Source organism: Heptranchias perlo, chromosome 7, assembly GCF_035084215.1.
Source record: "Heptranchias perlo isolate sHepPer1 chromosome 7, sHepPer1.hap1, whole genome shotgun sequence".
Classification (NCBI taxonomy): Eukaryota; Metazoa; Chordata; class Chondrichthyes; order Hexanchiformes; family Hexanchidae; genus Heptranchias; species Heptranchias perlo.
In genome coordinates, this window is record NC_090331.1 from 55,550,432 (window position 1) to 55,622,520 (window position 72,089).

The 72,089-nt window shown below is 42.2% G+C and overlaps 1 protein-coding gene and 2 non-coding genes across 4 annotated transcripts; all 3 read right to left on the minus strand.

The window, feature by feature from the left end:
* Positions 1 to 3,953: 3,953 nt before the first annotated feature.
* Positions 3,954 to 53,370, minus strand: LOC137323746 (nuclear factor erythroid 2-related factor 2-like). 2 transcript variants are annotated; one of them, XM_067987616.1, is made up of 5 exons: positions 53,250 to 53,370; positions 7,888 to 8,157; positions 7,570 to 7,665; positions 6,903 to 7,085; positions 3,954 to 5,734 (listed from the first exon to the last, which is right to left on the minus strand). In XM_067987616.1, the coding sequence occupies exons 1-5, from the start codon at positions 53,292 to 53,294 to the stop codon at positions 4,484 to 4,486; spliced, it is 1,845 nt and encodes a 614-aa protein (XP_067843717.1). In that variant the 5' UTR covers positions 53,295 to 53,370; the 3' UTR covers positions 3,954 to 4,483. The 2 variants fall into 2 exon arrangements, with proteins under 2 accessions (XP_067843717.1, XP_067843718.1); XM_067987617.1 differs by lacking the exon at positions 53,250 to 53,370 and adding an exon at positions 9,597 to 9,629.
* A 7,567-nt stretch (positions 53,371 to 60,937) lies between these two features.
* Positions 60,938 to 61,009, minus strand: trnaa-cgc (transfer RNA alanine (anticodon CGC)). Its single transcript has one exon. It is a non-coding gene; the product is annotated as a tRNA-Ala (tRNA).
* Positions 61,010 to 61,350: 341 nt separating this feature from the next.
* trnaa-ugc (transfer RNA alanine (anticodon UGC)) lies at positions 61,351 to 61,422 on the minus strand. Its single transcript has one exon. It is a non-coding gene; the product is annotated as a tRNA-Ala (tRNA).
* Positions 61,423 to 72,089: the final 10,667 nt, after the last annotated feature.

Genomic DNA, 72,089 nt, shown 5'->3' on the forward strand with positions numbered 1-72,089 from the left:
GACAGCCATAGGGGTGTCAATTAATAAAAATACCCCTCCATTAATACTGTTGAAAATGCCTCAGGAATGGGGCTCTGTGAAGGACCACATCGGTCACCCCAGCCCTAATAAAAAGCTGTTGAGGGATAGCCCTTAATTCAGGGACCCGAACTAAATTTGGAAACAACTCTTGTAATGATTGGTGCTACTGGTGCCAGAAATTTGGGCACCATGCACAGGACTACTGTAGCCACAACTTCGACAACCGCGATCAGGGGCGTAAAAATGGGCCTACGCTAATGGAATCACCCAAAATCAGCCCCACAGAGCAACAATTGGGACAGCTAATTGCTCTAATGACAGCTCAACAGATGAACAACAGTGATAAAACTGTGGCCAGTGTACAATCATCTGCTCCTCCTGATTTCAAGGAGGGGACGGACGCCACACAATGATGTAGTGGTGCCTCCTTGAAGCCAATGGTGGGGCTCTGACGTAATCGTAGTAACCATCCTGCTGTCTCTGTCATTGTTAATGGAGGCCAACGACAGAATATGTTAATAGATACTGGATCGACTGCTATGATCATTCATACCCCACAACAACGGGGAAACACTTCTTTAACTGCTTTTGAGGGATCTATGGGCCAGGGACATGAAATTAAGGAGGCACACTTTGACTTCAGCTAGATAGAGGTCATTTTTGACCATCCCATAGTAATGAGAATGATGAATTGTGAAGGCATCTTAGCGTCTGATTTTCTCAAGGGTTGTGGTATGATTGTCGATTAAAAGAACAATGTATTATGGTTTCATAAAAGGGTCCCCTCTGACCGGTTTGTGTCAGGCGTACATGCAGTGTTTGCAATTAAAAGACCCAAGCTATATCCCTTACCCTCACACGCAGATCCAGATATACAGGCACTATTAACAGTACAGAGCAGAGTTTACCATGCACAAGCACGACTGTGGGCGCCTGTAGGGAGACGCCTGTTAAAGTGAAGCAGTACCCTATTCCAGCTGAGAACCATCCTGCATTGCAGACTACGGTTGAGGCGCTGCTACAGCAGGGTGTTATACGGTAGGGCTCTTTTATGACCAATTCGCCCATTTGACCTATTAAGAAACCAGATGGGAGCTGGCATCTCACTATCGCCTATCGGACGTTAAATCTGGTGACCCCAGCCTGCTCCCCAGTGGTGAGAGAGACCCCACATTATTATCCCAGATACCAAGGAAAGCCAAATGGTTCTTGACACTTGACATCTTCAACACTTGTAAAGAGGGAGGACCAATATAAATTTGCTTTTACTTTTGGGGATCAACAGTATACCTGGACATGCCTGCCAAAGGGGTTTCATAATTCATCCACTATTTTTCATAAGAGAATGGCTGTAGGGGTCAGTTACTTTTCACGTCCAATTGTTTGTTACAGTATGTCGGTGATCTTCTTGCCACTGAAACCAGTGACGAACATATTCAACTGCTTCAGGAACTGCTGCATCTGCTGGTCTTAAGATTAACCTTCGAAAGGCAAACTGCTGATGTCTTCATTCAGATGATTATTGTCACACTTCTGTAGCGGCAGAGGGCCGATATGTTGTCACGTGGTAGGATGGGTGGTGGATTGAGGGAATGTCTATTTAAAAGTGGGGGAAGGAGGCAAGACTGTGGTATAAAAGGTAGACTGGGTTACACAGAAGAGAAGGCTTCAGTGACAACACGTGCTGTGATGCCTTGAAGAAATAAGCCTCCTTTGGTCCCATCCTGTTCTGCTGCTGCTCTTCCTCCTCTATGCTTAAGGCATACAAGGCTATTGCAATAGGGAATGCCATGCCTGCTCCCGGGAAGCCCTCACTGTGAGTGGGGTGGTCCAAAAGTCTGCCGATGGTCTGAACCTGTGAGAAGCGGCAAGAAACAAATACAGATGTCTGTAGGTAGAATGGCAAAAATAAAGCACTTTAAAAAGTCTTTCCCAGCTTCAGAAATCTAAAATTCAAAATATCTAGACTCTTGTGTTGCAGGAATTCCTCATTTCTACCATGATCAGCTGATCCTGGCATCTGCTGCACCTCACTCTAAGTTACCCAGAGTGTATTCAGGAGTGTGTAACTGCATGCTGCAGTGCCAATGGGCTTCATTTTGATGTATTCAAATTAGATCAGTCAGGACTCAGCAGGCAGATCATGGGTATTCTCAAAAAGTGTGAGGTAACTGAGAAGCGCCTTAAATGTTGGAAATCGGGCAGAAACAGATTCCACCCGATTTCAGCATTCAAAAATTTGCTCAGCTGTGCCATCCAGTATCGAGAACCTGTAACTACATTTAGAATCAAAGCAGTTCTCTTCAAATCTAGTTTCGAGTCATATGGTTTTGACACCAAAAACACTACCTAATCCAAAATAAGCAGGACATTTCTTAAAGTCGCCTACAGGTGTCAGAGGCAAAGGAGTTAAATACAAACATGCAAAACTCCAGCATTCTTTTTACCTAGCCTCAGCACCAGTCCAAATCCCACTCCAATCCATATTGCCACTTTGCCTTTTCCCAGCACTCAACTAAGAGCTGAGAAGTTCTTATGCCATGTCACCTACCCATCCTCTCCCACCTGAATTGAAAAAAAACAATGAAGACAGAAAAGCAAAAGTGAACAGGAGATAAAATAGAAGAGGAAGGCACTAGCAAAACAAGAAATACATTGAGAGACTAACTCACAGGAAGACAATAGGGATCTGTCCTGCTAACTTTCCAACATGAGCAATACTATGGGAGGTCCACTAGTACATAAAGTAAAAACCACTCAACTACAGAATCGCAGAATTTGATCCCAAAAGCACTGGTAAAAATTCCATGTGATAAAAATGGAATTTGACCTACATGGTCACTGTAAATCAGTGGCCCTGCAGTTATCCTTGACATGGCATAAACAACCCTATTGTTATAAAACAGCATGTTCACAAGCAGAAATGACTGGCTTTCTTTTCTTGAATATTCTTGAGATGTTGAAATGTGTTATCTGAAGTGTGATGGATGCACTTTACACAATTTATAGATAGTGGATCTCCTATAGCAGTGCTCACAGACATAAAATATGTTTTCCTCAGGTCAATAAATAAATTTGCATCCCTCATATACCAGAGTTACATCTGTGCATCTAATATACTGTCATTGTCTCAATAAACAAACAATCTCTTACGTGTGGTTAGTTGTATCATTCTTCTGGTCAGTCACCTCAGATTGAGTTCAGAAGTTTATGGTTTGTTTTATTTTAATGTTTTCATGCAAAAAAAACAAATCCAAAGTTTTCACCTTTCCTAATTACTTGAATTAGATATTTTTTTTTGTTAGGTAAGTGTATCAAGAGATATAGAGCAAAGGTGGGTAAATGAAGTTGAGCCATGATCTAATTGAATGGGACAACAGGCTTAAGGGGCTGAATGGCCTACTTCTGTTCCTATGTTTTAAGCAGAAAAGTATGGTGGACGAAACCATAAAAAAACAATACACAAAAAAAAATTAATTAATTAGTGAAAAAACAGTAATTGGAATGAGAATTGTATATAAAAATAGAAATAGTTAGTTACAGCAGCACTGATAAAAAAAGTTCAAAAAGGATGGAGACCCCGAAATATGATTGATCAGCAATTTGCTTGTTTCGGAATTCTGTAAGTTTCATTAATTCTCCAAGGAGAGAACAGGCTGTGGCTCAGTGACTGGGAGAATCAGCAAAAAAATTTGAGGCAACAGTGCAAAGAATGCATCATGCAAGAGTCTCAAATGTGGCAGACCTGAGAAGGGACTCGAGGAGAAACTAGACTATTTATCTAGGATAAGCAAGTGATATGAGAGAGACCACCATTTCCCACCAATCACCCAAACAGATCCGAATAGGAACCTTATTTTTGGATTCTAATCGTGTAAATACTGAAGTTGCAGAGGCCACAACTTTCATGACACAAGTCAACACTCTTACAGTGCATAAAGACAGTTATATTTTATTTAATATTTTTTCTCTATAAAGCGAAGAAAATGAAAAAAATCAGAATACATTTTCAATTCTACCATTTTATCTATTTTTGAAATGTAATAAAAAGTTATAAAACAAGTACTTGCAACAGAAGAAACATTAGCTTACTAAAATACAATCTTTATAAAATCTATGAAAGACCTTCAATTTAATAGCAAATGAGATAGATATCTGCGTATATAAATAAGATGTGCAGTATTTACAAAACTATACAGGAACACTAATAGAAACAAGGTGTGATAAGCAGTACAGAGAAATAATCAAAATGAAAGCACTGGAGAAAAGTACAGCCATTTACAGTCAATTTGCAGCCAGCACTTCTGTTTCACCTCTAAACCACCAGCAGCCATAAAAAACAGCTTTAATTAGTTTTCTGTTGCATAGGAGACTCACATATGAAAACAAAAGCCTTAAAGTTGCATTTCACATTAGCCTCAGTTTAAAAAAAAAGGTCCAATAAAAGAAAGCCTTTGAAATTTCATTCTCTCTTTATCTCAAGTTTCTTGCTCCTAGGAACGAGAAATACACTGCCATCACTGGTCTGCTGCAGTGAGTATTCACTGGGAGAATACGGATTTCCATCTTCATCTCGTAGCATACTAAAAACCTCATGGTATAGATTGTTCAGCTGCTGTTTGATCTGGTGAAGGTTTTTGGCATGCTCCCCCTTTTCTTGGAGGAGCTCCTCCTTCTCATCTTTAAGCTGGTCCAGATCATGTTCAAGACCCACTATGTTTTCTAGTTTACGCTTGCGGCAATTCTGAGCTGCCACCTTGTTTTTGCCACGGCGACGGATATCACGAATGAGAGCAAGCTGGGCCTCACCGAGCTGATAATTGGACAGGATTTCATTGAAATCATCAACGGGTAGGTTAATAATCTTGCCGACAGAGAAAGGAACATTCAGTGCTTTAGCCCGCTGCTCGTCCCTAGTGAGCCGAGCTTCCATCCGTTTGGAATACTTGTCTTTGGTGAATGGGGCTTTACTGTGGCCAGGACTCACTGGCAGATCATCCTTTGGTCCTTTGGTGTAAGGGTTCAGGCTAGCACTTGACTGTGCAAGATCATGAAGAGAGGGTGCCCGATAGTGACTGTCATTTTGAAACTGCATTGGGTACAGCTCAGCAAATGCAGGTTCAACACTCCCAGGACTGCTTTCCATGTCATCCATGTCAGAGTCATTGTAACCATTGGAAGCATCTCCACAGACAGACGATTGCATTGAATTACCTGGAGAGGTTCCAGGAGGGCTTGAGCCCATAGACAGGCCAGAGTCTGAATCAAGAATCTCAGGCAAATTTGGTGGTTGCTTACAATCAAAATCTTTATTCACTCCCAAGTGAGAGATGCTGATTTGTTCAAGAAGAGGATCATCCAGAATGCTAGTAAGCGACTCATTCGTATTGGTACCTTGGGAAATATTGCTGCTTCTCTGGGTATTCAGCGAGGTAGAGAAAAGCAGGTCACTGAAATGATTATTGCTGAATGAAAGGTTCATATTATCTGAAACATTTGTTTTGAGCTGGAGAGTGTGGCTTTCAGGTGGCATTACTTCATCGTAGGGACCATCAAAGAGAGAGAGGAAACTGGTGTTGCTGCCTGTCATATGGTCAGCTGGCAGAGTCGCACTGAGGCTGTAGCTATCACTTTGCATTTCAGAAGTTTTGCTCTTAGAAGTATATCCTGTAGATCCAGTACTGGTAACATTCTCATTCTGCATGTACAGCCACTGTACAGAAAAAGCACACACAGAAACACATCAGGAAGAATCAAGATTTTTTTTAAAAAAAGTGACAGTATAAGAGTGTTGGCTGAAGTTCATATCATAATTCAAAATAATGCGGAAACTTAGTTTTAAATGGGTCAGGCAATATTTATTCAAAAATTCAGCAAAATAATGGTATCATATGCAACTGCTGAATATTTAACCAGCAGGACTACTTCCAATGGCAATCTAAGTAACTGCCTGAAATTTTAGAAGTAAATAGCTACAAAAACAACAATGAGTTTAATAATGTAATTAGCTATCTATGGTGAAATTTTAGTCCAAGTAAAGGGGTAAGTGCAAGAAACAAACATGTTCTCAAATAAATGCTCCCCTGTTTGTTAAATATACTAAGAATATAATAAATGTTTAGCTTTAAAAAACATTTAAATGTTAGAAAGCCCTGATGCTGTTAATTTGGTGATGTTACTGTCACGAGCGAGTGTGAAGCTTTCCACCTAACCTATAAAAAAATGCTGACAGTCAGCAAGTGCAAAAAAGCCACAGATAACCAGTGGCCAATGTGATTTTACTGCATTAGATAAGTTTCTCAAATCACTTTAGAGTATTGAAGGTCTGCACCAGGGACCTACTCCTGACATTAACAAAATTAGTTATAACTTTTCAAAGACACAAAGACTAATAAAGAAACCATAATATGGGAAAATTCTTGTTTTTATACTTTCCTTCCCCTTTAAATAATTATATTCGCTGTGCTGTCATTAATTAAATGTAGCTTCTGCAAATTAGAGGAAGGTAAAAGTTTATACATACACCCCCTCCCACCAATATATTTTCTCAAATGCAATAATTACACTCAAATAGTAGTGCACACTGTTTGATTAAATCCTCCAAACCAATGTGGATACACTCTGCAGGATGAAAGCTTTTATTGTTTAAAATGTCCACTTATCTGCATTCAAACACACACACACAAATTAAGGTCACATAATATGCATTTGAAGAAAAAAAAGTAAATGGAACTGGATCCTGAATGTCAGATTAATATCCACAGAGACAATGGCAGGTTTGTTCTGTGAACAAATGGTTTATTACAGGTCTGAATTCTTTGGGTGTTTGTTACATCCATACTCCCTCTGTATTAAGTGCTGAATTCAGCTATTGTATTTACCTGAAGCTCCGGAATTGAGAGCAGCTCTTGCCAGGTTTGCTCTAAGTCCTCCAGAGAGTTTGATTCAGGTGCTGTGGATGGAAGGATTGAAGTAGTTCCTTGCTGTGTCTGATGAGGAGCCATTGGCTGTGGACTGGTCTGAGCTGGAACTGGAACGGGGGGTTCAAGTGCAACTGTACGAGACTAGAAACAATATTTTTTTTAATTTAAGAGCCCTTTACTGCTGCCCAACCCTTACTGAAAACCCTACATTTCCTGAGTAATGTTGCAAAAATCTTAGAGGAACTATTTAGGTTCCCTGAATTTCTACGGTTACATTTCCTCAAAAAAGCTGCCACAGTGTTTCAGCTATTATGACTGGAACAGTAAAACCAAAAGACAACACTATAGTGTATCTATAGTTCATACAGTCTAAGTTTTGCATTTAAAAAATCCACCAGACAGCCATTTTCGAAGTACTACACTTATTTCAGAAACATCCAAATTCTAAATGAATTCCTGTTCTAACAGGGCAACTAAAAATCACGTGTCTCGTAACCACAGGAACCAACACATTTTCAAAATTTCATACAGTTATTGTAAAGATAAACATTAGAAACCCAGCAAACATACAACACTTTTCTAGGGTTTGCAGTTAGATGGTAGGACTAGTAATAAAAGGACTCACCTCTATGTCCTCTACAAATGGAAATGACTCTGCAAGAAGCTGCATGCATTCATCAAACGACAAGGCTCCATCATCTCTCTCTGTTGTCTTTGCAATCTAAATTAAAATTGGTCGGCAACCAAATATTTTTTAAAAAGGGATGAGGAGAGAAGAAAAATAAAGTTTAATGTATTATGTTTTTGTACATATCTCTACATAGATATATGCAAGAATTAGATGCATTTCTAAGCTAGTTTTCAGTTAAAACTGTAGTGGAAGAGAAAAGTAGTTCCTCAGGCTTGAGCTGTGCTTCATACGGGGTTGTAAAAGTCTTTGTACCTGTGCAGCTTCTGTAATTCCTCCTGGGATTTCAGGTTCGCTGTGCTTTGCTGGCCGAATGGCAACAAATTCGCCCGTCTCTTCATCTAACTGCAGCTGTGCCAGTAAAGCCTTCTCTTGTTCCTTCTGCAACTGCTCCTGCTTTTCCTTCTCAAGTTTCTTCTGTTTCTCTAGCTTATACTCCTTTTGTCTGTAGTTATAATCAAAATCTTCACGGACAACACCAAGATCTACATCCTGCCTCCACAGGATGTCAATTAAATCGATGTTCTGTTTTTAAAAAAAAAATTAAAATGCAAGTCAAATCAGAAATGCTGTAGCAAACTGCACCAATGCACTTGCGTCAGATACAATACATAAATAACCCCAGAGGTTGGTTATAAATACATCAATCTGAGAGTTAGGTAGAAATATTTAACCATTTCCAGGTATCACATCTCAGTTTAACATCACATTCTCTCTCCAATACCAAGAATCAATTCAGAATTCACATTAGTAACCGTGTTTCAGCTAAGGCAAGGTGTTGGTTGCTAAGCAAGAAGTAACGGCTGAATGCTTTGTAATGTATTCGAGTTTGAAAGACCCAACAAAAATGTCAGTCCTGCTCAAATATACATTTGTGTGCCAAAGAATTTCAGTAGTTTTAAGTGCGTCAGTAAACAAGCTGATGAACTCCAATGGAGGTAACATTCTTTTTTTCCCTGAGTGGCATTATCTGCAGAAATAAGGTCGCAATCTATGGTAATTGATTTTTGTTTTAAGACATTTTCTACTCCTTTCAGATCAGAAAGCTTTAGTTAGCCACAGATTTTTTAAAATAGTACTGCCATCCTGATTTCAACAAACAATTTTACAAGCCTGAAGCTTGACTCCAAGGTTCCAAAGCCAAGAACAGAGCGCTAAATTTTGCAAGGGATAAAACAGACAGCCATTAATTTTAAGATTCAATTTAAGCAAGAACTAAACATAGCTTTTGGTGGGAGCAGAGGACAAAAGAGACATACGATATGCAACTTGTGAAAGCTATGGTTTCTGAGCAGAAAGCAATTAGCTCTTAAGTTCAATCCTGGCTAAAACACTTTATGTCTGTACATGTGAACGTTTATAAAATGAAATGAATGTGAAGCATTGGCATGATTTCACACTACTTCAAACACAAAAAAGATCAGATCTAGTCCGTTTAGGCACCCTCTAAAGTCAAAAGACCTTTTCACATAGCCAACTGCAAAAAAGTGTATCCCAAGTGAACCAATTTCAATTTCATCGAACAAAGCTGCCGAGATATCTGGTAGTATTTTAAAACTGCCACATAAACTAACCTCAATACCTGATTTAACAGGCAAGTACAGCAAATACCTAGTCTTTTAATATTTGAAGAGAGGGAGTGTGCTATTTTAGAAAAAAAGGTGTTGGGGGGGGGGGGGGGGGCGGTGAGAGGAGGTTACACCACATGGAATACAAAAACTGCCTTTGTAGCCAAGCAGGTGGTCACCAGGGTGACCAAAAGTACCCCTGTTAAACACTGTCCTGTGAGCACTGCAGTAAGTGGTCCCTGCAACTTCACTGCAAGTGCTTTTTATAAATCATAGCCATCCTGTACTGCAAATAAAATTAGAAACTTTAAAATATACGTTACTAACATTTAATATTTTAACAGAGGCAAGAATTTTAATGAGAAACACACAACATAATTTACAGTTCACAAATACCTGTACACCATTCCACATCAGGTAAGCCAATACTCTAATGCAAACCTTGCCATTAACAACTAAAAGGAAACATTAGACAATTTGTGCATTGTGAAAGCCTGAACAGAAGGCATCTTCATTTCCTTGATTGCTCAACACATTGCATCATCTTACTGGAAGAGAAGGACTGATCTGGCTGCCACTTACAGCACTAGGGAAATGCCCACTCAACCCTGTAACCACAAGAATGAGCTGATTTGCATACTGACCAGGATGGAGGGAGGAATAAGAAATGAGAAAAACAAGCAGCAAATACCTGCTCTGCACATTCATCACGTCTCAAGCTGCAGCACAACTATGTTCGATTTGGGCTATTCCCCTAACTGCGCCATTCCCTCCTGATTGGGAGGTCAGGTGACCTTTTTCCAGGCCTCTGCCACAGCAGCCTGTAAGCCAGCCACATGAGTGTAGGATAGCACATCCTAGATGAATTGGCCTCTAACTCTTCCATTGTCCCAGAGGGGAAAGGGCCAGGAAACAGCACAGATAAGTATAGAAACTTGTTTTCTAGAGAACTGCTCTCTGTGCTCTGGTAGCCAGTTATTTTTAAATAAAGAAATGACAAAACGGCAAGAGCACAGCGAGAGCAGCGGGGATATAAAGCATGGTGGCAGCGGAGGTACGAGATTAAAAGAGACGAGAGCGAGACCAACTCAGCCACAGATGGAAATTTGAAAAAGTGATGTTAGAATCAGTGCATAAAGGAGCAGCGGAACCTGAGGGAATTAAGATAAGTATCGAGGTAAGGATCTAGGATAAAGAACTAGAATAAGGATCTAGGATAATCTAAAAAAAAATTAGAACTTTTAAAAATAAAATAAAATAACTAGATTAACTAAGCAAATAAACAAAAAAAAACTAGAAATGGCAGTGCAAGTTATGTGTCAGGATTGCAATATGTTGCAGTTTGTGGACAGCAAGACTGTCCTGGATTGCCATAAGTGCAGTAAATGTCTCTGGTTTGAGACACTCCGGCTCAGTGTCTTTGAACTGGAGTGTGAGTTAGAGACACTCCGACACATAAGGGGAAGGAATATCTGAACAGTTTTCTCCAGAATCCAGTTACATGTAGAGGAGGGGGAAGAGTGTGATAGGTAGACAGCAGGGTAGTGGGAACAGAGGAGATAGAGGAGAGGGTCCCAGAGACACTAGTCCTGTCCAACAGCTACAATGCACTTGATACTTGTGAGGATAAGGAAGAAGACTGCGGGAAGGACAGTCAGAACGCCGACCAAGACACCCTAGAGCAGGAGGCTGTCCAAGGGGAGGAGGTGCAAAGTTATAGGTGATAGTTATAGGAGATTCGATAATTAGAGGGATAGATACAATTTTTTGCAGTCAGGATCAAGAGTCCCGAAGGGTGTGTTGCCTACCTGTTGCCAGGGTAAGGGACATCCCAAAAACGCTGGTAAAGAATCTGGAAAGTGGGGGGGGGTGGGTTGGTCCAGTTGTTGAGATCCACGTCAGAACCAACAACATAGGAAATAGGGAGGAGGCGCTAAGTGAGTATTAGGGAAAAGCAGGACCTCCAGGGTAGTAATCTCAGGATTATTACCTGAGCCATGTGCGAATTGGCATAGGGACAAACAGATCAGGAAAGTAAACACGTAGCTGAAGGTTTGGTGTGGGAAAGAGGAGTTCCTTTTCATGGGCACCAATATTGGGACAGGAAGGAGCTGTACCGTTGGGATGGGCTGCACCTGAAACAGGCTGGGACCAAGGTCCTAGCGGAAAGGATAAATAGAATGGTTAATAAGATTTTAAACCGATAAGAGTGGGGTGGGAAGGTTTCATGCAGAAATTTTAGTAAAATATAGAACAAGAGTAAGAAAAAGAGACCAAATTAAAGTCCAGGCCAGTGTTGTAGAAACCATAAATAATTCAGGTCTGGGAAAGAATAAAATAACTGAAATAAACACAGCAGTAATGATAAATAAGAAAAATGATAAGGTAAAAAGTGTGAAAGCAAAAAGGTACAACTACTAAAGATGATTTAAACTGCTGGTTTGGCAAGGTACAGCAATGTACACAGCGTCTGAAATAAAACGAGGGAAACTGGAGGCAATAATCTGAAGTGAAGAACCAGATGTAGTAGGAATAACTGAAACATGGCTACATAAAGAACAGGACTGGCAACTAAATATTGCAGGTTATAATATAAATCAGAAAGGTTAGGGAAAGAGGGGGTGTGGAGTAGCTGTACTAATTAGAGATAATATAATGATAGTAGAAAAAAGGGACATAACTAACAGAAGGATAGAAACAGAATCCATATGAATTGAAATAAAACATAAGGGATCGATCACAGTAATAGGAGTATACCACAGACCATTTAATAGTGGAAAGGAAGTGGAGGAAGAAATAGGTAAATAAATGTGAATGGGTAAAAGGGCATAGAACAATAATCATGGGAGATTTTAACTACCTCCAAATAAACTGGCAAAAGGTAAGTAGGTAAAGGGGTACAGGGAATGGAGTTTTTACAATGTGTGCGGGACTCCTTTCTCACCCAGTATGTAAAAAGCCCAAGAGAGGAAGCACTGCTGGATCTAGTAATGTGAAATGAACCAGATCAGATAAGAGAAGTAAGCGTGGGGAACATCTAGGCAATAGCGATGTCAACATAATAAGGTTTAAGATAAAGATTGAGAAGGACATAAGTAAGATACAGACCAAAGTGATAAATTGGGAAAAAAAAAGCTGATTTTGAGGTGATAAGAATGGAACTAGGAAAAATAAACTGGAAAAATTTACTGACAAATAAAGAAATAGAACAGTAGTGGGAAACATTTAAAATGGTCATCAAGAGTTCAGGAGAAATATATCCCACTAAAAAGCAAGAATGACACACCATGGATGAATAAAGAAATAAGGGCAAAATTGAAACTAAAGAAAAAGGCATACACTAAGTACATAGATAACAAAGGAAAGGATGACAAAAGGGAATACGAAAAGGTTAGGAAAGAAGTCAAAAAGAAACCAGGAAATTAAATTATCAAGGAATATCAAAAAAAAGTAAAGTATTCTACAGACAAATAAATAAAAAAAGAAAAATCAGGGTAGGGATAGGGCCACTAAAGGATAAATACGGTAAACCCAGAGACAATGACAGTGAAATGGCAAAAATATTAAATAATTACTTTGCTGCAGTATTTACCAGGGAGACTAATATGATGGACATGAGACTAGAAGAGATCAAAAAAGATGTAAAGACATTTAAAATAGAAAGGGAGGAGATAATTGATAAACTAAATCAAAAAGGGAGGATAAAACCCCAGATCTGGATGGATTACATCCACACATATTAAAAGAAGTTAGGGAAGAGATAGCAGAGGCACTATTACATATATATAAAAATTCAGAAGAAAAGGGAATAGTGCCAGAGGACTGGCAGACAGCTAATGTGATTCCTATGTTTAAAAAGGGAGATCAGACAAGTCCAGGGAACTATAGACCAATAAGCTTAACATTGGTGGTAGGAAAGATAATGGAATCTATACTCTGATGGAATAGAGAAACATCTAGAAACTGAAAATATAATAAAGAATAGTCAGCACGGATTTCAAAAGGGAAGGCCTTGCTTGACCAACCTTATTGAATTTTTTGAAGAAGTAACAAAGTGTGGACAAGGGCAATGTAGTAGATGTAATACAATTGGATTTTCAAAAGGCCTTCGATAAGTTACTGCATAGTGGACTCATGACTAAAGCAAGTAGCAGAATAGATAGTAAGCTGCCTACAAAATGGAAAGCAGAGGAATAGGAGTTAAAGGTAGTTGCTCAAAACTGGCAAAAGAGAAGTGGTGTTCCACAAGGATCGGTGCTGGGACCACTGTTGTTCACCATTTACATAAATGATTTCGACTCGGGAATCAGAAGTACAATTTCAAAATTTGCAGATGCCACCAAATTGGGAGGTATAGTTAATACTGAGGAGGACTGCGACAAAATACAGGAAGACATCAATAAACTTGCAGAATGGACATGTAATTGGCAAGTGAATTTCAATATAGGTAAGTGTGAGGCAATACATTTTGATAATAATGAGACTACACATTCCTTGGAAAATAAGAGTCCAAATGGGGTGCAGGCGCAAAGGGATATGCAAATCATTAAAAGTTGTGATATAGGTTAATAAGACCATAAAAAAAGCAAACAAGACACTGGGGTTCATTTCTAGAGGGATAGAATTGAAAAGTACGGACATTATTCTAAACTTGAATAGAATCTTGGTTAGACCACACAGAGTACTGTGAAGAGTTCTGGTCTCCACACTATAAAAAGGATATAGAGGCACTGGAGAAGGTGCAAAAAAGATTTACTAAGATGATACCTGAAATGAGAGGTTATACCTATCAGGAAAGATTGAATAGGGTGGAGTTCTTTTCTCTAGAAAAGAGAAGACTGAGGGGTGACCTGCATTAAGTCTGATATTAAATGACTACAGTGACAGCAAAGGTTAAGTGCATAACTGGTTTCTTTAGAATATAAATGGTCTTCAAGCAAAGCTCACATGTCAGTCAAGTGCACTAAACTTCCTATTCCAGGCAGAAAAGGTATGTTAATTTGGATGATTTGGGGTTCCTGTTCATCGCAAGAATTTTTTTGACACTCATAGAAACATAGGAACAGCAGTCGGCCATTTAGCTCCTCAAGCCTGTTCTGCCATTCAATGAGATCATGGCTGATCTGTGACCTAACTCCATATACCTGCCTTAGCCCCATATCCCTTAATACCTTTGGTTAACAATAATCTATCAATCTCAGATTTAAAGTTAACAATTGAGCTAGCATCAACGGCCATTTGCGGAAGAGAGTTCCAAACTTCTACCACCCTTTGCGTGTAGAAGTATTTCCTAACTTCACTCCTGAATGACCTAGCTTTAATTTTTAAGCTACGTCCCCCAGTCCTAGACTCCCCAACCAGCAGAAATAGTTTCTCTCCATCGACCCTGTCAGTTCCCCATAATATCTTGAAAACTTCAAATCAAATCACCCCTAAATCCCAGGGAATACAACCCCAGTTTGTGAAATCTCTCCTCATAATTTAACCCTTGGAGTCCAGGTATCATTCTAGTAAATCTACACTGCACTCCCTCCAAAGTCAATATATCCTTCCTAAGATGTGGTGCCCAGCACTGAACACAGTACTCCAGGTGTGGTCTAACCAGAGGTTTGTATAACTGTAGCATAACTTCTACCCCCTTGTATTCTAGTCTTCTAGATATAAAGGCCAGCATTCCATTAACATTTTTGATTGTTTTCTGTACCTGTCCATGACATTTGAATGATCCCCCTAAGGCTCTTTGGAGCTCCATTGTTTCAAACTTTTCAACATTTAGAAAGTTCTCTGATCTATCCTTTTTAGGTCCAAAGTAGATGACCTCACACTTACCTACACTGAAATCCATTTGCCAGTTTTGCCCATTTACTTAATCTATTTCTAGCTCTGTAATGTTATGCTTCCATTTACACTTCTTACAATGCTGCCTATCTTTATGTTATCAAATTTGGATATGTGGCGCTCTATCCAGTCATCTAAGTCATTAGTAAATATGGTGAATAATTGAGGGCCCAACACAGATCCCTATGAGACACCATTAGTCACATCCTGTCAATTTGAGTACCTGCCCATTATCCCTACTCTCTGTGTCCTGCCAATCAGCCAATTTCCTAACCAGGTCAATAATTTGCCCTCAATTCCATGAGTTTCAACTTTAGTTAACAGTCTCTTATAAGGGACTTTGTCAAATGCCTTCTGGAAATCCATATAAACAGCATATATGGACATTCCCCTGTCCACTACTTTAGTCAGCTCTTCAAAAAATTCAATCAGATTCATCAGGCACAGCCTACCCTTTACAAATCCATGCTGGCTCTCTCTGATCAGCTGAAAATTTTCAAGGTGTTCAGTCAGTCTATCCTTATAGACTCTAGTAATTTCCTGACAATAGGTGTTAGGCTAACTCGTCTATAATTCCCTGGTTTCCCCCTCTCACTTTTCTTAAATAGAGGAGTGACATTCAATTTTCTAATCTAAAAGGAATGGTTCCTGAATAGAGAGAACTTTGCAAGATTATAGTTAGGGCTTCTGCAATGTTCTCACTTACTTTCTTTAAAACTCTCAGATGAAAACCATCTGATCCTGAGGATTTGGCACTCTTTAGTGCCATTATTTTCTTCATTACTGTTAATTTGGTTACGTTAGTCCCCATTCCCAATTCAAAATTAGTTTTCTTGGGGTTTTTTTTTTATTCGTTCACGGGATGTGGGCGTCGCTGGCGAGGCCAGCATTTATTGCCCATCCCCAATTGCCCTCGAGAAGGTGGTGGTGAGCCGCCTTCTTGAACCGCTGCAGTCCGTGTGGTGACGGTTCTCCCACAGTGCTGTTAGGAAGGGAGTTCCAGGATTTTGACCCAGCGACGATGAAGGAACGGCGATATATTTCCAAGTCGGGATGGTGTGTGACTTGGAGGGGAACGTGCAGGTGGTGTTGTTCCCATGTGCCTGCTGCTCTTGTCCTTCTCGGTGGTAGAGGTCGCGGGTTTGGGAGGTGCTGTCGAAGAAGCCGTGGCGAGTTGCTGCAGTGCATCCTGTGGATGGTACACACTGCAGCCACAGTGCGCCGGTGGTGAAGGGAGTGAATGTTTAGGGTGATGGATGGGGTGCCAATCAAGCGGGCTGCTTTATCTTGGATGGTGTCGAGCTTCTTGAGTGTTGTTGGAGCTGCACTCATCCAGGCAAGTGGAGAGTATTCCATCACACTCCTGACTTGTGCCTTGTAGATGGTGGAAAGGCTTTGGGGAGTCAGGAGGTGAGTCACTCGCCGCAGAACACCCAGCCTCTGACCTGCTCTCGTAGCCACAGTATTTATATGGCTGGTCCAGTTCAGTTTCTGGTCAATGGTGACCCCCAGGATGTTGATGGTGGGGGATTCGGCGATGGTAATGCCGTTGAATGTCAAGGGGAGGTGGTTAGACTTTCTCTTGTTGGAGATGGTCATTGCCTGGCACTTATCTGGCGCGAATGTTACTTGCCACTTATGAGCCCAAGCCTGGATGTTGTCCAGGTCTTGCTGCATGCAGGCTCGGACTGCTTCATTATCTGAGGGGTTGCGAATGGAACTGAACACTGTGCAGTCATCAGCGAACATCCCCATTTCTGACCTTATGATGGAGGGAAGGTCATTGATGAAGCAGCTGAAGATGGTTGGGCCTAGGACACTGCCCTGAGGAACTCCTGCAGCAATGCCCTGGGGCTGAGATGATTGGCCTCCAACAACCACTACCATCTTCCTTTGTGCTAGGTATGACTCCAGCCACTGGAGAGTTTTCCCCGATTCCCATGGACTTCAATTTTACTAGGGCTCCTTGGTGCCACACTCGGTCAAATGCTGCCTTGATGTCAAGGGCAGTCACTCTCACCTCACCTCTGGAATTCAGCTCTTTTGTCCATGTTTGGACCAAGGCTGTAATGAGGTCTGGAGCCGAGTGGTCCTGGCGGAACCCAAACTGAGCATCGGTGAGCAGGTTATTGGTGAGTAAGTGCCGCTTGATAGCACTGTCGACGACACCTTCCATCACTTTGCTGATGATTGAGAGTAGACTGATGGGGCGGTAATTGGCCGGATTGGATTTGTCCTGCTTTTTGTGGACAGGACATACCTGGGCAATTTTCCACATTGTCAGGTAGATGCCAGTGTTGTAGCTGTACTGGAACAGCTTGGCTAGAGGCGCAGCTAGTTCTGGAGCACAAGTCTTCAGCACTACAGCTGGGATGTTGTCGGGGCCCATAGCCTTTGCTGTATCCAGTGCACTCAGCCGTTTCTTGATATCACGTGGAGTGAATCGAATTGGCCGAAGACTGGCTTCCGTGATGGTGGGGAGGAGGCTGAGATGGATCATCCACTCGGCACTTCTGGCTGAAGATGGTTGCAAACGATTCAGCTTTGTCTTTTGCACTCACGTGCTGGACTCCGCCATCATTGAGAATGGGGATGTTTGCAGAGCCTCCTCCTCCCGTTAGTTGTTTAATTGTCCACCACCATTCACGACTGGATGTGGCAGGACTGCAGAGCTTTGATCTGATCCGTTGGTTGTTGAATCGCTTAGCTCTGTCTATAGCATGTTGCTTCCGCTGTTTAGCATGCAGTTGTAGCTTCACCAGGTTGGTACCTCATTTTTAGGTACGCCTGGTGCTGCTCCTGGCATGCTCTTCTACACTCCTCATTGAACCAGGGTTGATCCCCTGGCTTGTTGGTAATGGTAGAGTGAGGAATATGCCGGGCCATGAGGTTACAGATTGTGGTGGAATACAATTCTGCTGCTGCTGATGGCCCACAGCGCCTCATGGATGCCCAATTTTGAGCTGCTAGATCCTTTCTGAATCTATCCCATTTAGCACGGTGGTAGTGCCACACAACACGTTGGATGGTGTCCTCAGTGCGAAGACGGGACTTCATCTCCACGAGGACTGTGCGGTGGTCACTCCTACCAATACTGTCATGGACAGATGCATTTGCGACAGGGAGATTGGTGAGGACAAGGTCAAGTAAGTTTTTCCCTCGTGTTGGTTCGCTCACCACCTGCCGCAGGCCCAGTCTAGCAGCTATGTCCTTCAGGACTCGGCCAGCTCGGTCAGTAGTGGTGCTACCGAGCCACTCTTGGTGATGGACATTGAAGTCCCCCACCCAGAGTACATTTTGTGCCCTTGCTACCCTCAGTGCTTCCTCCAAGTGGTGTTCAACATGGAGGAGAACTGATTCATCAGCTGAGGGAGGACGGTAGGTGGTAATCAGCAGGAGGTTTCCTTGCCCATGTTTGACCTGATGCCATGAGATTTCATGGGGTCCAGAGTCAATGTTGAGGACTCCCAGGGCCACTCCCTCCTGACTGTATCACTACCGCCACCTCTGGTGGGTCTGTCCTGCCGGTGGGACAGGACATACCCAGGGATGTTGATGGAAGAGTCTGGGACATTGGCTGAAAGATATGATTCTGTAAGTATGGCTATGTCAGGCTGTTGCTTGACTAGTCTGTGGGACAGCTCTCCCAATTTTGGCACAAGTCCCCAGATGTTAGTAAGGAGGACCTTGCAGGGTCGACTGGGCTTGGTGTTTTGCCGTTGTCGTGTCCGGTGCCTAGTGGTCCGATGCCGGGTGGTCCGTCCGGTTTTATTCTTATTATGACTTTTCGTAGCGAGATTTTACAACTGAGTGGCTTGCTAGGCCATTTCAGAGGGCAATTAAGAATCAACCACATTGCTGTGGGTCTGGAGTCACATATAGGCCAGACCGGGTAAGGACGGCAGGTTTCCTTCCCTAAAGGACATTAGTGAACCAGATGGGTTTTTACGACAATCCGGTAGTTTCATGGCCATCATCACTGATACTAGTATTTTAATTCCAGATTTTTATTTAATTAATTGAATTTAATTAATTAATTGAATTTAAATTCGCCAGCTGCCGTGGCGGGATTTGAACTCATGACTCTGGATTTTAGTCCAGGCCTCTGGATTACTAGCCCAGTAACATAACCACTATGCTACCGTACCCTACGGTGCATGCTATCCTCTTCCTCTTCTGTAAATACTGACACAAAGTAATTAATTAAAATGTCCACCATTTCCTTATTTTCATTCACAGTATCACCATTATCAGTTTTTAAGGGGCCCACATTGCTCTTGACCACCCTCTTTTTCTTAATATAATTGTAAAAAAACGTGTGATGATTTTGATATCCTTTGCAAGTATCTTTTCATACTCCCTTTTTGTAGCTCTTACTATCTGCTTTGTCACCCTTTGCTGTTCTTTGTATCGCTCCCAGTCACCATGATCTGTGCTTTTCTTTGCATTTTTGTACGCTTTTTCTTTTAGTTTTCTGTTGTTCCTTACCTCTTTTGTTGTCCAAGGCTGTTTTTTTTTAGCAAGTAGAGCTCTTGCCCCTTCGGGATATAAACTGGTTCTGGATCACGTTAAATTCTTTTTTGAACACCTCCCACTGATCTTGTCTCGTTTTACCCAGTAACAGATTTGCCCAGTTTACTGTGGACAGTCTCTGTCTCAACCCGTTGAAGTCGGCCTTACCTAAATTTAGAATCTTAGTAGCTGATATGGGTTTCTCCCTTTCAAACACAGCGTTGAACTCTATCATATGATCGCTATTAGATAAATGTTCGCACACCGTTAGGCTGTTACCGAAATCTGGCTCATTACTCATTCTTAAAACTAATATGGCCTGCCCCTTGCTGAATCTATGACATATTGTTGCAGAAAGCTGTCCTGAACACAAGAACTTCACTACCTTTCTGACATGAGCTTGTCTGCTTATCCCAATCCATACGAAAGTTAAAATCTCCCATCGAAACCACTCTGCCTTTGCTACACGTTTGTCTAATCTCTGCATTTATACATTCTGCCACTTCACAGCTGCTACCAGAGGGCGCATACACAGCTCCCACTACAACCTTAAATCCTTTTCTATTTCTTAATTCTACCCATAAGATCCACAATTCTTTCAATTGATTAGCTCAATAAATTTGGATCCCCCAATTTAACACCTTCACAGCTGTCCTTTTAAAATCATAGTAGATACAGCATTGGAGGAGGCCATTCAGCCCATCATGCCTGTGCCAGCTCTTTGAAAGAGCTATCCAATTAGTCCCATTCCCCTGCAAATTTTTTCCCTTCAACTATTTATCCAATTCCCTTTTGAAAGTTACTATTAGAAATCATAGAAAGGTTACAGCACGGAAGATGGCCATTTGGCACAGAGTCCGTGCCGGCTCGAAGAGCAATCCAGCTAGTCCCACTCCCCCGTGCTATCCCCATAGCCCTGCACATTTTTTCCTTTCAAATACTTATCAAGTTCCCTTTTGAAAGCCATAATTGAATCTGCCTCAACCACCCCTCTGGCAGTGCATGCCAGATCCTAAGCACTTGCGGTGTAAAAAAGGTTTTCCTCATGTCACCTTTGGTTTTTTTGCCAATCACCTTAAATCTATGTCCTCTGGTTCTTGACCCTTCCGACAATGGGAACAGTTTCTCTCTATCTACTCTGTCTAGACCCTTCATGATTTTGAATACCTCTATCAAATCCCCTCTCAATCTTCTCTGTTCCAAGGAGAACAACCCCAGTTTCTCCATGTAACTAAAGTCCCTCATCCCTGGAATCATTCTAGTAAATCTCTTCTGCACCCTCTCTTATGCTTTCCTAAAACGTGGTGCCCAGAACTGGACACAATACTCCAATTGTGGCCGAATCAGTATTTTATAAAGGTTTATCATGACTTCCTTGCTTTTGTACTCTATGCCTCTATTTATAAAGCTCAGGATCCAGTGTGCTTTCTTAACTGCTTTTTCAACCTGCTCTGCCACCTTCAACGATTTGTGCACATATACCCTCACATCTCTCTGTTCCTGTACCCCTTTTAGAATTGTGCCCTCTAGTTTATATTGCCTCTCCTCATTCTTCCTGCCAAAATGTATCACTTCGCATTCATCTGCCATGTGTCCACCCATTTCACCAGCATGTCTATGTCCTCTTGAAGTCGATCACTATCCTCCTCACTGTTCACTACACTTCCAAGTTCTGTGTCATCTGCAAATTTGGAAATTGTGCCCTGTACACCCAAGTCCAAGTCCAAGTCATTAATATGTATATCAAAAAAAAGCAGTGGGCCTAGTACCGGCCCCTGGGGAACACCACTGTATTCCTTCCTCCAGTCCGATAAACAACCATTCACCACTACTCTCTGCTTTCTGTTACTTAGCCAATTTTGTATCCATGTTGCTACTGCCCCCTTTATTCCAAGGGCTTCTTTCAATCTTGATGATGTGGAGATGCCGGTGATGGACTGGGGTTGACAATTGTAAACAATTTTACAACACCAAGTTATAGTCCAGCAATTTTATTTTAAATTCACAAGCTTTCGGAGGCTTCCTCCTTCGTCAGGTGAAAATGTGAAAATGAAATCCTCGAGATGAAATCGCATTTATAATTCACAGAACAATGCTTGGTGAGTACAGACAGTTTTTTCAACTGCCCGTTGCCAAGGCAATCAGTGTGCAGACAGACAGGTGTTACCTGCCAGGTCTCACAGAATATACAAATCACCAAAAAAAAACAACAAACAAAAAAAACAGAGATAGAGAGGTAGAAACATAGAAAAGAGAGAAACTACGCCATGTTCTCCGCAGCCTTCAACATGTCATCAATGAGGACAAACACCTCGCTATGGCCATCCCCACACCTCCACTACTCGCCTTTAAACAGCCACCCAACCTCAAACAGACCATCGTTCGCAGCAAATTACCTAGCTTTCAAGAGAACAGCGTCCACGACACCACACAACCCTGCCACGGTAATCTCTGCAAGACATGCCAGATCATCGACACAGATACCACCATCACACGAGAGGACACCACCCACCAGGTGCATGGTTCATACTCCTGTGACTCGGCCAACGTTGTCTACCTCATACGTTGCAGGAAAGGATGCCCCAGAGCATGGTACATTGGCGAGACCATGCAGACGCTGCGACAACGGATGAACGGACACCGCGCAACAATCGCCAAACAGGAGGGTTCCCTCCCAGTCGGGGAACACTTCAGCAGTCATGGACATTCATCCACCGACCTTCGGGTAAGCGTACTCCAAGGCGGCCTTCGAGACACACGACAACGCAAAATCGTCGAGCAGAAATTGATAGCCAAGTTCCGCACCCATGAGGACGGCCTCAACCGGGATCTTGGGTTCATGTCACGCTACACGTTACCCCACCAGCGAACAAATGTTATCTGTTTTTAATATAACGGGTCAGTTGCTGTCTTTTCTATGTTTCTACCTCTCTATCTCTGTTTTTTTTGTTTGTTGTTTTTTTTTGGTGATTTGTATATTCTGTGAGACCTGGCAGGTAACACCTGTCTGTCTGCACACTGATTGCCTTGGCAACGGGCAGTTGAAAAAACTGTCTGTACTCACCAAGCATTGTTCTGTGAATTATAAATGCGATTTCATTTCGAGGATTTCATTTTCACATTTTCACCTGACGAAGGAGGTAGCCTCCGAAAGCTTGTGAATTTAAAATAAAATTGCTGGACTATAACTTGGTGTTGTAAAATTGTTTACAATTGTTCAATCTTGATGACAAGCCTATTATGCGGCACTTTATCAAACGCCTTTTGAAAGTCCATATACACCAGATCAACCACATTGCCCTCATCTACCCTCTCTGTTACCCCATCAAAAAACTCTATCAAGTTAGTTAAACACTATTTGCCTTTAACAAACCCGCGCTGGCTTTCCCGAATCAATCCACACTTGTCCAAGTGACTGCTAATTCTGTCCCAGATTATCATTTCTAAAAGTTTCCCAACCGAGGTTAAACTGACTGGCCTGTCGTTGCTGGGTTTATCCTTACAACCTTTTTTGAACAAGGGTGTAACATTTGCAATTCTCCAGTCCTCTGGCACCACCCTCATTTCTAAGGATGTTTGGAAGATTATGGCCAGTACCTCCGCAATTTCCACCCTTACTTCCCTCAGCAACTTAGGATGCATCACATCCGGACCAGATGACTTATCTACTTTAAGTACAGTCAGCCTTTCTAGTACCTCCTCTATCAATTTTTAGCCCGTCCAGTATCTCAACTACATCTTCCTTTACTGAGATTCTGGCAGCATCTTCTTCCTTGGTAAAGACAGATGCAAAGTACTCATTAGTACCTTGGCTTGAATCTGCTTTACAGGCAGTGTATTCCAGAACATTACAACTCACTGCATGAAAAAAATGTTTCTTCATATCACCTCTGGCTCTTTTGCCAATAATCTTAAACATGTGTCTCCATATTTGCTCTATCAAAACCGTTCATGATTTTGAACACCTCTATCAAATCTCCCCTTAACTTTCTCTGTTCTGAGGAGAATAACCGCAGCTTCTCCACATAACTGAAGTCCCTCATCCCTGGTACCATTCTGGTAAATCTCTTCTGCACCCTCTAAGGCGGTGACATCCTTCCTAAAGTGTGATGCCCAGAATTGAACACAATACTCCAGCTGAGACCTAACTTGTGTTTTATAAAGGTTAAGCATAACTTCCTTGCTTTTGTACTCTATGCCTCTATTAATAAAGCCTAGGATCCCATATGCTTTTTAAAAAAAAAGCCTTCTCAATTTGTCCTGCCACCAAAGATTTGTGTATGTGCACCCCCAGGTCTCTGTTACTGCACTCCCTTTAAAATTGTACCATTTACTTTATATTGCCTCTCCTCATTCTTCCTACTAAAATGCATCACTTCACACTTCCCTGCGTTAAATTTTATCTGCCATGTGTCTGCCCATTTCACCAGTCTATCTATGTCCTCCTGAAGTCTGTTACTATCCTCTTCACTCTTCACTACATTTCAGAGTTTCTTGTCATTTGCAAACTTTGAAATTATACCCTCTATACCCAAGTCCCGGTCATTAATATATCAAAAAGAACAGTGGTCCTAATATTGATTCATGGGGCACACCACTGTATACTTCCCTCCAGTCTGATAAACAACCATTCACCACTAACTTTGCTTTCTGTCCCTTAGACAATTTTATATCCACGCTACCACTGTCCCTTTAAGCCCATGGGCTTTAATTTTGCTAAGTTTATTATGTGGTACTTTATCAAATGCCTTTTGAAAGTCCATATACACATCAACCACACTACCCTCATCAACCCTCTCCGTTAATTCATCAAAGAACTCAATCAAATTAGTCAAATATGACTTTCCTTTAACAAATCCATGCTGACTTTCATTTATTAGCCTACACTTTTCCAACTGCCAATTAATTTTGTCCCAGATTATTGTCTCTAAAAATTTCCCCACCACTGGCTTTAGGCTGTAATTGCCAGGTTTATCCCTCTCACCTTTTTTGAACAGGGGTGTAACATTTGCAATCCACCATACCCATATTTAAAAGGAGGATTGGAAGACTGTGGCCAGAAACCACGCAATTTCCACCCTTGCTTCCCTCAGTAACCTAGGATGCATCCCATCTGGACCGGGTAACTTTTCTACCTTGAGTACTACCAATCTTTCAAATACCACCTCTATCTATTTTTATCCTATCCGATATCGCTACTACCTCCTCCTTTACTGCCGTAGTTGCAGCATCCTCTTCTCTAGTGAAGATGGATGCAAAGTATTCATTTGGTGCTTCAGCTATGCCCTCTGCCTCCACAAGATGATCACCTTTTTTGTCCCTAATCAGTCCCACCCTTTTAAATGTTTATAAAAGACTTTTGGTTCCCTTTTATGTTAGCTAATGTATTCTTATACTCTCTCTTTGCCCCTCTTATTCCCTTTTTTAGATCTCCTCTGAACTTTCTGTATTCAGCCTGGTTCTCTACTGTACTATGAACCTTACATTTGTCATAAGCCTCCTTTTTCTGACCATATTAATCTCTATATCTTCAGTCATCTAGGGAGCTTTAGCTTTGAATGCCCTTCATTTCCCCCTCGTGGGAATGCAACTAGTGTGTACCCGAACCAAATCCTCCTTGAAGGCCTCACCTTGTTCAATTATTGTTTAGCCTACCAATTTTTGATTCCAATCCACCTGGGCAAGATCCTTTCTAACTCACAGAAATTAGCCCTCCTCCGGCTAAGTATTTTCACATTTGATTGTTCCTTATCCATAACTATTCTAAACCTAATGATATTATGATCACTGTTCCTCAAATGCTCCCCCACTGAAACATGCTCCATCTGCCCCACTTGATTCCCCAGAACCAGATCCAACACTGCTTCCTTCCTCATTGGGCTGGAAACACACTGTTCCAGAAAGTTCTCAAACACATTTCAGGAATTCCTCCCCCTCTTTACCCTTTACACTGTCCCAGTCTATATTGGGATAATTGAAGTCCCCCATGATCATTACTTTATAGTTCTTGCATCTTTATAATTTGCTCCATCTCCTTCCCATTATTTGGTGGCCTATAGTATACACCCAGTAGCGTAATAGCTCCTCTATTGTTCCTTAATACTAACCAAATAGATTCTGTCTTGAACCCCTCAACTACATCACCCTTTCCAGTGCTATAATAGTTTCTTTGATCAATACTACCACCACCCTCCACTCCTTTCTTTCTTTCATACCTTGTAGCTAGGAATATTAGAGATCCGAAGGATCGAGTACTTGTTATTGCCACTATATCATAGTCCCATGTGGCGTCTTGAACCTGCAGCTCACCAATCTTATTTACAACGCTGTGTGCATTTACACACATGCACTCATAAAATCGTTACAGGGCAGGAGGCCGCCACTTGCCCCATCGAGCTTGTGCCAGCTCTTTGTAAAGCAATCCAGTTAGTCCCATTCCCCTGCTCTTTCCCCATAGCCCTACAAATTTTCTCTTCAAATATTTATCCAATTCCTTTTTGAAAGCCACGATTGAATCTGCATCCACAACCCTTTCAGGCAGCGCATTCCAGATCATAACTAATTGCTGTGTAAAAAAGTTTTTCCTCACGTCACCTTTGGTTCTTCTGCCAATCACCTTAAATCTCTGTCATCTGGTTCTTCCGCCAATGGAGCAGTTTCGCTATTTACTTTATCTAAACCAGTCATGATTTTAAACACTTCGATCAAATCTCCTCTCAACCTTCTCTAAGGAGAACAACCCCAGCTTCTCCTGTCTATTCATGTAACTGAAGTCCCCCATCCCTGGAACCATTCTAGTAAATCTCTTCTGCACCCTTCACATCCTCCTAAAGTGTGATGCCCTGAATTGGACACAATACTCCAATTGTGGCTGAACCAGTGTTTTATAAAGGTTCAACATAACTTCCTTGCTTTTGTACTCTATGCCTCTATTTATAAAGCCCAGGATCTCGTATGCTTTTTTAACCACTTTCTCAACCTGTCCTGCCACCTTCAAAGATTTGTGCACATATACCCCAAGGTCTCTCTGTTCCTGCAACCCCTTTAGAATTGTACCCTTTACTTCATGTTGCCTCGTTCTTCCTGCCAAAATGTATCACTTCGCACTTCTCTGCATTAAATTTCATCTAGCCACGTGCCTGCCCTTTCCACCAGCCTGTTTATGTCCTCTTGAAGTCGATCACTATCTTCCTCACTGTTCACTACACTTCTAAGTTTTGTGTCATCTGCAAATTTGGAAATTGTGCCCTGTACACCTAAGTCATTAATAAATATCAAAAAAAGTAGTCCTAGTACTGACCCCTGGGGAACACCACTGTATACCTTCCTCCAGTCTGAAAAGCAATCGTTCACCACTACTCTCTGCTTCCTGTCACTTAGCCAATTTTGTATCCATGCTGCCACTGCCCCTTTTATTCTGTGGGCTTCAATTTTGCTGACAAGCCTATTATGTGGCACTTTATCAAATGCCTTTTGAAAGTCCATATACACATTAACTGCACTGCCCTCATCAACCCTCTCTGTAACCTCATCAAAAAACTCAATCAAGTTAAATAAACACGATTTGCCTTTAACAAATCCCTGCTGGCTTTCCTTTATTAATCCACACTTGTCCAAATGACTTAATTTTGTCCCAGATTATCGTTTCTAAAAGCTTCCCCACCATGAGGTTAAACTGACTAGCCTGTAGTTGCTGGGTTTATCCTTACACCCTTTTTTGTACAAGGGTGTAACATCTGCAATTTTCCAGTCCTCTGGCACCACCCTCATATCTAAGGAGGATTGGAAGATTGTGGCCAGCACATCTGCAATTTCCACCCTTACTTCCCTCAGTAAACCTAGGATGCATCCCATCTAGACCAGGTGACTTATCTACTTTAAGAATAGCCAGCCTTTCTAGTACTTCTATCAATTTTTACCCCATTCAGTATTTCAACTACCTCTCCTTTTACTGTGAATTTGGCAGCAGCATCTTCCTTGGTAAAGACAGATGCAAAGTACTCATTTAGTACCTCAGCCATGCCCTCTGCCTCCATGGGTAGATCTCCTTTATGGTCCCTAATCGGCCCCACCCCTCCTCTTACTACCCGTTTACCATTTATATGCCTATAGAAGACTTTTGGATTCTCTTTTATGTTAACCACCAGTCTATTCTCATACTCCCTCTTTGCCCCTCATTTCCTTTTTCACTTCTACTCTGTATTTTCTATATTCTGCTTGGTTCTTACTTGAATTATCAACCTGACATCTGTCATACACCCCCTTTTTCTGCTTCATCTTCAACGGAGCTCTGGCTTTTGTTGCCCTTCCTTTCCCCCTCGTGGGAATGTACCCGAACCACTCTGAACTCAGTTTTGAGAAAGGAACTATTAAAACTAAATTGAGGTAAACACCCAAAGTGTAAAGCTGTTCTAATGTAACTGCATATAAATTGCTTTTTCACAAGCATGTTCACATGTAGAAATGCCAGCCTTAGCACTCTTACCTCTGAATTGGAAGGTTGTGGGTTCAAGCCCCTCTCCAGAGATTTCAGCACATAACATAGGCTGATACTTCAGTGTGGTACTGAAGGAGTGCTGCAGTCAGAGGTGCCATCTTTCAGATGAGACGTTAAACTGAAGCCCCATGGGTCTGCTCAGGTGAACGTAAAAGATCCCATGTCACTATTTAAAATAGAGCATGGAATTCTCCTGGTGTCCTGGCCAATATTTATCCCTCAACCATGTCACCAAAAACAGATTATCTGGTCATTTATCTTATTGCTGTTTGTGGAACCTTGCTTTGTGCAAATTGGCTGCCAAGTTTCCCTACATTATAACAATGACTACACTTCAAAATTGTTTAAACATCCGTGAAGTGCTTTGGGTCATCCGAAGGTCACGAATACTGCAAATTCTTTTTTCTCAAGTGACCTGCAGCGGTGTCTGGCACCTATGAACGAACCTACATTACAAAATACAGCTAATGTTGTGTTCCACTTATTATGCGATTGTAAACAATTTTACAACACCAAGTTATAGTCCAGCAATTTTATTTTAAATTCACAAGCTTTCGGAGATTTTCTCCTTCCTCAGGCAAATGTTTCAAGATCTCCTTGAAGCCTACGCATTTATACATATTGAACAATAATACATGGTGTTTACAGACTGCCCCTGCAACTGCCCGTTGCCAAGGCAATCACCGTGTTCAGACAGAGAGGTGTTACCTGCAGAACCTCCGAATACACATTCAACAAAAAAACAAACAGGGAAAAAAAACAGAGAAAAAAAAACAGAGAGAGGCAGAAACATCCGGAAGGCAGAGAGAGCCAGCAAATGACCCATTATATTAAAAACAGATAACATTTGTTCGCTGGTGGGGTAACGTGTAGCGTGACATGAACCCAAGATCCCGGTTGAGGCCGTCCTCATGGGTGCGGAACTTGGCTATCAATTTCTGCTCGACGATTTTGCGTTGTCGTGTGTCTCGAAGGCCGCCTTGGAGTACGCTTACCCGAAGGTCGGTGGATGAATGTCCATGACTGCTGAAGTGTTCCCCGACTGGGAGGGAACCCTCCTGTTTGGCGATTGTTGCGCGGTGTCCGTTCATCCGTTGTCGCAGCGTCTGCATGGAGGTTACCCTGCCACGGTAACCTCTGCAAGACATGCCAGATCATCGACACAGATACCACCATCACACGAGATGACACCACCCACCAGGTGCATGGTTCATACTCCTGTGACTCAGCCAACGTTGTCTACCTCATACGTTGCAGGAAAGGATGCCCCAGAGCATGGTACATTGGCGAGACCATGCAGACGCTGCGACAACGGATGAACGGACACCGCGCAACAATCGCCAAACAGGAGGGTTCCCTCCCAGTCGGGGAACACTTCAGCAGTCATGGACATTCATCCACCGACCTTCGGGTAAGCGTACTCCAAGGCGGCCTTCGAGACACACGACAACGCAAAATCGTCGAGCAGAAATTGATAGCCAAGTTCCGCACCCATGAGGACGGCCTCAACCGGGATCTTGGGTTCATGTCACGCTACACGTTACCCCACCAGCGAACAAATGTTATCTGTTTTTAATATAATGGGTCATTTGCTGGCTCTCTCTGCCTTCCGGATGTTTCTGCCTCTCTCTGTTTTTTTTTCTCTGTTTTTTTTCCCTGTTTGTTTTTTTGTTGAATGTGTATTCGGAGGTTCTGCAGGTAACACCTCTCTGTCTGAACACGGTGATTGCCTTGGCAACGGGCAGTTGCAGGGGCAGTCTGTAAACACCATGTATTATTGTTCAATATGTATAAATGCGTAGGCTTCAAGGAGATCTTGAAACATTTGCCTGAGGAAGGAGAAAATCTCCGAAAGCTTGTGAATTTAAAATAAAATTGCTGGACTATAACTTGGTGTTGTAAAATTGTTTACAATTGTCAACCCCAGTCCATCACCGGCATCTCCACATCATTATTATGCGATGCCTTTGAAAGTCCTTCTGGAATTCATAACATTCTTGTACAATGGGAAAACACCCAACTATCCCAAATACCCTGGGAAGAATATGGATGATGCATTTAAGGATATTATTTTATAGTGTGGATAATCTTTCCTTTAGTCTCCTAACTCACTACTGGAGGTCAGTGATGTGCAGATCCTCTGAAGTGGAGTCGGGATGAAAGGACACCATCTCAGTGGTGCAGGTTCAGACAAAGGACAGTTCTCTGGGAATACCTGGACATGCACCCCTGAGAGAATAACTGAAGCAAAGCTCTCAACACACTAACAGAGCATGACAGAAGTATATTAAGGGCTATAGGTTGGCAGGGTGGGGTTGGGGGTGAAGAGGATTGTCCTTAAATACTTATTGTAGAGGGACAGGACAGAAACAGCATAAGCAGATACTCCACCTTTGCCAGCTTCAAACTTTAAGGACAGCTCTGAGCACAAGTGACAAAGTTTAATAGCTAACTATAAAACGGTAGAACAAGAGTGGATACTATGTTCACTAACATGATTGTTTCCTGATTAACCCAAAACCAAAGGTTCCACTTCAATTAAATTGTGCCGCTCTTCCCACTGGTGGGAGACAAGCTTTTCCCCCATTATATTAGATCACTCTAATGAAATTTGTGTAGACATTATAGGAAAAATACAGATAATGGAGTATTGGCTTCCGCTCTGAAGTACAAATTGAGAGTCTCCTCTCTGGCCTTCTAGCAGGAACAAATGGTTAGGATTTCTTTTTAACAACAGTTCAGGGAAGTACTGGATAATTTAAAAAAGCTTAATACATGACACTGACACACACACACTTTACTTTCCTTTCCTTCCCCTCCCCTCCCCCTCTACAGCAATAGCATTTCAGAGCTGAAAAATGAACCAAGTTAGTTTAATTGCTCAGACACTTATTATTTGAATCTTTACTAACACACAGATACAACCACTTACACACTAGAAAATTGCTGCAGATAAGCATCATACTAGGAGAAAATCTCAAACTACCAAGCTTTCCCAAAACAGTTCATCCTGTACTATACAGGCCTCTACTCTCATGATGAAGCAGTCAACACCAGTTCAGTATTCAACAACCTTTATTAATGGCCACAAATAAACAGAAATTATATAATCAAGAAAACAAGTACACAGCTCTTGACGTGGGCTGACAGCTTTGGAAGGTTTATTTTCTGATATCATTACGCAACACGGTTTCTGTCACAAGTTAATGAAGATCATGTGCTTGTCCTTCCTTGATCTACGACAATGGTACAGACATTCATTGTGGCAGGGTCCGAACACAAACATCAAGCAGAATTAAATTCTCAAACTAGGTAACAGGATAATTAACCCTTCAATACTTCTCAGTCTTATCAAGAGCAGCATGTAACAGGATCTTCTACATTTGAGAGGAGAATAGGTCAGTGGTAGTTAAACATATTCAAAGTGATTTTCATGACAGAGCAATCATTTATTAAGCAACTTGCCAAAGCCTGCATCCAAAAGTAAAATGTACACTTTTTAATCTAGTGAAATCGCATCTATGCAAAGTAGGTTAAAAGCAGTGAAGGCAAGTGGACTACAAATGGAGTTCAGCCAGAGCTGGAGGACAGACACACGCACGAGCACATAGGACAGGCAACTTATTATCTGGAAACATTCAGCAGGCCAGTCAGCATCTATGAAGAGAACAGATTAAATAATATTTCAGGTGTGGACTCTTTGGCAGAATTTACAGATGAACAGCATTTAAAAAACAGAACAAAGGGAAGAGGGAAACACACACGCACACACAAGAAATAGTAAAAACCTGTAAAATGTTTAAGTGGAAAACAGGATTTGTTTAAATGGCTGAAATATTAACACAAGTCAAAACAATAGGAGGCATAAGGAGAGAAATTAAAGACATTTACAAGATGCACATAACATGAATGGTTGATGCGTGGGGATAAGACAGAAATGGAAGCACAAAAAACAGACTTCTTAGGTCACTGGAGCTTTACCCCTGCTGCCTCAGCTATTCACACATTCTCTGTCTTGTAAATGTCCTTAATTTCTCTCATTATGCTTCTAATGGTCTTGTGTTAATATCGCTTCAGCCATTTAACCATCTCCTGTTTTCCACTTAAACATTTCTCTTTCCTCGCACATGCGTGTGGCTTGAGTTTTCCCTCCCCATTCTCTTTGTTTGGTTCCTTTTTATAAATGCTATTCACCTGTAATATCTTCCAGTTCTGAGGAAAGATCCGCATCTGAAATGTTAACTCATCTGTACTTTCCACAGATGGTGAGTGACCTGCTAGCATTTTGTTTTTGTTTCCTATTTGCAGCATCTGCAGTTTTTTGCTTTTTGGATATATTAATAGTTTGTTCATCACACATTTTAATCAGTTTATCAATATTCTTGAGTCCTAGATCAGAGTTAAAAATGAGGTTAACAACCACCTGCAGAGGTTTTTTTTGTACTGCCCATTCCAGTAACATTGAGTCACTGCATACTTAACAAAAATGTATAAGATTGTGTGTATGTGTGCACGAGTCAGCCACAGGATTTCAATCTACACATTAAACCTGCGGCACACAATCAATCATTCAGGGTTATGAGCGTTACTAACTGATGCTGCATTTACTCTTCAAGAAAACCATTTCCAAAACAACTTTTCCCATACCGTCTGCCATTCCCACTGCTGCAGAAGCCACCGTATTTTATATTGTGATGGCCTTTTTACAGCAATCAGATCCACTTGAAAACTATTATGCATGCACAATCATTCCACTGAGATGGAAACCATTCCCAATGGTTGGGGAAGGTTTGCAAAGGCTTTGTTGGCCTGTTTTAAGGTTGAAAACAGTGATTCAGTCCACGGGTAGACATTTTGTTTGGCTGTCTCTGCCTCCAGTGACACACTTACTTACATTGGTACCCGAGGCTCAGCTACCAATGGAAGTGTGATTGAAAACTACCTATTATGTCTGGCAGCAGGAATGCTCCTTTGTTTATTTTGTAAGTTTGCTTGAGGTGCCAGCAGTGGCAAAGCAACTATAAAAATATGCTAATAGATTTCAAAGACAAATCATTGGTATATTTATCAGATTATATTTACAGGATAGATCTGTATTCTCACTATGTACTCAAACTGATGCTAACCAATCCAATTTCACAATTCTCACTCAAATTGAGAACTGAAATTACTTCAGTGCAGTCAGAATACAAACATTTCCTCCCAACAATCTATTTGCATCATTAATATTCAGAGCTGTAAAAGACTATGCGGTTTTGGAATTTCTGACTATGCCACCAAATGGGGACCTTGGTTAATGGGTAAAGATCACAAGACAGCAGGGCTGGGAAATGTAGATTAGATTTCAAAGGGAGAGTCTGAACCAATGTGTTGCAGACAACAAAAGATAGTTTAATATTCTTGTGACCACTTATTGTTGCTGCAACAACTTTTCCATCAAACTCAGCAGGGATCATTTCCAAGTTAGGCTGGTGGATTCCATTCTTGGGTGAGGAATAAAAGCCAACACAGGACAGACAAAGACTTTTTGGAACAGGAAGATTGAGGGCAGTCAAGTTTGCCAAAGGGAAAGCGGTGAGGATTTTCACTGAGGCAGAGGTTAGAAATGTTGACTGATAGTTAGAATCCATCTTCTCTCAGTCAAGTAGGATAATCCACCAACGTGGCCTAATGTAGTATATTCTTTCTTTTATATTAATACACACAGATAAGTTGTATTGTTTGAATTAAGTGAGTGTGGTACAGCTGCTCTGTATGTTCACCTTATTGTAAAATAAAGCAGATCAATGATTCATGCCTGGCCTGATTTCCCTAATGTCTGCTCGGTTCACCAGAGAGATTGTAGTACATATGCAAAAGACAAAAATATCTGGTTCAGGTCATAGTGAGTACTTTTGTTACACCCCTGGGTCATGCCATTGTATAAGCAGATATCAAGAATTGTAAGTCAACTCCCACAATAGTAAGGTGCTTGACCAGAGAAGGTATCAACAGCAGATTTGAAAAAGTCTTATCTGCAGGCAGCACCAAATGTATTTGAAGAATTAGACTCTCAGTAAATTTGTTTTGCTTGCTATGTCTGATATTTCAAAATTATCACATTAATCTTGTTGTAAGTATGCAGCCATGGCAAGGCCCATGATAAGAATTCTTCAATTCAACACACAAATGTGCTTATTATTGAATTCACTTTGAAGAGGCATTTTAAGTTTTTGTACAGTTTAGATGATTCTACTTGTTCTATAAGCTATTTGTGACTCTAATGATACTTTTTTTTACAGTATCTCATGCATCACACAATGAATTACATAGCATCTGTGACAAGACTGAATACATTTTTAGCTTCTTTATTTACAATGAAGATAAAAGAACTAATAAAATGCAGAGGCTAAGCTCCATAAGTGAAGTATTCTCAACCCAAGTTCTTTAATATCAACATGATAGCCAGAAAACCAGTTAAACTTATTCAGAGCTCCCCCAATGGTTCATCTGATAACACTAGTTTGTAACTAAGCCAGTTTCCAGGTCCAATCTGCAGTCTGCCCCAAGCAGTTACAATTGGGTTCAAACCTTAAGAGGAAAATCAGACATGTTTCCCACTCCTGATCACCATCCAGTAACCTCTGCCGGAAAGTGAGTACGTGTGTACTGACATTAGTGGAGGAGGAGGAGGAGGAGGAGGAGGAGGAGGATCGGGCTCAATTGTGATGTTGTCTGTCCATGGTCACACAACCAGACAATTTCCATTGTCTAGACTCAAGATGAAGAATGACCATTTTGTGGTCAGGTAATGGAAGATGACCACCATCTACAGAACTGTGTCTCAGCAAGCAGTCAACATCATCAGAAAAGGGGGATGATGGAAATGCAGAGAAAAATCAGCACAAACATTTTCCACTACAGGAAAGATTTCCCGTCTATTTCTTCAAATTCATTAGATTAGTATTAAAGTTCCAGTTTGCTCCAAACACATTTGCCATAAGTTCATGATGAAACAGTAGATTCAAAATCTGCACCCCTATAATGTGCCATGTGTGAAATAGTGTACTCAAGATCAATAATTACCAGCCCCCTCCCCCCCCCATTGTTGCAACTACCACTGAAGTTTGTGTGTTATGTCCAAATTCCATACTCTTTCTAAAAATAAAAAATACCATGCTATCTGACCAATGTACAGGCTAAAGATAAATCAGGTTTATTTGTAGGTACAAAGAAGCATAAGACACAGCAACATATTGAGAGTACAACAATAAAAATAGAAATCAGCTCACAATGGGTTCAAAAGTTTTTTTTTTAAAAAGAACACTTTCTTATACAGCCTAAAATACTTTGACATTTATTTCCCTATTGATCATAGGGCAAAAACACTGCTTTTGACACATCATTTGTTGAATATATTAAACTATTATGTTACATAAATGCAGCTTTCCATTTCACCCTCTATAATCAAATAGATTCAGGTTTAACTAGAACTTTAAGCTTGTGCAGCTGCAATTCTCACATGGTTATATTTATCTCTAAGACAACCTGCAAACACACCCAACATTCAGGTTTGATATTTACAAAACCGCAGGATAAAAAGGTCCCCCCTTACAATACACTGCACTCTGCTGCAGCGATTGTGTAATCAGACATTTATTAGAGCAATTAATCACTCTTGCATTTCTTCACCAAACACGAAAGATACAGAAGTCATTAGACCAGCTGAGAACAGTAAAGCTGTAGATGGTATTTAGATATTGAAAGCAGTCACTGCACTAATAGAACAAACCAGACAGCAAAAGCAAAGGTGTGTAGGGGGCAAAATTCAATTTCAGTGGGGGCGCAAAATGGGTGATAGTGGATTAGCCACCTGTTATGTACCCCACCTAATTTTCCCCTCCGTTGAAGTCAATGGAACATATGGCGAAGTGGGTAATGGGCGGCTGTTCATTCAAACACCGCCTATTTTGCACCCATGCCAAAATTGTATTTTACATCCCGCAGAACCTGAACTACATATTAAAAACACAGAAATAACCTGAATCTAATGAACTCAGAGGTGACAAAGTGCCAATTCAGTCACTAGTGTGTTGCAATTCACCATCCATCTTCATGAGTCTTCTCTAATTATACAAAAGCTGCTTCAATAAACCTCATTTCTATCCTAGGATCTTAAAGGCTTGCTTGGTAGAAATGATCAACAGCCTCAGTGGAAACAAAATTGGAAGAGTAAAACCCAACAGGTGTGAGCTTTTTCCATTTACATTAGCTTGTATTGGTTGAAAAGAACTCTGCTAATAATTAAACTTGCAACAGCAAGCAGTGCAAATACTGGTTTCTTATCTCCACTGTCACTTCACTTCGTAACCCCTGACATGAACTGTACGCCTCTCTCCATGAACTGAAAAGGTTGCTTATAGTTCTCGCATTTCACAACAATAACCATCAGCTGACTGCAGCTCTACTCTTCACTTTTATTTACTGGTTTTGAATAATGCAGGGGAGACATATAGCACATGTAGGCTCAATATCACATTATGTGGAGATGCCGGTGATGGACTGGGGTGGACAAATGTAAGGAGTCTTACAACACCAGGTTATAGTCCAACAGTTTTATTTGAAATCACAAGCTTTCGGAGGCTTCCTCCTTCGTCAGGTGAGTGTGGGATTCCATAAAAGTACAGCATATATAGCATTAGCATTGTTTCCAATGAGATTGTAGCTGCTCACTCAGCTACTTACTAACTATACTAATCATTTCTCCCAAACAGATCCATACATAGCCTCAGCCATCATCAGACACAGCGAGGACAAAATTACTCAGTTTTTTTTCTAAATTAAAAAAATTAAATGCTGGTAAATGAATCACATCCCATTTCAGGCACCCAGTGGCAGCATCAGCACCCCCACGTCAATACAGCAGCCAGATAAAGCTCCCTTTGCACCAGCATCAGAAGTGCACCCCTTCATGCATCAGTGTGCCATTTTTCTCCATTTCCCACACCAGCCATCTGAGTGAGATGGTAAATTAGTGTCAAATCAGGGACAGCTTTTGCTGTAGGTCAGTGTCTAGTAGGACCACCCAAATTTATTTCATGCAGCACCCTTACATCCAGCAGGAGATTTTCATCCCAATCTGGGCTGGATTTGAACCCAGATTCTAGAGGCGAAAGGCCGATGTCTAACACATTCGTTCCCCTGGCCCCTGTTCCCCACTTTCATCAATTTTAGCAAAAAGGTATCAGCACATCTCATTAATGAGCAAAATTGGGAGTTTCACGCCAAGGATTTTTGTAAAGTCAACTCACAAACACCCATAATTACACAGAGCCCACATTAGTGGGTCATCATTCTATCAGCCCCAGCCCATCTATTCAAATTAATGGAACTGAAGTTATGGAAGCAAGATAAGGGGAGACAAAAAGTCAACCTTGTGATATCTAACAGTGTCTCTTTTATGGAGAACTGCTTCCATCACAGGCAATTCCAGGGCAACAATGCATACGCTGTTTAATAGTCATGATTATGACTTCTGCATTGCTTAGGCTGAAACAAGGCTGCAATTTAAATCAAAATGTTCAAGTCAAGCGAGTAAGATGGGACATTAGAAACTGGATCTAAATTTTACAGGAAGCAAATTCACAATATGTACACTAAATTTAAAACTCTTAGTTGAAAAGGTGCAACAAACTAAGTTTACAATAATAGTGTAATCAGGACCTTTACAGTTGGGTTAAGTAAACTGGTCCTCTGAAAAGTACTTGTTTGAAATAGTTATAATATGGAGAATCTTTATTAAGATGTTTCTGGAGGCTTCTCTGCGCCTGTGGTTGCTAGAGCAATTTTTTTTTTAATATAACCTCAATAAAATTAGCATCCTTTGACTTTTCTAGTAACATACACTAGAAATAGTTGAAAAACAGATGGTCTGAGAAAGCAGGGCAAAGACCAAGGGAAGTCTAGATTAAACTGCATTTATTTCAATGCAAGAAGTCTGATGGGCAAGGCAGATGAACTCAGGGCATGGATGGGTACATGGGACTGGGATGTTATAGCTATTACTGAAACATGGATAAGGGAGGGGCAGGACTGGCAGCTCAATGTTCCAGGGTACAGATGCTATAGGAAAGATAGAGCAGGAGGTAAGAGAGGAGGGGGAGTTGCGTTCTTGATTAGGGAGAACATCACGGCAGTAGTGAGAGGGGATATATCCGAGGGTTCGCCCACTGAGTCTATATGGGTAGAACTGAAAAATAAGAAGGGAGAGATCACTTTGATAGGATTGTACTACAGACCCCCAAATAGTCAATGGGAAATTGAGGAGCAAATATGTAAGGAGATTACAGACAGCTGCAAGAAAAATAGGGTGGTAATAGTAGGGGACTTTAACTTTCCCAACATTGACTGGGACAGCCATAGCATTAGGGGCTTGGATGGAGAGAAATTTGTTGAGTGTATTCAGGAGGAATTTCTCAGTCAGTATGTGGATGGCCCGACTAGAGAGGGGGCAAAACTTGACCTCCTCTTGGGAAATAAGGACGGGCAGGTGACAGAAGTGTTGGTGAGGGATCACTTTGGGACAAGTGATCATAATTCCATTAGTTTTAAGATAGCTATGGAGAATGATAGGTCTGGCCCAAAAGTTAAAATTCTAAATTGGGGAAAGGCCAATTTTGATGGTATTAGACAGGAACTTTCAGAAGTTGATTGGGAGAGTCTGTTGGCAGGCAAAGGGAAGTCTGGTAAGTGGGAGGCTTTCAAAAGTGTGTTAACCAGGGTTCAGGGTAAGCACATTCCTTATAAAGTGAAGGGCAAGGCTGGTAGAAGTAGGGAACCTTGGATGACTCGGGAGATTGAGGCACTAGTCAAAAAGAAGAAGGAGGCATATGACATGCATAGGCAGCTGGGATCAAGTGGATCCCTTGAAGAGTATAGAGATTGCCGGAGTAGAGTTAAGAGAGAAATCAGGAGGGCAAAAAGGGGACATGAGATTGCTTTGGCAGATCAGGCAAAGGTGAATCCAAAGAGCTTCTACAAATACATAAAGGGCAAAAGGGTAACTAGGGAGAGAGTAGGGCCTCTTAAGGATCAACAAGGTCATCTATGTGCGGAACCACAAGAAATGGGTGAGATCCTGAATGAATATTTCACATCGGTATTTACGGTTGAGAAAGGCATGGATGTTAGGGAACTTGGGGAAATAAATAGTGATGTCTTGAGGAGTGTACATATTACAGAGAGGGAGGTGCTGGAAGTCTTAACGCGCATCAAGGTAGATAAATCTCCGGGACCTGATGAAATGTATCCCAGGACGTTATGGGAGGTTAGGGAGGAAATTGCGGGTCCCCTAGCAGAGATATTTGAATCATCCACCGCTACAGGTGAGGTGCCTGAAGATTGGAGGGTAGCAAATGTTGTGCCTTTGTTTAAGAAGGGCGGCAGGGAAAAGCCTGGGAACTACAGACCAGTGAGCCTGACGTCTGTAGTGGGTAAGTTGTTAGAGGGTATTCTGAGGGACAGGATCTACAGGCATTTGGAGAGGCAGGGACTAATTAGGAACAGTCAGCATGGTTTTGTGAGAGGAAAATCATGTCTCACGAATTTGATTGAGTTTTTTGAAGGGGTAACCAAGAAGATAGATGAGGGCTGTGCAGTAGACGTGGTCTACATGGACTTCAGCAAAGCATTTGACAAGGTACCGCATGGTAGGTTGTTACATAAGGTTAAATCTCATGGGATCCAAGGTGAGGTAGCCAATTGGATACAAAATTGGCTTGACGACAGAAGACAGAGGGTGGTTGTAGAGGGTTGTTTTTCAAACTGGATGCCTGTGTCCAGCGGTGTGCCTCAGGGATCGGTGCTGGGTCCGCTGTTATTTGTTATTTATATTAATGATTTGGATGAGAATTTAGGAGGCATGGTTAGTAAGTTTGCAGATGACACCAAGATTGGTGGCATTGTGGACAGTGAAGAAGGTTATCTGGGATTGCAACGGGATCTTGATCAATTGGGCCAGTGGGCCGATGAATGGCAGATGGAGTTTAATTTAGATAAATGTGAGGTGATGCATTTTGGTAGAATAAATCGGGCCAGGACCTACTCCGTTAATGGTAGGGCGTTGGGGAGAGTTATAGAACAAAGAGATCTAGGAATACAGATTCATAGCTCCTTGAAAGTGGAGTCACAGGTGGATAGGGTGGTGAAGAAGGCATTCGGCATGCTTGGTTTCATTGGTCAGAACATTGAATGCAGGAGTTGGGATGTCTTGTTGAAGTTGTACAGGGCATTGGTGAGGCCACACTTGGAGTACTGTGTACAGTTCTGGTCACCCTATTATAGAAAGGATATTATTAAACTAGAAAGAGTGCAGAAAAGATTTACTAGGATGCTACCGGGACTTGATGGTTTGACTTACAGGGAGAGGTTAGACAGACTGGGACTTTTTTCCCTGGAGAGTAGGAGGTTTAGGGGTGATCTTATAGAAGTCTATAAAATAATGAGGGGCATAGATAAGGTCGATAGTCAAAATCTTTTCCCAAAGGTAGGGGAGTCTATAACGAGGGGGCATAGATTTAAGGTGAGAGGGGAGAGATACAAAAGGGTCCAGAGGGGCAATTTTTTCACTCAAAGGGTGGTGAGTGTCTGGAACGAGCTGCCAGAGGCAGTAGTAGAGGCGGGTACAATTTTGTCTTTTAAAAAGCATTTGGACAGTTACATGGGTAAGATGGGTATAGAGCGATATGGGCCAAGTGCAGGCAATTGGGACTAGCTTAGTGGTATAAACTGAGCGACATGGACATGTTGGGCCGAAGGGCCTGTTTCCATGTTGTAACTTCTATGATTCTATGAAAGCAAGAACTTGAATTTATATAACACCTTTCACAACCTCAGGACATCCTAAAGTACTTCACAGCCAATGAAGTATTTTTGAAGTGTAGTCACTGTTGTAATGTAGGGGGAAAAAAAAAATCAGGAACACACTGGTAGCTGGTAAAATCTGCTAACAGTTGTAATCTAAAACTAGCTCCTACCATACCATTTTTTTTGTACAATTTCATTGTTGAGACAGATAACTACAAGAATGATCCAGCTATGCCAAATAATTTTTTCATAATATAAAAGGGCAATCATTTATGCTGACACACATCAATTTATTTTTAAAACAGCAACACCACAGGACATCAATTAGTAGTACAGAAACTCATGCAACACAAAATGCCCTGTTCATATGGCCAAGCCACCAATGTAATTACATTGCATAACTTGATACCTGCTCACACATCACTAACTCTGTAGGTGAAAGCTGACAGTACAGTGCAATCTTGTCATATGTAAACAGGTTTGAATACATAAAAGTGGCTAATAACCAGAACAATATATCCAGCAAGGGGAATGGGGTCTAAAATCAGTCTGCTACATCTGGAACAAACAGGCAGCTGGTAAAATCGAACAGGTGTAAACTGGAACTAGCTTTGATAAGACACGTCTAGTTCCCACCATACCACCTTTCTACAAAAAAAAACCAACCTTGATCAGATTTGCATGGATTGTGCCTGGTTATCAATAGACCAGCATACTGCCTCCATATCAAAATTTTTCTACAAGTTACAGAATCCATTCACCACCAGCAGATCCTCAGTTTGCCACATAGAGAGATAGCGTTCAAATATTTTTTTACAAATTGGTTATTTTTTCTAACGTACATTTGTTTTTTTTTGAAGACATCAGATTCACATCCAGATTTAGTGTGCAGGTTTTGACTGGAGTACAAAAAGTTTAAGATAACCATTTCCCCATGAAAATAGATTATTTTATAAATCAACAATTCAAGCATCAAAACAACAATTTATATGGATGATGTTAACACACAAGTCAAGAATAGATTTACATATACTTTAAACTTGATGGGTATATATGCCAAAATAGAAATGTTAATATATCACTCCTGGCTGGCCACTTTCTCAGTCACTCTCTCGTTACATTGCGGAACTTCCGGTGCTGTCATGCAAATACAGCAATCTAGACTGGAGAATTTTTGAAAATCTGGGATGCTCGCCTAATTTAAACAAGTAGATCACAGCTCATGTTTGGAGCTTTGGTTACTAGTTAATGTTTAGTGTCAAACAGTAAAAAAAAGCCATGATGCGCGCACACACACACACACACACACACACACACACACACACACACATCTAGCTTCCCCTTAAATGCATTCCATAACCACTCATTGTGTAAAAAATTTTTCCTCATGTCACTTTCTGTTCTTTTGCCAATCACCTTAAATCAATGTCCTCTGGTCCTTGACCTTTCTGCAAATGCGAACAGTTTCTCTCTATCTATTGTCTCGACCCTTCATGATTTTGAATACCTGTGTCAAATCTCCTCACAACCACCTCTGTTCCCAAGAGAACAACCCCAGCTTCTCCAGTCTATCCATGTAATTAAAGTCCCTCATCCCTGGAATCATTCTAGTAAATCTCTTCTGCACCCTCTCTAAGGCCTTCACATCTTTTCTGAAGTGCAGTGCCCAGAACTGGACACAATACTCCAGTTGTGGCCGAACCAATGTTTTACAAAGGTTCATCATAACTTCCATACTATGTGCTTATATTTATAAAGCCCAGGATCCCGTATGCTTTTTTAACCACTTTCTCAACCTGTCCTGCCACCTTCAACAATTTGTGCACATATACCCCAGGTTTCTCTGTTCCTGTACCCTTTCTAGAGTTGTGCCCTCTAGTTTATATTGCTTCGCCTCATTCCTCCTACCGAAGTGTATCACTTCGCATTTTTCTGCATTAAATTTCATCTGCCACGTGTTCGCCCATGCTACCAGCCTGTCTATATCCTCTTATCATAGAATCATAGAAGTTACAACATGGAAACAGGCCCTTCGGCCCAACATGTCCATGTCGCCCAGTTTATACCACTAAGCTAGTCCCAATTGCCTGCACTTGGCCCATATCCCTCTATACCCATCTTACCCATGTAACTGTGCAAATGCTTTTAAAAAGACAAAATTGTACCCGCCTCTACTACTGCCTCTGGCAGCTCGTTCCAGACACTCACCACCCTTTGAGTGAAAAAATTGCCCCTCTGGACCCTTTTGTATCTCTCCCCTCTCACCTTAAATCTATGCCCCCTCGTTATAGACTCCCCTACCTTTGGGAAAAGATTTTGACTATCTACCTTATCTATGCCCCTCATTATTTTATAGACTTCTATAAGATCACCCCTAAACCTCCTACTCTCCAGGGAAAAAAGTCCCAGTCTGTCTAACCTCTCCCTATAAGTCAAACCATCAAGTCCCGGTAGCATCCTAGTAAATCTTTTCTGCACTCTTTCTAGTTTAATAATATCCTTTCTATAATAGGGTGACCAGAACTGTACACAGTATTCCAAGTGTGGCCTTACTAATGTCTTGCACAACTTCAACAAGACATCCCAACTCCTGCATTCAATGTTCTGACCAATGAAACCAAGCATGCCGAATGCCTTCTTCACCATCCTATCCACCTGTGACTCCACTTTCAAGGACCTATGAACCTGTACTTCTAGATCTCTTTGTTCTATAACTCTCCCCAATGCCCTACCATTAACGGAGTAGGTCCTGGCCCGATTCGATCTACCAAAATGCATCATCTCACATTTATCTAAATTAAACTCCATCTGCCATTCATCAGCCCACTGGCCCAATTTATCAAGATCCCATTGCAATCCTAGATAACCTTCTTCACTGTCCACAATGCCACCAATCTTGGTGTCATCTGCAAACTTACTAACCATGCCTCCTAAATTCTCATCCAAATCATTAATATAAATAACAAATAACAGCGGACCCAGCACCGATCCGAGGCACACCGCTGGACACAGGCATCCAGTTTGAAAAACAACCCTCTACAACCACCCTCTGTCTTCTGTCGTCAAGCCAATTTTGTATCCAATTGGCTACCTCACCTTGGATCCCGTGAGATTTAACCTTATGTAACAACCTACCATGCAGTACCTTGTCAAAGGCTTTGCTGAAGTCCATGTAGACCACGTCTACTGCACAGCCCTCATCTATCTTCTTGGTTACCCCTTCAAAAAACTCAATCAAATTCGTGAGACATGATTTTCCTCTCACAAAACCATGCTGACTGTTCCTAATTAGTCCCTGCCCCTCCAAATGCCTGTAGATCCTGTCCCTCAGAATACCCTCTAACAACTTACCCACTACAGATGTCAGGCTCACCGGTCTGTAGTTCCCAGGCTTTTCCCTGCCGCCCTTCTTAAACAAAGGCACAACATTTGCTACCCTCCAATCTTCAGGCACCTCACCTGTAGCGGTGGATGATTCAAATATCTCTGCTAGGGGACCCGCAATTTCCTCCCTAACCTCCCATAACTTCCTGGGATACATTTCATCAGGTCCCGGAGATTTATCTACCTTGATGCGCGTTAAGACTTCCAGCACCTCCCTCTCTGTAATATGTACACTCCTCAAGACATCACTATTTATTTCCCCAAGTTTCCCTAACATCCATGCCTTTCTCAACCGTAAATACCAATGTGAAATATTCATTCAGGATCTCACCCATCTCTTGTGGTTCCGCACATAGATGACCTTGTTGATCCTTAAGAGGCCCTACTCTCTCCCTAGTTACTCTTTTGCCCTTTATGTATTTGTAGAAGCTCTTTGGATTCTCCTTTGCCTTATCTGCCAAAGCAATCTCATGTGGTATCGAGTTCCACATTCTTACCACTCTTTGGATAAAGAGTTTCTCCTGAATTCCCTATTGCATTTATTGGTGACTATCTTATACTTATGGATGGATAGAGATAGATATAGATAGTTATTATCTCTGACTTGCATTTATACAACACCTTTCATGACTTCAGAACATCCCATAGCATTTACATCCATTAATAAAAGCTGACAGCAAAGAGGCCATTCAGCTCATCTAGTCTATGATGACTCCACTGGACCAATCCAAAACTAATCCCATTGTCCTTTATCTTCCTCTGCTTTGAATATGTATCCAATTTTCCCTTAAAGGTGCAATGGTTTCTGCCTTAATCATTCCCTGTGGCAAAGCATACTATGTTCCACCAATCTCTGCACAAATAAATTGCTCTTAGTGACAATTTTAGACTGATGACTTCAGTGATTGACTCCCCAACCAGAGGTAATAGTTTTTCCCTTTATCAGAACCCTTGATTTTTTTAAAAAACTTTAAAATCTCCTTTTAGCCTTTTCTGTTGCAGTAGAAACAGTCCCTGTATCTCAAGTCTCTCCTCATAACTATAGTTTCCCATCTCTGCTATCAACCTGGTGCTCCCTATGTTTTAATTTCTTATATATAATGGGGCACCAAAACTGTGGCCTAACGTTGCCTTGTACTTCAGATGAACCCTTCATCTATGCCTTTGTCACCTCAAGACTTGATTATTCCAGTGCTCTCCAGGCCAGTCTCCCATTTGCCACAAACTTCAGCTCATCTAAAAACTCTGCAGCCCATATCCTATCCCTCACCAAGTCCTGCTCATCCATCACCCTTGTGCTCGCTGAAATAAATTGATTCCCGGTGCTCCAATGCCTCAGATTTAAAATTCTCATCCTTGTATTTAAATGCCTTCGTAGCCTCGCCCCTCCCCATCACTGTAATGTCCTTCAGTCCTCCAAGACCTCTTCATCCCTCACTCCCTTTGCCCCACTATTGGCAGCTGTGCCTTTAGCTCTCTAGGCTCTATAATTCTCTCCTTAAACCTCTCCACCTCCCTGATCTCCTTTAACAGGCTCCTTAATACCCACTTCTTTGACCAAACATTTAGTCACCCCTCCTAATATCTCCTTCTTTGGCTTGGTGCCCATTATTTTTCTGAATACGTGTCGGTGAAGCGCCTTGGGACATTTTTTCTACGTGAAAGATGCTTTGTAAATACAAGTTGTTGCACAAATTTATCATTAATCCTTTACTCTTGTACTCTAGTCCCCTTGCCATTTTATGGTTTTATCTACTTGAACACAAACTTTCAGGAAATTATGTATTTGAACCCCTAAGTCTTTGTTCATCGCAGCCTTCAGTGTATTTCCATTGACTGTATATTCCCAATCTTTGTTTTACTTCCAAAAATGTATTAGCTCACACTTACCAGCATTAAAGTGCATCTGCCACCTGTCTGCCCATTCCATTACCTGTTTGTCCTAAAATCTTTCAGTCCTCATCACTGTTTGCTAAATGCCCAACTTTTATGTCATCGGAAAATTTAAATATCATGCTCCCTATGCCCAAATCAGCTATGTATACCAAGAACAGAAGTGGACCCAGCAGTGATCCCCTGGGGCCCACCACTTCCAACCCTTCCCCATTTTGAGCAACAACTTGCATTTATGTAGCACCTTTAACATTATAAAATGTTCCAAAGCATTTCACAGGAGCGTAATCAGATGAAAATTGACACCCAGGTCAGGTGACCAAAAGCTTGGTCAAAGAGGTGGGTTTTAAGGAATGTCTTAAAGGAGGAAAGGCAGAAAGATTTAGGGAGGGAATTCCAGAGCTTAGGGCCTAGACAGCTGAAGGCACAGCCACCTGTGGAGGGACAATTGGAGTGGGGGATGCGCAAGAGGCCAGAACTGGAGGAACACAGAGTTTTCAGAGGGCTGTAGGAGGTTACAGAGATAGGGCGAGGCCACACCATGGAGGGATTTGAACACGAGTATGAGAACTTTAAAATGAAGGCGTGGTGCACAAGTCCAATGTAGGTCAGCGAACACAGGGGTGATAGGTGAACAGATGTTATTATATGGGCAGCAGAGTTTTGAATGAGCTCAAGTTTATGAAGGGTGGAAGATGGGAGGCCAGCCAGGAGAGCAATGGAATAGTCGAATGTGGAGGTAACAAAAGAATAGATGAGGGTTTCAGCAGGTGGGCTGAGGCAAGGATGGAGAGGGGTGATAAAAATAGGCTGTCTGTGATGCAGAGGATATGGGGTTGGAAACTCAGTTCAGGATCTAATAGAACACCGAGGTTGCAAACAGTCTGCTTCAGCCCAAGGGAGGGTGATGGAATCGGTGGCTAGAGAATGGAGTTTGAGGCGAGGGCCGAACATAATGGCTTTGGTCTTCCCAATGTTTAATTGGAGGAAACGTCAGCTCACCCAGGACTGAATGTCAGACGAGCAGTCTGATAACAGCATCAGCGAAGGGGTCGAGAGAGGTGGTGGTGAGGTAGAGTTGGGTATCATCGCTCTATGTGGAACCTCACGTCATGTCTTTTAGATAATGTCGCTGAGGGGCAGCATGTAGATGAGAATTAGAAGGCTACCTTGGGGGACTCCAGAGGCAACGATGCAGGAACAGTTTTGGGCCGTCCTACTGAGCTGGTCAGAGATGGGGTATCAGAGGAGGATGGTGTGGTCAACCGTGTCAAAGGCTGTAGAGGTCAAGAAGATCAAGGAGGGAAAATGCACCACAGTCAGAGAAGAGGTCATTTGTGACTTGATTAGAACCATTTCAATACTGTGAATAGCCTGCCATCACTCAACATCTAGGCTAGGACATGAAGAATGGCTACTTGCTAAGGTACTGGACAGCTGCCAGCACCCATCAAACTGTACTCCATCACCAGTTATCACAATAACAACAACTTGCATTTATATAGCGCCTTTAAATGTAATAAAACGTCCTAAGGCGTTTTCAAACAAAATTTGAAACTGAGCCACATTAGGAGGTATTAGGACAGATGACCAAAAGCTTGGTCAAAGAGGTAGGTTTTAAGAAGCATCTTAAAAGGAGAGAGAAGTAGAGAGGCAGAGCGTTTTAGGGAGGGAATTCCAGAGCTTAGGACCCAGGCAGCTGAAGGCACAGCCGCCAATGATGGAACGATTAAAATAGCGATGCGCAAGAGGCAAGAATTAGAGGAGTTGAGATCTCGGAGGGTTGTAGAGCGGGAGGTGGTTACAGGGATAGGGAGGCGCGAGACCATGGAGGGATTTGAAAACAAGAATGAGAATTTTAAAATCAAGGTGTTCCTGGACCAGGAGCCAATGTAGCTCAGCAAACACAGGGGTGATGGACGAATGGGACTTGGTGCAAGTTAGAATACGGGCAGCCGAGTTTTCGATGAGCTCAAGTCTATGGAGGGCGGAAGATGGGAGCCCAGCCAGGAGAGCATTGGAATAGTTGAGTCTAGAGGTAACAAAGGCATGGAGGAAGGTTTCAGCAGCAGATGAGCTGAGGCAGGGACGGAGACGGGCGATGTTAAGGGGGTCGAAGTAGGCGGTCTTAGTGATGGAGCGGATATATGGTCGGAAGCACATCTCAGGGTCAAATAGGACACCAAGGTTGCAAACGGTATGGTTCAGCCTCAGACAGTGGCGAGGGAGAGGGATGGAGTTGGTGGCTAAGGAACAGAGTTTGTGGCAGCGCCCGAAGACAATGGCTTAGGTATTCCCAATATTTAGGTTAAGGAAAATTTTGCTTGTCCAGTACTGGATATTGGACATGCAGTAGTTTTTTTAAAAATTCGTTCATGAGATGTGGGCGTCGCTGGCGAGGCCGGCATTTATTGCCCATCCCTAATTGCCCTTGAGAAGGTGGTGGTGAGCCACCTTCTTGAACCGCTGCAGTCTGTGTGGTGAAGGTTCTCCCACAGTGCTGTTAGGAAGGGAGTTCCAGGATTTTGACCCAGCGACGATGAAGGAACGGCGATATATTTCCAAGTCGGGATGGTGAGTGACTTGGAGGGGAACGTGCAGGTGATGTTGTTCCCACGTACCAGCTGCTCGTCCTTCTAGGTGGTAGAGCGCGCGGGTTTGGGAGTTGCTGCAGTGCATCCTGTGGATGGTACACACTGCAGCCACAGTGCGCCGGTGGTGAAGGGAGTGAATGTTTAGGGTGGTGGATGGGGTACCAATCAAGCGGGCTGCTTTATCTTGGATGGTGTCGAGCTTCTTGAGTGTTGTTGGAGCTGCACTCATCCAGGCAAGTGGAGAGTATTCCATCACACTCCTGACTCGTGCCTTGTAGATGGTGGAAAGGCTTGGGGGAAGTCAGGACGCGAGTCACTCGCCGCAGAATACCCAGCCTCTGACCTGCTCTTGTAGCCACAGTATTTATATGGCTGGTCCAGTTAAGTTTCTGATCAATGGTGACCCCCAGGATGTTGATGGTGGGGGATTCGGCGATGGTAATGCCGTTGAATGTCAAGGGGAGGTGGTTAGACTCTCTCTTGTTGGAGATGGTCATTGCCTGGCGCGAATGTTACTTGCCACTTATGAGCCCAAGCCTGGATGTTGTCCAGGTCTTGCTGCATGCAGGCTCGGACTGCTTCATTGACAAATCAGAGACAGTGGAGGGGTCGAGGGAGGTGGCGGTGAGGTAGAGCTGGGTGTCGTCAGCGTACATATGAAACCTTACACTTTATTTTCGGATGATGTCACTAAGGGACAGCATGTGGATGAGAAACAGGAGGGATGCCAAGGATACATCCTTGGGGGAGTCGAGGTAACAGTTCAGGAACAGGAAGAGAAGCTGTTGCAGGTGATTCTCTGGCTATGACTGGATAAATAAGAATGGAGCCAGGCAAGCGCAATCCCACTCAGCTGGCGGACAGAGGAGAGGTGTTGGAGGAAGATGGTGGTCAACCGAGTCAAAAGCTACAGGCAGGTCAAGACGGATAAGGAGGGATAATTTACCATGATCACAGACACATAGGATGTTATTTGTAACTTTGATAAGGGCCATTTCAGTACTGTGGCAGGGGCAGAAACCTTCAGGAAGTTGGGGAGGGAAGGGGAAATTGAGTGGAAATTGTCTGTAAAATCATGGCTGTATGCACATTTTCTGTACCCAAATCATTCTATAGTGCTGGTGCAGTTGTCGCCCGAAATAAATTTCACTGTCAGCTCCGATCTGGATGAGAGCTGACAGTCCAGACCTAGTGCAGGTGTTAGGAAATCATTCTCAAATGGACAAACCAGATATCCACTAGCATCCACTTTCAGACAGATACATCTACCTTCCTGCTGATGCATATGCAACTGCTGGTCAGCACACAAACCAGTCCTATTGTTTGAGCTATGAAACGGTCTATAGTTTTGCTTACTCAGATGGAGATTCTTGCTAGCAGAGTAGGAAGAGCTAAGTAATATGAGTCACCATTTATATTTTTTCAGATTGTGGCTTCTGAGCCCATAAATTGTACGTAATTATACAGTCAAAAATGTTGTTGCAATCTTGCATACGTGCTTCTTTACAATGCCATGGAACACTGATACACCCCCTCGCTCCACTGGACTCGTAACAAACACAAAGGTACTCACCTCTACAGTAACAGAATGGACCGAGATTCAATTTCTCTCCCCTCCCCCTTCCCTTTCAATGTACACTATTGGTATTGCCTACCTTAGTTGCTGGACTTCAGCCATAGATTGCTGATATTTAGCCAGCAGCAACCCGTGAGTAAGAAACTAGTGCACTACACAAATAAATCAAAATGGCCTTTTGCACGCATGTGCAGCAATGATAGGACACTGGTGGTGGGGTACACCAAAGGACTTTTGGCTCCTCTAGGCAGGTAGTTTTTAAAGGGCAGGTGAATTGAGCTATTTGTAATATTCCCAATTGACCCAATCAGACTACATGATTTGATTAGCACAAACCCTTCCGATTAGAAGGAAAGTTCAAAACGTCCTGCATGTAAACTACATTGACACTATGGACCCTAAGGTTTTAAGTAGAAATTTAACAAAGGTACCTGAAGACAACAGCTTGAAACAACTGTGAACCTTCCCAACGACAAGATCAAAAATAGTAAAGGCTGAAGATTTTCAGGGGTGGAGGAACAGGTAAATTACTACAATACTTCCGTAATATGAGAGGAAATATGAGAGGATCCCTATACAGCCCCTTTTATTTACTTTTCTTTAAACTTTTTTTATTCATCGATTTGTTGCTTTATCCACTTTCATTCTGTACTTCGAAGGAGAAATTCGAGAGTCTGATTGTTATTTACCTGATCAGAATAGATTAAAAATATGTAGATCTGTAGCTCATGACCTTCACCATACAGTACATATTTCACAATGCCATCACGCAAAGCAGTCAAGAACATCTATATTAATCATTAACTCCCCGTAAAAATGTTTTCCCATAATCGCTGCAATCCATACTAAGGGTCAGGAGGAATCTTAGCCACACGTGAATGCAACACGGGATCCAAGGTGAGGTAGCCAATTGGATACAAAATTGGCTTGACGACAGAAGACAGAGGGTGGTTGTTCAAACTGGAGGCCTGTGACCAGCAGTGTGCCTCAGGGATCGGTGCTGGGTCCGCTGTTATTTGTTATTTATATTAATGATTTGGATGAGAATTTAGGAGGCATGGTTAGTAAGTTTGCAGATGACACCAAGATTGGTGGCATTGTGGACAGTGAAGAAGGTTATCTAGGATTGCAATGGGATCTTGATAAATTGGGCCAGTGGGCCAATGAATGGCAGATGGAGTTTAATTTAGATAAATGTGAGGTGATGCATTTTGGTAGATCGAATCGAGCCAGGACCTACTCCGTTAATGGTAGGGCGTTGGGGAGAGTTATAGAACAAAGAGATCTAGGAGTACAGGTTCATAGCTCCTTGAAAGTGGAGTCACAGGTGGATAGGATGGTGAAGAAGGCATTCAGCATCCTTGGTTTCATTGGTCAGAACATTGAATACAGGAGTTGGGATGTCTTGTTGAAGTTGTACAAGACATTAGTAAGGCCACACTTGGAATACTGTGTACAGTTCTGGTCACCCTATTATAGAAAGGATATTATTAAACTAGAAAGAGTGCAGAAAAGATTTACTAGGATGCTACCGGGACTTGATGGTTTGACTTATAGGGAGAGGTTGGATAGACTGAGACTTTTTTCCCTGGAGAGTAGGAGGTTTAGGGGTGATCTTATAGAAGTCTATAAAGTAATGAGGGGCATAGATAAGGTAGATAGTCAAAATCTTTTCCCAAAGGTAGGGGAGTCTATAACGAGGGGGCATAGATTTAAGGTGAGAGGGGAGAGATACAAAAGGGTCCAGAGGGGCAATTTTTTCACTCAAAGGGTGGTGAGTGTCTGGAACGAGCTGCCAGAGGCAGTAGTAGAGGTGGGTACAATTTTGTCTTTTAAAAAGCATTTGGACAGTTACATGGGTAAGATGGGTATAGAGGGATATGGGCATAGAGGGATATGGGCCAAGTGCAGGCAATTGGGACTAGCTTAGTGGTATAAACTGGGCGACATGGACATGTTGGGCCGAAGGGCCTGTTTCCATGTTGTAAACTTCTATGATTCTAACATATGCGTGACAACGAGAACTTACATTTATATAGCACCTTTAACATAATAAACTGAATTGAGATAGTTGGGCAAATAAAGGAGGAGCACTCAGTATAGGGTGGTTATCGGGGGGCAGGAAAGAGGTTAAGTTTAAAGAAGCGAGTAGAAATTTCTTATCACTACTTTTGCTGAACTACTGATAAGCAAGAACCAAGCCTTTTCAGACAAGCCTGGTACCTGTCGTTCTGGGCTCCTACCGTTCATTTACAGTAAAAGCCTGTGGGCGGAGACAAGATCACACCCTGGAATCAGCTGGAAACCTTTTCAAGGGGACAGAAGACAACTAACCTCTAAAGCCTTTCAGATAAACTACAAGATTGGCAACGTTATACCGACCCACACACTAATATTACCATAGTCGGGCGAAGCAAGTTACAACCCACAATCTCCTTGAAGTCAAGCTTTTTAAACACCCCTCCTACTCCCGCTACACTAGAATGACTTTGCACAATTCGCAATAAGTTTGGCGCAGGATCGGAAATAAGGCTCTTGGTGAACGCCCACGTTTCAGTGTTTCGCTTCATATCAACACAAGCTCAGAAAATATGGAGTGGGAGTGGATGGATGGATGAGGAAATAAAATCCAATGATCAGAATTACGAGGAGGGGGGCGGTGGGCAAGAAATGACACTCATCCCAAACAAGTCACCCAAGTTACTTTAACCATAAGAATGATAACCCGCACATTTTAATGTAAGTTAGTCTTCCCCACTGATAACGTTCTGTGTCACGCGATCGGACTAAACTATCTGAAAGTTTACTACTTTGCCTTTTTCTGCCCCACTGTCTAATTACCCCAAAATGCAGAAGCTTCCTGCTCTTTACCCGGCGGCTGGCGGTGAGAAGGAAGCTGATGATCGCAGTACCTGGTGCCTCTGCTCCTCTACCAGTGGCCGCTCAATCTCCATCATCCCGCCGCCACTCGCTACTTTCTCACCGATAACAGATCACGTGCACCCGGCCTGACTCTTCCAGCTCTTGTGACGCACGGGCTCGCAGCGCAGCGCGAGACTCGGCTCAGACCCCGCCCACAGCATGACATCAAAACCTCGCCTCGCCGAACAACTGGTCGGCTCTGTATGTCAATCACCCACCAAGCCCGGCCCAATTCCAGCTATTGAGTCCCGTCGTGCCGGCCCTTCCGCCTGTCAATCATTCCTCAGTTCCTCCCCCCCCCCTCCCTCTTCCGATCTGTCAATCATAGTCTGTCGGTCACAAGCTTTACGTACGTAAAGTTAACGATACAAACTCGGGAATGAGTATGGCACATCGAGATAGATAACAGTACGTGGTGGCCAAAGTCTGGAACTTCTTTCCGCGACCGGTGGGCACCGCAGGGGCTGGAGTGCATCCTGAACGGGGAAAATAAAATTTTAATTTGATACCTGGTTTCGTTTTATTTGGTTTTTAGTATTTAAGCACACCCTGCACCCCCCCCCTTATAAAAGGGGGGCCTAAAAACACGAAAGAAAAAAAAGAAAAAGAAAAAAAAAAGGTGCTGGTTGGTGGGTAAAGTGATAGTTGAGTTGTTTGGTATCATGGGGGATTTTGTAAAAAAAAGAAAAAGAAAAGTAAAAAAAAAACTGTTGGATTTGAATTTAAAAAAAAAGTCTGGAACTTCAGATTGACCTGAAGCGGAACTTGCTCCTGCAAAGTGGTCATTCATAATCACGAGAAAAACAACGCCATATAAACATATATGGTAGTAGTATGTGGTTCCATATGTATGTTTACTTATCTACACGTACTATAAAAATACAGGCTTTATAGATACAAATGATATTTAAAAAAGTAATGAACGGAGATATATTGCCAGTTAAGATACGGAATAACCGTGAACGAACTCTGCCTCCACAATATGGTGTAACCCGCTCCCCCCAGAAAGTCAGATACTTATACAGTATTCGTAGTAGAAACTTCTAATGTATTTGGATGTAGGCCTTTTTGAAAATAAGTTTGCAAATAGTCACGTAAAATATTGTCATTAAGATACTGAATTTAAAAATATGTTTGAATCCCCAAAAATATTTGTCTAATATTTTGGTGTAGTAGCTGAAATATTCTTTTCATGTATTTATTTAATGGGCAACTTTACCTATAATGACCTACTTCAGTGTCAGGTAAGTAACATTTGTTATTTGTGAATTCATGGCGACACAATTATTACACGTTCAGTAAATATTTCTAGTTTTAAATATCTATGTTGGAAAATATATCAACAATTAATAGAACCACTTAATCCAGTCAGGTTTGAAAGTAATTAACTTCAGTAATGTATGCGTATAATTTGGAGTTGACACCGATATTTTTTTAAAAGCTTTTTTTGTAAGCACTTTCATGATATCCAATCCATCACATGCTGTCTGGCCCGCCTACACAGCCGTCTGAGAATCTTCCTCAGGAACTGGAAATTGTTCTCGAGCAAAAAGTCCCTATTTAAATGACGTCCTTGAAATTACACAATGTTGTTGTTTCCAGCATTTTAAAGCAGGACTGTTCTCCAAATTTGAGCCTACATTAGTTTTTTAAAAAAAATACAACAATGGTTGTTTTATATTATTTCATTTGTATTTTCAGCTTTACTTTCATTTTTAACTACTTTTTGCAATTTTAAAATCAGAATACACTTATTATGCCAAAGGCAAAATGGGTAGCTTTACACAATTTTAATGAACTAAGTGTGCCTCAAAATTAAAAGTTGTGTGTAATAGGCAATGTCAAAACTGGTGAATAAAGATGGAAATATTTTCCATTTGAAATTGTTCTGAACTATACTGTGTGATAAGGCAAATGTTGCACTGTTAAAGTAGAAATCTATTTTTCTACTTCTGTTCCTTTTGAGGAAGTGTAACTACTTGGAAATTAAAACCAGAAAATGTTGAAAATTCACAGCACATTTCAAAAGAGAAAAGGTTATTTTTCCTTATCGACCTACCTTTTCTGTTTTTATTTTGGATTTCCAACAATCACAGTTTTTCTTATTATCTCTGCTATGGAATGCATTGGTTCTGTACCCATACTACAACTGCCAAATGGGAAGGAGATAGCCTTGGCATTCTTGTGCCTGGGGACAAGGGCATCACAGGTGGAGTACTATATACTGGACATAATTGCACACCATGGGAACTAGTGATTATTATAGAATTAAATAGAACATCAGAATTCATTTCTTCATAGACATCAGAATTATTTTCTTCATAGACATTTTTCCACCACTTTTCTCCACTTCCCTCCTCCTTTCCTGCTCAACCACTCCCTTGCCTCCACCTTTGATGCCCTTGTTCACAGTAAAACTTTTACATTTCACTCCTTCAAGTTCGAGTGCAGACTTGAGCATATCTAGCGCACAACTGGTTTAGCCATTCATCACTAGATCTGGCTAGAGCATATCAGCCTCGCTCTCATCTGCTAAAACCTCACACTACTCCAGGAGCATCCTGGACAGCAAAGATATCATTAGAGTTTTTTGAGGATGTAACTAGCAGGGTAGATAAAGGGGAACCAGTAGATGTAGTATATTTGGATTTTCAAAAGGCATTCGATAAGGCGCCACATAAAAGGTTGTTAAACAAGATAAGAGGTCACGGGGTTGGGGGTAACATATTAGCATGGATAGAGGATTGGTTAATGGACAGAAAACAGAGAGCAGGGATAAACGGGTCATTTTCAGGTTGGCAGGCTGTAACTAGTGGGGTGCTGCAAGGATCAGTGCTTGAGCCTCAGATGGTTTTAATCTATATTAATGACTTGGATGAAGGGATTGAGTGTAATATATCTAAGTTTGCTGATGATACAAAGCTAGGTGCGAAAATAAGCTGTGAGGAGGACACAAAGAGTCTGCAAAGGGATATAGACAGGTTAAGTGAGTGGGCAAGAAGGTGGCAGATGGAGTATAATGTGGGGAAATGTGAAGTTATTCACTTTGGTAGGAAGAATAGAAAAACAGAATATTTTGTAAATGGTGAGAAACCATTAAATGTTGGTGTCCAGAGAGACAATGGTTTCCTGGTACAAGAAACACAAAAAGTTAGCATGCAGGTACAGCTGGCAATTAGGAAAGCAAATGGCATGTTGGCCTTTATTGCAAGGGGGTTGGAGTACAAGAGTAAGGAAGTCTTACTACAATTGTACAGGGCTTTGGTGAGACCTCAACTGAAGTACTGCGTACAGTTTTGGTCTCCTTATCTAAGGAAGGATATACTTGCCTTAGAGGCGGTGCAACGGAGGTTCACTAGATTAATTCTTGGGATGAGAGGGTTGTCCTATGAGGAGGGGTTGAGTAGAATGGGCCTATACTCTCTGGAGTTTAGAAGAATGAGAGGTGATCTAATTGAAACATATAAGATTCTGAGGGGGCTTGACAGGGTAGATGCTTAGAGGTTGTTTCTCCAAGTTGGAGAGTGCGGAACTAGAAGGCATAGTCGCAGGATATGGGGTCGGCCATTTAAGACTGAGATGAGGAAGAATTTCTTCACTCAGAGGGTTGTGAATCTTTGGAATTCTCTACCCCAGACGGCTGTGGATGCTGAGTCGTTGAGTATATTCAAGGCTGAGATAGATAGATTTTTGGACTCTAGGGGAATCAAGGGATGTTGGGATCAAGTGGGAAAGTGGAGTTGAGGTTGAAGATCAGCCATGATCTGATTGAATGGTGGAGCAGGCTCGAGGGGCCTACTCCTGCTCCTATTTCTTATGTTCTTATGTTCTTATAACTCTCGACTTCTATTATCCACTAACAACCATCTCCCTAAACCCCTCTGCTCTTCCCTCACCTCCAACAACAAGTGTGGACTTTTTTGTCACTAAGATTGAGACTATTCATTCAGCTTCCCCTTACCCACCAACAGCCCTGTCCCTAATCTTGTGTCTTTCTCTAGTTTCTCTCATGCCCTCTTCAAGACCCACCTCCTGCTCTCTTGACCCCATTCCCACTAAACTGCTGACCACCCAACTTCCCTTCCCGGCCCTCATGCTAGCTCACATTGTAAATAGTTCCATCTCCTCAGGTACTGTCCCCCTTCTTTTCAAAATTGCCGCCATTACCCCCTTCCTCAAAAATCTCACCCTTGATCTCTCTGCCTTGCAAATTACCGCCGCAACTCCAACCTCCCTTTCCTCTCAAGTTCTTGAACACCTTTTTACCTCCCAAATCCATGCTTATCTTCCACACAACTCAATGTTTGAATCTCTCATTCAGGTTTCCACCCCTGTCACAACACAGAAACAGCCCTAATAAAAGCCACAAATTATATCCTCTGAGATTATGACCATGGTGCATTTTACCTCCTTGTCCTCCTCGACCTCTCTGCAGCTTTTGACATGCGCAATCACACCATCCTTCTCCAATGACTTTCCTCCATTTTGCAGCTCAGTAGTACTTTTCTCACTTCACTCTTACTTATCCAATCGTAGCAATAGCATCTCCAGTAATGGCTTCATGAAAAGCAAAATACTGCAAATGCTGGAAATCTGAAATAAAAACAGAAAATGCTGGAAATACTCGGCAAGTCAGGCTCCTCTTCCCTCCTTTGCACTCTACCCTTTGGCATCACCCAAGGATCTGTCCTTGGCCTGCTCCTTTTCCTCATCTACATGCTGCACCTTGGCAATGTCATTCCGAAGACTTAGGTGTCTCCCTATGCTCCCAATTAAAAATTCTCATCTTCATGTTTAAATCCCTTCATGGTCTCCCCGTTCCTATGTCTGCAACCTCCTCCAGCCCTACAATGGCCCAGAATTCTCTGTTCCTCTGACTCTGGCCTCTTGTACATGCCCCTCAATCCTTCACCCCAACATTGGTAGCCGCTCCTTCAGCCAACTTGACAGGCTGACTGTGAGGCCTACTTATTTCAGGGAAAACGGTTATTGGAAAATCAGGCATGGACTAACAGCAGCTTGACAGGATGGAAGCTCAATTTTCCGATGCGTGCACACTTCTATGGAGGGTCTAAGCCGTGTGCAGAGCCTCCAAAAATGTACTCATACATAATCTTGAAAGGTGTAAGTGAAGAGAAGGAAGTTCCAGTTTAAATTTAATGAAAAGGTTTAGATAGCTTTTGCTCCCATTCCATCTGCAGCAAATGATTCTATTTATAGATTTAATTCAGTTAGTTTTGAAATAATAGTTACAGTTGTAACTTCTAAAGGTTTTTCTGTGGAAGTTATTGTTGAAGAAAGACATCAAAAATAGGTGATATACTCCCAGTCACAGAATTATTTGAAAAAATGGAATAAAAGGTGAAAAGAATGAGATAGAAATAGGATAGAAAAGGTAAAACTCAATGTTTCACCACTATTGCGGACATCATTGCAGGTATTTTCTTTTATTATATTTTTATTTTTTTTACTTTTTTATTCAATTTTTGTAAATAATTTGATAACTGATGATGTACAATCATTCTCAATGTTTCTTGAAAATCAGTTAGAATAAAGGTGCAAAATATGGAGTTTCTCTTAAAAAACCTCATTAATGTGTAAAAACAGTGATTCATTACCTTGTAATTAAAGTAAATAAATATTCTAGATATTAACACTGACTAATTAGCTTTCAATTGAAAAAAAATACTAAAATTTAAGCAAAACCGTTGGAAGTGCTGAGGAGTGTGACCCTATAAGATCCCACATAAGAACCGTATTCTATATCATTGAATCACCAAATCACATAGTGTTCTTTCTGTAGTTACCACAGGATAAGTTCAATGATCCTGTGCTCCCAGCAGGGAGGCATGCTTGAAGAGGCTAAGGGTTAGAGAATTGGTGCCGCCGTGTTGTAACTTATCTTCAAGGGGATGGGTGAAACTAGAACTAGGGGGCATAATCTTAGAATAAGGGGCTGCTCCTTCAAAACTGAGATGAGGAGAAACTTCTTCACTCAGAGGGTGGTAGGTCTGTGGAATTTGCTGCCCCAGGAAGCTGTGGAAGCTACATCATTGAATAAATTCAAAGCAGAAATAGACAGTTTCCTAGAAGTAAAGGGAATTAGGGGTTACAGGGAGCGGGCAGGAAATTGGACATGAATTTAGATTTGAGGTTAGGATCAGATCAGCCATGATCTTATTAAATGGCGGAGCAGGCTCGAAGGGCCGATTGGCCCATTCCTGCTCCTATTTCTTATGTTCTTATGTAACCCATGCTACCTTCAAGTGCAGCTCCCCACTGGGTGTGAAGGATCACTGAATTTACTCTGTGTAGTTCTGCGTTATCTTGAGGAATGCAGGAAGACTGTTGCTGGCTGATTGGCAATTGGCTAGTCTGTGGCCACCAGTTGATTAGCGACTGGAAAGAGAAACTATCACCAGCAGACTGTGCTTCATGGTTATTCTAATAGTGATGACAATATAGTCACTTATACACCAGCAGACAATGTCAGTGGGGCTAGGTATTTTTGTGACAATAGTGTAGACAGTGTTACATCAAATTCATTGTGCACTTTCTTGTTTTAGATGACACTGAGCAGGTAAATTATTCACTTGTTGGGTCCACTTGGCACCCGTGAATCTGTGATTACAGGAGGACCCTGACAAGGGGACTCCAGCAGAGATTAAGTTCACTGGGTTTCAGTGTTTTAGAAAACTACCTGGAGCTTCAGTGGCACAATCACTGGGGAAGGGATGAGGGGATATGTATGGAAGCTGACTCCATGCCTAGTGATGATGTCACTGAGAGGCAGCGTGTAGATGAGCTTGAGGAAGTGGCTAAGAATCGATCCTTAGGGAACACTAGAGGTGATCGTATATGCAGGATGGGAAGCCATTACTGGAGATGAACTGGCTGCATTGGGACAGGGAGGAGTGGAATTATGTTGGAGATTAAACTGAACTGAAAGGATTCATACATGGAGTTATGACAGAAGTGGGCATAGAGCTGGGAGGCAACAACAGAGAGGGAGGTTAGAGATGGAATAGTAGTTGGAGATGGGTCAAGGGTGAATTTTTTGATGAGAATTGTGATTATGGAGATTTCATAAATGAAGGAGTCACTACCTGAACAAGGAAGCAATTAGCAATTTGGGAAATAATAGGGGTCACCCATGAGGGTGTGGGGCATTGTTAAATAACAGCTCTTGCAGAGAGCCTCTAACCTTGTTGAGTCAGCCCTGTTCAACAGACATTATCCTTACAATAAATACACTGATATTCCATACAGTGAAAATATTGTTGTATCCATTAATGTAATGAGTAGTCAGCAACCAAAAGGAGTACAGCTCTCCATTGCACATCTCTCATGGGAGTTGTGAACATGGATCACTGAATGTAAATAGGTGTTCTTTCAATATTTTTGTCTCTTTCCAAAAAAATTTTCATTATTATTTCCCACTATGAATATTATTGTGTATGTATTTTATTGGATCTGTATAATAGGCATTAAAACCGGAAAATCTGGAAATACTCAACAGGTCAGGCAGCATCTGTGGAGAAAGAGATAGTGTTTCAGGTGGATGACCTTTAATTAGAACTGCATGAGTAGTTCCACACAGTATTTATTTGACTTTCTTGGATATATCTGCTGCTATTGTTCAAACGCACATTTCTTGAACAAAGTTAAGCAAAACCTGTGGAGATGCCGGGGATTGAACCCGGGGCCTCATACATGCGAAGCATGCGCTCTACCACTGAGCTACATCCCCTCCTACTGTAGTTAAAGTGTAAACGCCTCTTTGAGCTTATTAAAACATCCTTGTGCTTTGTTTCATATTTGTTATTGCTTCCGCATAACGATGTTCTCCAAAAATTATTATATTTTTGTCTCTTAAAAATTGTAAGTTATACATTTACTTTCAATCGTTCTCATTTGCATTGAGCAGAATATACAGCAGTATACTGTGGAACTAATGAAAACGATGATACTGCATACTTGTGAAAGTTACAGTGTAACTCGTTTATGTTAGGATTGTTTCCAGTAACTTGTAGAAAATACTTCAACTGCAACCCAGTAAGAAGAGATCTTTCCAATTGGTTTTTAAAAAAGTGGAAATGCCGGGGATTGAACCCGGGGCCTCATACATGCAAAGCATGCGCTCTACCACTGAGCTACATCCCCCATATTTTGCTTACGTCCTGGTCAGTATTTCTCCAGTGGTCAATCTGTGTGTTGCACGTACTTTATGCAGCAATGTTGTTGGAACTTGCTCCACTCGCTTTTGACTCCTTCCTTGTGAATTTCATATAACGAAAGTACGTCAAAAACATTTGAACATTGCGAAGGACTAAGAGCCGCAATTTCTTTATCACATCGATTGAGAATAATGCGACAAATCTAGTGTTATAACTTTAACTGGAATATGCCGATGATTACAAAATGTTATTAAGTACAGCAAGTAAGAAGGAAAATAAACTTATTAAGAGAATAAAGAATCCTGCTTAAAAACAGAAATGCTGGAAAACACTCAGGTGTTCTACCAAGAATTCTGCATAGTGTTTTCACTACTTGTAAATTGCCTATACATCCGGTAATGTCAGTTGTAGTTAAAAATAAAAATAAAAATTAGTTTCTACTGATCTGGCTAATAAGAAATCAAATTATGTATGAGTACAAATCTTGAATGTCAGAGACTGAATATAGTCTTAATATATACCAGTAGTGCGCAAGCTTTATGTCTTCGAGGGCCACGTAGATGCATTGTATATGGTTTAAATCAATGTTCTCAATAGTTTGACAATTGTAAACAATTTTACAACACCAAGTTATAGTCCAACAATTTTATTTGAAATTCACAAGCTTTCGGAGGCTTCCTCCTTCCTCAGGTGAATGTTGTGGAAATGAAATCCTCGAATCCTTCTCATTTATAAATCACAGAACAATGCGTGGTGATTACAGATAGTCTTTCCAACTGCCCGTTGCCACGGCAATCACAGTGTGCAGACAGAGAGGTGTTACCTAAAAGGCCACCGAATATACAAACCACCAAAATAAAAGAGAGAGGCAGAAACAAACATAGAAAAGACCGCAAATGACCCGTTATATTAAAAACAGATAACATTTGTTCGCTGGTGGGGTTACGTGTAGCGTGACATGAACCCAAGATCCCGGTTGAGGCCGTCCTCATGGGTGTGGAACTTGGCTATCAATTTCTGCTCGACAATTTTGCATTGTCGTGTGTCTCGAAGGCCGCCTTGGAGTATGCTTACCCGAAGGTCGGTGGCTGAATGTCCTTGACTGCTGAAGTGTTCCCCGACTGAGAGGGAACCCTCCTGTCTGGCGATTGTTGCGCGGTGTCCGTTCATCCGTTGTCGCAGCGTCTGCATGGTCTCGCCAATGTACCATGCTCTGGGGCATCCTTTCCTGCAACGTATGAGGTAGACAACATTGGCCGAGTCACAGGTGTATGAACCATGCACCTGGTGGGTGGTGTCCTCTCGTGTGATGGTGGTATCTGTGTCGATGATCTGGCATGTCTTGCAGAGGTTACCGTGGCAGGGTTGTGTGGTGTCATGGACGCTGTTCTCCTGAAAGCTGGGTAATTTGCTGCTAACGATGGTCTGTTTGAGGTTGGGTGGCTGTTTAAAGGCGAGCAGTGGAGGCGTGGGGATGGCCATAGCGAGGTGTTTGTCGTCATTGATGACATGTTGAAGGCTGCGGAGTATATGGTGTAGTTTCTCCGCTCCGGGGAAGTACTGGACGACGAAGGGTACTCTGTTGGTTGCGTCGTGTGTTAGTCTTCTGAGGAGGTCTATGCGATTTTTCGCTGTGGCCCGTCGGAACTGTCGATCGATGAGTCGAGCGTCATATACCGTTCTTACTAGGGCATCTTTCAGCGTCTGTAGGTGTCCATCGCGTTCCTCCTCGTCTGAGCAGACCCTGTGTATTCGCAGGGCCTGTCCATAGGGGATGGCCTCTTTGACGTGGTTAGGGTGGAAGCTGGAAAAGTGGAGCATCGTGAGGTTGTCCGTGGGCTTGCGGTAGAGTGAGGTGCTGAGGTGCCCGTCTTTGATGGAGATTCGTGTGTCCAAGAAAGAAACTGATTCTGAGGAGTAGTCCATGGTGAGCTTGATGGTGGGATGGAACTTGTTGATGTTATCGTGTAGTCTCTTTAGTGATTCCTCGCCGTGGGTCCATAGAAAGAAAATGTCGTCGATGTATCTGGTGTATAGCGTTGGTTGGAGGTCCTGTGCAGTGAAGAAGTCGTGCTCGAACTTGTGCATGAAAATGTTGGCGTATTGGGGTGCGAATTTGGTCCCCATGGCTGTTCCGTGTGTTTGGGTAAAGAACTGGTTATCGAAGGTGAAGACATTGTGATCCAGGATGAAGCAGATGAGTTGTAGGATGGCATCTGGAGATTGGCTGTTGTTGGTGTTTAGTACTGATGCTGTCGCAGCGATGCCATCATCGTGGGGGATACTGGTGTAGAGTGCCGAGACGTCCATCGTGGTGAGAAGTGTTCCTGGTTCAACTGGTCCGTGGGTACTGAGTTTTTGTAGGAAGTCTGTAGTGTCGCGACAGAAGCTGGGGGTTCCCTTTACGATGGGTTTCAGGATGCCCTCGATGTATCCAGAGAGGTTCTCACACAGGGTTCCGTTGCCTGATACGATAGGATGTCCGGGTGTGTTGGCTTTGTGTATCTTTGGGAGGCAGTAGAAGTCTCCCACGCGGGGAGTACGTGGGATGAGAACGCGTAGGATGCTTTGAAGGTCTGGATCAAAGGTCTTGATCAGTTTGTTGAGCTGGTGGGTGTGTTCTTTGGTCGGATCTGCGGGTAACCGTCTGTAGTGTTCCTGGTTGTCCAGTTGTCGGTATGCTTCTTTGCAATAGTCCGTTCTGTTCTGTACGACGATGGCTCCTCCTTTGTCCGCTGGTTTGATGACGATGTTGCGGTTGGTCTTGAGAGCGTTGATGGCGTTGCGTTGTGCTCGGGTGACATTCTGGACTGTCTTCTGAGTGCGGCTCATGAATCTGGCATTGACGCATTTCCTGACAGCTTGAGCATACATGTCAAGCTGAGGGCAGCGACCCTCCGGAGGAGTCCAGTGTGACTCTTTCCTCTTGCTGTGCCGCGGATCCCTCTGTCTGCTGTTCCGGATCATTGATTGTCTCATTGGGTTCGCTGCTGAAATCTTGGGGTTTGTGGAAGTATTCCCAGAGCCTCATTCCCCTGATGAATTCCTCTGTGTCCGCCGCGAGACTAATGGGGTCCATTTTGGTAGTGGGGCAGAAATTGAGCCCTCGGCTGAGAACTTCGATTTCGTCTGGTTGAAGGGTGTGGTCGGACAAATTGATGATAGACTTCCCTGTGGTTGCAACCATGGTACCGGGGGAAGCTTGGTCGATGCTGGTGGTGATGCCGAGTTTCTCAAGCTTCCTGCTCTTGGTTTTCATGTAGGCAGCGTAGTTCCGTTGCCTCGTCTGTTTGGCGGTATCTCGTAGCTGGTCTGCTGTGTCCTGAGTACACGTTGAGAGTATGGACTCTATCTTAGTTTCGAGGTTGCGGCGTCTGCTGTAGAGTTGGTGTACAAGATGGTTGCGGAGTGTTCGAGAGGTACGACGGCAGAGTCTCTCAGCATAATCCGAGTTGTATGTGGACTTGAGTGGGTTCGTGATCTGTAGTCCTTTAGGGATCTTGTCTGCTTTCTTGCAGCTCTGTAAAAACTTGATGTCTGTGTCGATATGCGCGATCTTCTTGGATATCCTTTCCACTGTGAGCCGGCAGTTTGTGGTGTCGATGGTAGCCATGATGTGGAGATGCCGGTGATGGACTGGGGTTGACAATTGTGAACAATTTTACAACACCAAGTTATAGTCCAACAATTTTATTTGAAATTCACAAGCTTTCGGAGGCTTCCTCCTTCCTCAGGTGAATGTTGTGGAAATGAAATCCTCGAATCCTTCGCATTTATAAATCACAGAACAATGCGTGGTGATTACAGATAGTCTTTCCAACTGCCTGTTGCCACGGCAATCACAGTGTGCAGACAGAGAGGTGTTACCTAAAAGGTCACCGAATATACAAACCACCAAAAAAAAACAGAGAGAGAGAGGCAGAAACAAACAAAGAAAAGACAGCAAATGACCCGTTATATTAAAAACAGATAACATTTGTTCGCTGGTGGGGTTACGTGTAGCGTGACATGAACCCAAGATCCCGGTTGAGGCCGTCCTCATGGGTGTGGAACTTGGCTATCAATTTCTGCTCGACGATTTTGCGTTGTCGTGTGTCTCGAAGGCTGCCTTGGAGTATGCTTACCCGAAGGTCGGTGGCTGAATGTCCTTGACTGCTGAAGTGTTCCCCGACTGAGAGGGAACCCTCCTGTCTGGCGATTGTTGCGCGGTGTCCGTTCATCCGTTGTCGCAGCGTCTGCATGGTCTCGCCAATGTACCATGCTCTGGGGCATCCTTTCCTGCAACGAATATATCTCAGTTTACTGATACTAATAGATCTTTATGTTCTTATTTAAGGTTTATACACCAATGAGGCAACAATGCTAAGGACAGCCTTTCCCAAACCTCTTGGCCTACAAACAGGACAAACCAGAAAAGAAGAAATATAAGGACTGAGTTTCCTGAACTTTAAGGTCAGAATCCCAGGGCACAGGATCCGTGAGTCCCAATTTGCACACCATAATGTATTCTGGTTATATTATTTCCTGTGATTTAACTGTAAAGTATTGCACAGTGATATACAGTTGACAAATCAATTCGCAAGGCAAAAAGAATGGAGAATACTTTCATAGGTTCTTTTCTTTTAAAAGGATCAAGCTTGTCTGTGATTTCCTGTCCCCCACCCCTCCCCTGCTAGCTTGAATAGTCTGGCAACACTCAGTGCCTAGGCTCATGTTTACCTTGAATAAAGTTATCAAGCACCACAAGCATTTGTGGCATTGAGCTCTCAGGATAACTTCAGGAGAAGGTTAACAAAATTGGGAGAATACAGAAATAAATAGATAAGTAACCTCGTAGTGAGGCTATCTGCCACAGAACAATCATCAAGATTCAAAGCTGCCACACTCGCAATACTTTTTTTAAACTATTTAGGAACAATGATTTGGTCTCTTACCTGAAAGTTGATTTATTACTCTACCTAATTAAAAAAAACATTCTTACAGAAATTAATGCATTATAAGATAAGCAAGAACACATCCGACCCCATTGGATAAATATGATATACAACAGTGCTGGTGCATTTTGTCATAGAATATAGCTCATGAAATGGGGTGAAAAAAATTGCAACTGGACTTATGCTACTGCTATGTGCACCATCGAGAATCAAGGATAAATCAACTGAGGTAGTGAGGACCTCAGGTCTTATTAAGTTCTATTATATTATGAATTTATTACCCAATTCACAATGGTGTTAGTATAAATATGGCACGAAATTCAAATTCATAGTATTACACTGCTTGAATATAAAATTGATGCACTTGCACTCACCTACAGAGAACATTAAAGCTGGTGCTCAGATGCTGGTGTAAGGGTGTGCTGACTCTGGTCTATCAGCTAAATCTGACACCGTCTCAGAAATTGATCCATGTCACGGCTGCAAGTCAGCCTTTCTACTCACAAACACGAACCACTCCAGGCAGGTGAACTTGCACTAAAAAGGAGACCTATGTGTGGGCTCCACATTGTGGATTCTTTGATTTTTTTTTCTGCAACATGGAGCCTCACCAAGGATACTTAGACATAGGCACTACAGTGTCAACATGTAACAGGACTCTGATCTTCAAAAAGCTACCACTCCCAATTAGTATAACATTTGCTGGCATAGGTGAGGTGGAATTGTTAATGCTCATTATGTTGGTGTTCTGATATGTCCTTAATTTAACAGTAGATGAGAACTAATTTATTCTTGTTTCTTTTTGTGACTTTGTAAAAAATGCCTGGTGGAACCTAAATGGCTGAAGGCACAACTGTCAATGGTGGGGTGAGGAGAATGCATGAGGCCAGAGTCAGAGGAACAGAGAGTACTGGGGGGAGGTTATGGGATTGGTGGAGGTTACAGAGATATGGAGGGGCAAGGGATGATAAGTGAGTTTGACTTAGTGCGGGACAGGATATGGGCTAGGAATGTCTGGAAGTTGGAGGAATGGGGGCTAGCAAGGTGGACATTGGAGAAATCAAGGACAGAAGTGACAATAGTGTGGCTAAGGATTTCAATGGTGAAGTGACTGAGGTTGGGGTGAAGGCAGGCAATAAGTGGTCTTGATGATGGACAGAATATGAGGTGTGAAACTCAGCTTTGTGTTAAACAGGACACCAAGGTTTCACATGGTGTAGGTTAGCCTGATCGAGTGGAATGGAGCCAGTGGCAAGGAAGCAGAGTTTATGGAGTGACCAAAAATGATGGTTTTGGTCTTGGCTCATGGTATTCAATTGGAGGAAGTTGATGTCAGGCAGATAGTTTGACAGCACACTGATGGTATTGGGGTCAAGAGAAGTGTTGGTCAGGTAGATGGGTTCATCAGCATACAGGTGAAAACAGCCCTCATGCCAGTGAATCACAAAAAGAAGAAAGAATTTACATTTATATAGCACCTTTCACAACCTCATGATGTCCCAAAATGCTTCACAGCCACTGACGTACTTCTGAAGTGTGGTCACTGTTGTAATGTAGGGAAATATGGCAGCCAATTTGCACACAGTAAGGTCCCACAAACTGCAAAGATATAAATAATCTTTTAGAGGGGGAAAAAGAGGAGGCTAAGGATAGATCCTTCGGGGACCCCTGAGGTAACTGTATGGGTGCAGAGGCAGAAAGAGAAACCATTGCTGGAGATGTGTTGATCCTGTTTGGACAGGTAGGAGTGGAACTACACAAGGGCAGTCTCATGGAGCTCAACAGGAATGGAGAAGAATGGCATGGCGAACCCTGTAGAGAAGTCAATGAGGACAAGGAGGGATAATGCACTCCAATCATACGAACGTACAAAAATGGCGGACAGGGAAAGACCAACTGGTTTATTTAGCCTGTCCCATTTCTTTAAGGACCCTCAGGTGCATACCAGCCAGATCTATTTTAAGGTGGCTTATTCTATCTGAGATGTTATCTATTTTAATATTAGCAATTTTAATGTTGACAGCACCACTTAATGTTGTCAGTTAAGCATTGTCCCCCATAGTATTTGCTATTTTAATATTTTGTATGCATTGCTATAATGAAACCACCTTTGATCTGCAATAGGTACAGACTTAGTCATTCAAAGCATTTCATTGTCTCAAATAAACAATAGAAATTACTAATAAAATTGCTACTGTATCAAAGCATCTCATATTTCCTCTGGTTTCACAGATATGGATTCCATCAGGTGCTACATTATTTTGCCACAATCTCAGTAAACTATCATGGGCATCAGGTCTCACTTGTTAATTATAGGGATCACATGGTACATACCAATGTACATTTCTGGATTAAATAAGTGTTGAAGTAAGTGACTGCCATCAGCCAAAAAAACTTATTATGTTGCAAAATGATCAAACATGCAAGCTGGAAAATTTGTAAGAGTTTAAAAGTAAATAAAGACTTTCAAGTGAAAGTTCTATAACTCATTTTGACTCTGATTATTACAAGTCATTGCATCATAGAACTTTGTTTTAGGAAGTTTCTATTCAATTTCTGGGCAAGCAATCACAGATCACAACTGGTGCTGTGTTTGATATGATAACAATCACAGTGGAAAATTTACTATTCTTTTACTTTGAATGAATTCAGCTGAAGTAATTTTCAGTTGTTGTTGAAATTTGATGACACATACAGACTTGTTTTTGCAGAAAAAGAAGTCTGATTTAGTTTTGGTGTGTGTCAGTAATGGTGAAGGGCTGTAAATATTTCCCAATAACTGGTACAATATTACTAGCCTATGCTTAGCTTTCAGAAAGGTGTTGTGTTTTGGGAATGTAAGTCGTGGTGGAAGAGAAAGGAACAAGAAAACTGCCATTATATTACTCAATGTTGAGGCAATGGTATGAGTACAGAATGCAAATGTGCTGTGAAGTGTTTAGCCATGAAAGACAAATGAACATGGGGAAATTGAGTTTTGAAAGAGTCCACTTTAATCCTTCTTCCCTTTTATGTCCTTCATTTTTTTTTAAACTTATCCTGGAGGGAACTTGCTTTGTAGCTTGACTAGCAAAGATGTTCATTATCAGCTTAATTTAGATATTGGACATAGCTGTCACTTCAATATCACTTTATACCAGCAGCTATTTTTGGCTACAAGCAATAAAATGGATTTCTGTCCAAAATCAATCCCCTCCCAAGACTTGGTGTGCAGGACTTGTGTTCTAGTCATTACATTTTACTGCTGGAAATTCTGGCTTATCTTCACTTCCCAGGAAGTAGATTAAGTCCTTTTGCAGTTACTGTGATGGTCACAATTGATTTGACGTTTAATCATCATGGAACAGAAAATTCTTTCAAATCTGACCTGCAAAAGATTCTTCCCAAGATCAAAATATTGTAACGGTCCATACCTTTGTAGCTTATAAAAAAGAGCTACATGTTTGTTAATGCAGTGACGTATTCTCATTTAATGATTTCATAATTATAATTGGGTTAATAAGTAAAAGTGAGGTGCTTCCTGAGTATGTAGGAGGAAAAATTGAAAGATGAGTCTATAGGTGTTGCTTTCATGCTGTTGTAGTGACTGACTAAAGTGGCATTGGTAGAGGCATAGAGATGCATGCTTTATGCTCACTCTCATAAATAGTGCCTGGCACGGGGATGGGAATTAATTTTTTTAAAGTATAGTTGCTAGAGGAATATAGGAAACCCAAACAAAGAAGTGTTTTCTTTGTGACATTTTCATAGTTACCTATACCTTAATGTTCTCTCAGAAATATATTATGGTTTTTAGATTGAAAAGTATTGTTGATGGCATAATATACAAAACTCCCTTAATGGCTTAGTTGATAAAAGGCAGCATTTAACTGAGCTACACAAACCAAAAGATTCCAAGTTAAATTTTCAGTCTATACTGAGTTACCTGATCTCAGCTAGAGTCGCTATAATTGCCCTCAGCTTTCCTGTGTTAAAGAGGGCAGTCAGCTGGGTTCTAACTCCAAATCACTGTTTGGCGACCCCTATGTGCATGTGTGGATCTTGGGTGAGAGCAGGACTAAGCTTAACTGTGATACTCCACATAGACAAATAACCTGCTAACACTCCTTGTCTAGACTAAATCATGAAGAATACAAATGTAGGTGAGTTACTCAGGGGCTCTTAAAACTGGAGAATCAGTGACAAAGGGTAATCAATTTAAAATTACCAGTAAGAGTGAGTGCGACAGCATGGTGTGCGGACAACACAGTGAACTGCTGAGAGTTTGGTAAGTGTGGGAGTTCGGTGAAGTGGGGGAAGGAGGTGCTGCTTTGCCTTGCTTTTCCTAACTTTTTCCCCAGTGCGGCAGTGGACCTGAGCGTAGAAGACTGAGATTGGGGAATAAAAGCAGCAGCAGACCTGCAACAAGAGAAGACTACTGTGCAACGTCACAGGTGAGGCAGGAGAGACCGAGAGGTGAGCACAGTATAAAAGGAGAGACCGAGAGCGGGAGGAGAGTCTGAGAGTCTAAGGCAAGTCATGGCAGCACAGCTCGCACTTGTGATATGCACCTCCTGCACTATGTGGGAAGTCATGGACACTACCAGTGTCCCTGGTGATCATTTGTGCAGGAAGTGTGTCCAGCTGCAGCTACTGGCTAACCGTATTTCGGAGCTGGAGCTGCGGGTGGATTCACTGTGGAGCATCCGCAATGCTGAGACTATCGTGGATAGCACGTTCAGTGAGGTGGTCACACCGCAGGTAAAGATTACGCAGGCAGAAAGGAAATGGGTGACCGCCAGGCAGAGTAAAAAGACTAGGCAGGTAGAGCAGGAGTCCCCTGGGGCCATCTCCCTCTCAAACAGATATTCTGCTTTAGATACTGTTGGGGGAGATGGCTTATCAGGGGAAAGCAGCAAGAGCCAAGTTCGGGGCACCACGTGTGGCTCTGTTGCACAGGAGGGGAGGAAGAAGAGTGGCAGGGCTATAGTGATAGGGGAATTCAATTGTAAGGGGAACAGATAGGCATTTCTGCGGCCGCAAACATGACTCCAGGATGGTATGTTTTCTCCCTGGTGCTAGGGTCAAGGATGTCACGGAGCGGCTGCAGGGCTTTCTGGAGGGGGAGGATGAACAGCCAGTAGTCGTGATCCATATTGGTACCAACGACATAGGTAAAAAAAGGGATGAGGTCCTGCAAGGTGAATTTAAGGAATTAGGAGATAAATTAAAAAGCAGGACTTCAAAGGTTGTGATCTCAGGATTACTACCGGTGCCACGTGTTAGTGAGTATAGGAACAGGAGAATAGACAGGATGAATGCATGGCTGCAGGGATGGTGTATGAGGGAGAGATTTAGATTCCTGGGACATTGGGACCGGTTCTGGGGAAGGTGGGACCTGTACAAGCGTGACGGGTCACACCCGAGCAGGACCGGGACCAATGTCCTCGTGGGGGTGTTTGTTAGTGCTGTTGGGGAAGGTTTAAACTAGAGTGGCAGGGGGATGGGAACCTGAGCGGGGAGTCAGAAGGGAATAAAGTTGAGAGCAGCAAGAGAGGGGAAGACCCAGGGGAAATCTACAATACAAATAGTACAAACAGTTGTTCAAGAACAAGTGAAAGGGAAAAGCATAGAGCAGCAGAAAGAAAGTGTACTTTAGGCACGACAGATAAAATAAAAACTAGAAGGCGTAAGGCGATTAACCCAGCATCAAAGCTGAAGGTCAGGCTAGGGTGTATGG

Coding starts and splice junctions, on each gene's coding strand:
- LOC137323746 (XM_067987616.1), bottom strand. CDS start 53,294: ATGATGGAGATTGAGCGGCCACTGGTAGAGGAGCAGAGGCACCAG. Junction 8,158..53,249: donor TAGAGGAGCAGAGGCACCAG/GTACTGCGATCA, acceptor TTTTAAAAACAG/AACATCGATTTAATTGACAT. Junction 7,666..7,887: donor GAATTACAGAAGCTGCACAG/GTACAAAGACTT, acceptor ATTTTAATTTAG/ATTGCAAAGACAACAGAGAG.